Genomic DNA, 72089 nt, shown 5'->3' with positions numbered 1-72089 from the left:
TCAGCACCTGGAGTACTGATTTCTTCCAGGCCAGTGGCCAAGTAAAATAGAGAAACGTGAAAATAGTAAGTTTACCTACATTGAACTCTTTTGTAGAGACTCTTTTGCTGATAGTCCTAAAATCAATTATGGTGAAGATTTCTGGAGAAGCTTAATTAAGATTTTCTGTGGAGAAGGGGGTGCCACTACACCCTCTCACTTGTGTATATTTTCTCTCTGGGTTTCTGCATCAATGCCTTGGGTCCCTCTGTTTGCCAAATGAAGCACAGAACCCCAAAGTGGCTGCTCTTCTTCTCAGCTCATAGTTCCAGAGACCATCATCACATGGCTGGGTCTTTGTCTTAGATAAAACCCACAGAGGCAAGCTGATTGCCTCAACTTGAATCAAGTCTCACTATTTGGCTCAGTGAACCAGACCTAAAAATAGGAGGTTAGCTGGTCAAAATACAGCAGTCGCGCCACACCACTTCAGCCAAAAGTGGGGATGAGAGGTAACTGCAAATGAAATGGCCAAGCAGGACCCCAAATATAACTCCAAAAGAGTACTATGATTTTTATAATATAAGTAGTTTCAAATACATAGTAACATGTAAGGTACCAAGAAATATTTTTAAAAATCAGAGTTTCCCTCTTTTTGCAAAAAGATTCCTTCTTTTTTTTTTTTCATGTAGCTTTTCGTGATTGTGATTTCTGAAAAATCTTCCTTTGAGGCATCATGTCCTTCACAGCATGGAATGAGTCTGACTGGCATAGATCATATTTAAGAGTAAAATTTACTTTGTGAGTAAACATCAAGAAAGCTAGTGCAAAATGAAATTAATGAAAACATGAGAAATTCTGAGGAATTCCTTCCTTCTTCTGTGAATGTCCAGTGAATACTTACCACATGTAATTAGACGTGGAAGTTAGATTAGAGGCAATAGTCATGAGATAAAACTGAAACAATAGCCTCTGCACGCATTTTCTTTTAACATTATTTCAGTTGCATAAATTACACATAATACATGTTTATGTATTTGAAAATTCAAATAAAGCAATAAGCAAATATCGAAACAGAAAAGGCTCCTTTTATCCTGCCTCCCTCATCCCTGACTATTCCCAATTCTATTAGACACAGAGTCTCTGGTTTAATCCCTAGATCCTTGATCCATTTTGAGTAAACTTTTGTGCACGGTGAGAGATAGGGATTCAATTTCATTTTGTTGCATATGGATTTCCAGTTTTCCCAGCACCATTTGTTAAAGATGCTATCCTTTCTCGAGTACATGCTTTTGGCACCTTTGTCTAATATAAGATAGTTGTATATTTGTGGGTTAGTCTCTGTGTCCTCTATTCTGTACCATTGGTCTACTTAGCCTATTTTGGTGCCAATACTATGCTGTAAAACCACTATTTTAGATTTTAGAAGCTGTTCAGTCTGTGATATCCATTAATAAAGGAACTGTTGTGATAATAATTGATTTGAAAATGAGATCTGAACTACAGATTCAGTGGTGAGTGATGGAAATAAGTGAGTTTACAAAATTTATTAGATACCAACCACAGTGTCAAATGTGCCTTTTAAAAAATAATACATCACATTCTTACAATACCTTGTTGTGGTTTATGTTGTTACCCTGGTTAAAGATGGCTCAAGCAAAATGAACACTGTGGAATTGTATAAATTTCTCAATAAGTAATATGCAATAAAGATAAAAGTCTCTGCAGGTTTTTTTCAAAGGAGAAAAATCCCTTGAAATATGACTTTTGTGGACTTTGCGTCATGTGTATAGAAAGAGAATTACACCACTTTGAATAGGCATTGGAGGTTTTCTGATCTTCAGTTTCTTCTTTAAATTGGAAATAATAATGTCTACTTAGCAGGTATTATTGTTATGGTCTAAATATTTGTGTTCCCCTAAAATTAATATGATGAATCCTAATCCCCAATGTGTACTGAGAAATGGGTATATCAAGACGTGATTATGTCATGAGGGTAGAGCACTCATAAAGGAAAATAGTGATCTTTAAGGGACCACAGGGACCAGGGTATTTCCCTGCTACCATGTAAGACACTACTTAGATGGTACTATTCTATGAGTCAAGAAATGGGCCCTCAGTGGACACTAAATCTATTGGTCTCTTAATCTTGGATTTCCCAGCTCCCTAACATGCAAGAAATAAGTTTCTGTTGTTTATCAGCCACCCAGTTTATGTCATTTTTTACAATAACCCAAAGACGAAGACAGTTGTATAGTGAACACACAACAGCAGTTTTGCCATGAGCCTAGCCTTTCGATGACTCCAATTCCAACTGATGGCAGAAAATTTCCATGCATACTGGCAAAACATCACCCAAATGTCTGCTTTGTTGTTCAGTTTTTCTGCCTCAGAACTCATTCTGAAGGTATGATTCCTCAGCGTTACACCGGACAATCCAGAAACATGGAAGCGTGAGCACCCTCAGTCAATGGGGAAGAGGAGTCAATGAATAAATGTCCCAGTTTTCTGTTCCTTGGAAGGACAATTCTGAAGCCCATTATATATAATTTCCTAAGGGGTCCCCATTAAAATCAAGCACCAATTACCCATAGAAATAACTGGCTCAATAATGCATCCATAATTGGCTTCCTGGAACATCTTTCAAATAACCTACCTTCACTCAAAGGTTTTTCGAGATTTGGCTATGAGAAAAAAACTAAATGAAGATGTTATATAAAGTGCTTTCAACAGTGCCCAGTACAAAATTTCACAGTTGGTTCATGATAGTTCCCTTCTCTGAATCTCTTCAGTAATGCTTACTAGTGAATCAGCTTTCTAGTTCTTGGCAATAACTCATTCTGGACAAAACAGTGCTCTAGAAAGGGTAGTCACATAAGGCTACTGAGGACTTAAAACGTGCAAGTCCAAATTGAGAGGTGATAATAATGTAAGCTGCAAAACATTTCAAAAAGTAAGGGGAAAAGAGAATATATTTTGTGAATAATTTTTATACTGATTTGCTGATATGGTGATACTTCTATATTTGGTTGAATCCAATATATGATTAACATTGATACACCTGTGTCTTCTTTTAATAATATGGTCTACCAACAAATTTTAAACTATTTTAGTGATTTATTATACTTCCATTGTACAGCACTGCCCTAGACTTTGTGTAAAAGTTATTTTTATAAGAACAGAGAGAGACAAATATATATATATATATATATATATATATATATATATATATATATATATATATATAAAGGAGAGAAAGAGAATGTGTGTATGACTCAGAATATTCAGCAAGATATTTAATTATAAGTCACAGAAAACTTAGGCTAATGTAAGCACAAAATATTTTATTAACAATTAAAGGAGGCTAAAGTCAAGTACACCATTTTTAGACAGTTTCAATATGGCTGCCATTATTCCCCTTCCTATAACCAATCCCATGGGAACATGCCTTTAAAGCCCCTCTGTCAAAAAGTGGAGTGCATTTTTTTTTACTCTTTGATTTGGGGTGGACTTGTAACTTCCTTTGATCAAGAGAAAGTAGCAGAAGAAACAGCTGCATCATTTCTCCAGTCTTCATGAAGACTTTCCTTCTTGGAACCCTGTTCAGGTGCCCTTTGAAAGAACTCAGGCTGGCATGGTGGTTGACAGGGATATGAAATTTAGTTGTTCCCAAAACTCAGCTGACAGTCACCCAAACCACAAAAACAGAACTGCCTTGCTGACCAGCAGCTGATTTCAAACACATGAGCCCAGAGCTACTCAGATAAAACCAGTTCAAATTGATGTTTCCACAGAATCATGAGCTAAACAGGCTACAAAGCTCTGAGGTGTCATGTGTCAAAGATACATTTAAAGGGTAGACCTTATTCAGATAATAACCATGGCAAGGGGAAAGAAGGTCCAGCACCAAAATGAACTCAACTTCAATTTGTGAAGAGGTAACTAAGCTTTTTAAAAGGATAATGAGGAAATAGGGAAAGGATGGAAATGGGCAGAAACTTAGTTTGTTAATTGTTGTTTAAATGAAGGAGAAGCAAACTTCTTTTGTCTTCGGGACAGGACATAGTGGTATAAGTTGGAGCAAGTCACCTAAAGGGCTGGAAAGCTGAGCAGGAGTTATTTTCTTAATATTTATATTTCAAAGAGATTAGCTTTTCTCACATACTTGAGAAGACAGTTATGGGTGGTTCTGCCCTACACTCCGTGCTGGCGATGGAATTTGAGTTTCCTCTGCATGTAACCTACCTACAAAATAAAGCTAAGAAAGAGAAAATGGCGAAGAAACCACAGGACACAGGAAGTACTTTTGGAAAGAGGGAGGGATCACAAGATGGCGGAATAGAGGAAGTCCTGTTTCTGGCTGCTCTGTGGATGAAACCAAAAAAGCAGATAGGCAGCTTCTCCACAAGGTCTCACCTAGAGGGAATTTTGGAAAGAGGGGATGGGGCAGCTCTTCAATCTTAAGGGTCAAGCTTCTGCACTGGAAAGAGAGAGCAAGAGCCTGTGTTTGTTTTATTTATATGCAGGAAACATCAAAGTTTTTTTCCATGGAATGCTCTTTTGCCAAATTAGGTAGGAGGTGGGCTGTACAGTTTCCAACTGGTTAGCCTATCTCTGGAGCTATGAGATTGGTCTCCCTAGCAGAACAAAGACAGAGGTCACTGCATTGTACAATCCATCCAGTGGGGGGAGCCACAAAATAGATTGCAATGGATTGCAACCTAAACCTCTTTGGCTCAAGGCCCAGAGAAGACACTCAAATAGCTCAGAGGTGGCTTCCCACACATGGTAGAAGATCTACATCTCCAAAGGGAGAGAGAAAGAATTGACCATCTTGCAAGTTTTTTAGGGAACATGTTGCAATAGCTGGAATTCAGTTCCCATCTCTCTATTACCAGATTCGGGTTAAAAAAACAAACAGTAATTCTCATGGCAACCTTCTGCTTTCCCAGGCAGACATCTAAAGGGGGCCGGGGCATTTTACTCTGTGGATGTGGCCTTGAACTGGAAAGCATGTTGTTGTTTATTCAAGTCATTCAGTGTGTGTATGTGCATGTACCTTCATGGAATGGGATGGCAGGGGCAAAAATCACAAGCACTAAGAATCTGTAATTTTTATAAGCCTCAGTTGAGGCCTTGTCAAAAAGTAGCCTGTCTAAAATTTTGTCTAAAAGATACCTTTTGTAAATTGCCATTTCATTTTGGGATGACTTATTATACAGTAAAATCTAAAAAATATGTCTCAAATCAAGCCACAGAACCTGCCCAGTGGAAACTCCATCACCCTCCCTCTGAACCTCAAAACTTGAGTTTGCACTGCTGACTCACTGGATGGTACTACCCTTTGCCACCGCCAGGAGCACCAGAATGAATTTTGTGTGGTCCATGACATTTGGAATCACTAACCTCAATTTAAAGTCTGATGGATGGAACCTAAGTCAAGCCCTAGCTTCACATTGGCATCTTAACTTTCTGCAGTGCAGATGGGTTCTGTTCAATGAAACAGAGAATTCTCCAATACAAAATGTTCATGCTAGCTAAGTCAACAAAACAAAAACCAAATACTATTCCATGTATCATAATATGGTTTGTCTCCATAGCTTACAACCATGCCTGAAATACAGTCCTCCTCCTCCTCCTCCTCCTCCTCCTCCTCTCCCTTAATACCTCCTTCTTCAGCTCCCTTGAGAACTATTTCCAGAATTCCCTTTTTACCAGTCCTGACCAAATTATAAAATGCATACAGATGCATGAAACCTAGCAAAGTCATTAGAACTCCCACTGTTTCTTTAGGTCCTTGGATCACTGTTCTCATCACAAAAAATCCTTGAGTCATAGTGACTGAAATCTTTCATTCATTCCCTAGTATCTGGCATGATGCCTGGAACATAGTAAGCCCTCAGGTCTTGCTTCTACACAAATAAAGTAGGGATCTTATGGAAGAAATGGGAGATTAATTTTATAAAATAGGTTGGTGTCTGATTATGGAGCATGTCAGTGTAACTTATCTCAGAGACAATATGGTTCCATTGAAGGCTTTTGTACTACTTATTAGTAGGACTCATATGGAGTCAGTGTGTGGGATGCAAAACAGAGAGTGAGACACAGCCTAGCTGGCAGGCTTTTGTGAAGTGCTGGGTATGCACATAGAAGAAGGTATCCATGGCAATGGAAAAGAAGAGCTGGATGCAAGTGATAAAACTAAGATCTGGAATCTAATTAATTCTAGGGGAAAAAAGAATGGAAGAACTGTGTCATATGTCAAGTAACAAAAAGATGAAGTTTATTTGTTTTAAATTGTTGTTGTAATGGTAATTTTCTTGTGGCCCTAAGACCATTCCCTCATCCCTATTCTTTCTGAGGCATTCTCTAACTCAGGAAACATTGCTGCAGAACAGAATAAAAGGATGACATGTTATTTGCTATTAGCTTCAAAAGCAATGCTGTAGGTCAGCAAAGACATTGGAAGAGTGCTCGCAGAAATAAGTCACATCCTTCTCCCCATGCAAGCTCCACTACCCAGCAGGTAAGAGCCTTTTGAGTAGGATGCAAAGAATTCATGGAGTAGCAGCAAAGGGCTTATGTGCATATGCAATGATAACTAGAAACTAACCCTATCCCTAGGTGTGTAGCCTGGGAAGAAAAGTTGGAGGAGAGTTTGGTGTTTTAGATATAGTGCATTAACTTGGTACTCCAGCATCAGGGCAGAAACTGTAGTATGGATCTCTAAATAATAATGATATTGGGCCAGTATTTAGATGTGATTCTGTGTGACATCAAGGGACAAAAAGGCTCTGATGACAGCTCTGACCCTACCTCAGAAGTGGACAAATAAACTTTCCTTGCTTCCACAAACAGGGCTTAGAATTTACTTGGAAGACATGGCTGAGGGTGAAAGGGACTTGAATTCTTAACCCAAATGCAAGAATGAGACTTTTATAATCTCAGAGATTTAAGGAAGTAGATTTTGAAAGAATGACAACTGCCATGACCAACTTCCTACCTGACCACCCTCAATCCCATATCTCCATCCTTTCAAAAATTACACTGGAAACAGGACTAACACCCTGAAGAAGAGAGAAAAGTAAACTTCAGAAGTGAGATGGTTTTAATCTTGAAGTGATCAAGAAAGCATGATAAAAGCTAAGTTCACCTGGAAATAACTAGATTTAGTTTTCTACCATCAAGGAAATAGGGCATATGATAGAAATTAAGTTCAATTAAGGGAAAATAGAACGCCTGTTTTGCATGTATCACTTTAGGACCCATAAAAATGATATTTTAACAATTATAAAGAAGTTTACTGGATTTTTAAAGGATTAAGATCTCTCTTTGGGGAACTATGGCGTGTGTTATTTTAAAATGAAAAGAACATAATAAATCATTGATTGAAATGATTCAACACTAAATTGACATTAACAACGTGAATTACTATTTTTCTCCTCCCTGGACTGCCCCTGTGAAGCATGTTCTAATTTTAATTTAATCTGTGTTTGTGTCATCAGGTGATTCTAGTCAATATTCTTCAGCAATTCAAAGATTTCCAATCCATTCTTGTGTCAGCTGAAGTCTAGAGAACTCAGAGAAGATCATTAACTATTGAAATGGATGTGTTGTTAGGATAAATTCTACATCAGTCCTTCTTAATTGGGGATGTGGAGCGTAGTCTGTTACTCAGGGGACAGTCAGCAGTAGCTGGAAGTAGTTTGGGTTGTCACAATTTGAGGACATGCACTAGCATTTAGTAGGTAGAAACCAGAGATACTGCTAAACATCCCCAATGCACAGACAGCCCCCACAAGAAAGCATACTGGGAATAGCATCACTATCCAAAAACAAGTTTCAAACAAATAAACTATAATACATTTATATGCTGGTGGATGAACTACTGATACATACAATAGCATAAATGAACCACAGAAATGTTAACACTGAGCAAAAAAAAAAAAAAAATGGACTCAAATGCATACTGTTATTTTTTTCTACTGTAGCAAAAATACCTGAGATGATCAACTTCAAAAGACAAAAGGATTATATATATAGGAAAAGAAGAACTTAAATTAGCACTATTTGCTGAAGATATGATTCTATTCTATGTAGAATACCCAAAAACTATACCAGAAAACTTCTAGAACTAGTAAATGAATTCAGCAAAGTAGCAGGATATAAAATCAACACTCATAAATCACAGGCATTTCTGTATATCAGTGACAAAGCCTCTGAGAAGGAGGAAAACTACCCCATTCACAATAACCTAAAAAAAAAAAAAAATAAGATACTTAGGAATCAACTTAACGAAAGAGGTGAAAGATCTATATAATGAAAACTACAGAACCCTAAAGAAAGAAATCAAAGAAGACCTTAGAATATGGAAAGATCTACCTTGCTCTTGGATAGGCAGAATTAATATTATCAAAATGACCATACTACCAAAAGCACTATACAGATTTAATGCAATTCCCATCAAAGTCCCAATGGCATTCCTCATAGAAATAGAAAAAGCAGTCATGAAATTCATTTGGAAAAATAAGAGACCCAAAATAGGTAAAGCAATCATTAGCAGGAAGAGTGAAGCAGGTGGCATAGCTATACTAGACCTTAAACTATACTACAGAGCAATAGTAACAAAAACAGCATAGTATTGGCACCAAAAGAGATGGGTAGACCAATGGTACAGAATAAAGGACACAGAGACTAACCCACAAAATTACAATTATATTAGATCACAAAGGTCCCAAAAATATGCACTGGACAAAATATAGCATCTTCAACAAATGGTGCTAGGAAAACTGGAAATCCATATGCAACAAAATGAAATTAAACCCTTCTCTCTCACCATGCACAAAACGTAACTCAAGGACCTAGGAATTAAACCAGAGACTCTGTGTAGATCAAAGACCTAGGAATTAAACCAAAGACTCTGTGCATAATAGAAGAAAAAGTAGGCCCTAATCTTCATCATGTGGAATTAGGCCCCAACTTTCCTAATAAGACTCCTATAGCACAAGAATTAAAACCAAGAATCAATAAATGGGATGGAATCAAACTAAAAAGTTTTTCCTCAGCAAAGAAACAATCTGTGAGGTGAACAGAGAGCCTACATCCTGGGAGCAAATTTTTACTCCTCACACATCAGATAGAGCACTAATCTCTAGGGTATATAAAGAACTCAAAAAGCTAAGCACTGAAAAAACAAATAACCCAATCAACAAACGGGCCAAGGAACTGAACAGACATTTCTCAGAAGAGGATATACAATCAATCAAAAAATATATGAAAAAATGCTCATCATATCTAGCAATCAGAGAAATGCAAATCAAAACTACTCTAAGATATCATCTCACTCCCGTCAGAATGGCAGCTATTATGAAGATAAACAACTATAAGTGTTGGTGAAGATGTAGGGAAAAAGGTACACTCATACATTGCTGGTGGGACTGCAAATTGGTATAGCCAATATGGAAATCAATATGGAGATTCCTTGGAAAACTGGGAATGGAACCACCATTTGACCCAGCTATCCCTCTCCTCGGACTATACCCAAAGGACTTAAAAACAGCATATTACAGCCACATTAATGTTTATAGCAGCACAATTCACAGTAGCTAATCTGTGGAGTCAACCTAGATGCCCTTCAATGGATGAATGGATAAAAAAAAAATTGTGGCATACATATACAATGGAATTTTACTCAGCATTAAAAGAGAATAAAATCATGGCATTTGCAGGTAAATGCATAGCATTGGAGAAGATGATGCTAAGTGAAGTTAGCCAATCCTCAAAAAACAAATGCCCAATGTTTTCTCTGATATAAGGAGACTGACTCATAGTGGGGTAGAGAGAGGGAGCAGATAGGGAAGAGGGGTGTGAGGAAAAGGGAGGGGGCAGGGGATTAGCAAGGACGGTGGAATGTGATGGACATTATTATCCAAAGTACATGTATGAAGACTCAAATTGGGTGTCAACACACTTTATATATAAACAGAGATATGAAAAATTGTGGTATATATGTGTAATAAGAATTGTAATGCAAAAAAAATAAAGTACATGTATTAAGGCATAAATTGGCATAAACATACTCTATATACAAATATATGAAAAATTGTACTCTATATGTGTAATAAGAATTGTAGTGCATTCCACTGTCATATATTTAAAAAAATAATATCAATAAAACTAAAAAAAAAAAGATAAGAGGATAATTTTGGCTCATAGTTTTAGAAGTTTCTATCCCAGGTCAACTGGTTCCATTGCTTTTTAAGACTGTAGTAATGAAACTGGAGTTTGAGACAAAACTCCAATCTCTGCTTCTGCTGGTAGGTGAGATCTTTGTAAGCTGGACGCCTCTTCAACAGAGAAAGACATTTGTTGTGTGGGCAGCTGGTCACAGCAGGCCCACCGGCAACCATTCCCAGGGTCACAGGTGGTAAGGCCAGGTTCTTCTCCGCTGCTATCCAGCAGCATGTTACAGATCTAGATGGCGGGCTGTGCCCTCCCATGTTGCAACAGACCCCAGCTACTCACTGCCAACTTCTTTCCAAGTTCTTTTCTCCCCAAATCTGAAGAATAAGATTCGTGGGACAACAGAAGGCAAGAGTGACAAAACACACACACACACACACACAAAAAAAAAAAAAAAACAGCCCAAGCAATAAAAGGCTAAGGAACTTAACCTCTCTAGCAATTAGAGAAATGTGAATCAAAACTACATGGAGATTCCATCTCACCCAAGTCAGAATGGCAATGATGGAGAACATAAGCAGCAATAAATGTTGGTGAGGATTTAGGGAAAAAGATTCACTTATACATTGCTGGTAGGACTGCAAATTGGTACAACCACTCTGGAAAGCAGTATGGAGATTCCTCAGAAAACTTAAAATAGAATCACCATTTGACCCTGTTATCCCACTCCTCAGTTTATACACAGAGGACTTAAAATCAGCATACTACAGTGACACAGCCACTTCAACGTTAATAGCAGCTCAATTTACAATAGCCAAACAAAGGAATCAAACTAGATGCCCGTCAATAGATGAATGGATAGAGAAAATGTGATATGTATACACAATGTAATATTACTTAGCCATGAAGAAGAATGAAATTATGGCATTTGCCAGTAAATAGGAACTGGAGAATATCATGCTAAATGAAATAAGCCAATCCCCCCAAACCAAAGGCAGAATGTTCTCTCTGATATATGGATGCTAACCCACAACAAGGGAGGGGAAGATAAGAAGTTCATTGGATTAGACAAGAGGGAATGAAGGGAAGAGAGGAGGAAAGGTAATAAGAAAGACAGTAGAATGACTCAGATATATCTTTCCTATCCTCATAAATACATGACCTAATTCCACATCATGTACAACCACAATAATGGGATCCCAATTGGAACAAGTTATACTTATTCTATTTATGTATAATATTTCAAAATATACTCTACTGTCATGTAAAAAAACTGAAAAAAGGCAATAGTGAAAGGCATAGAATTTATTAAATCATGAAGAATGGAAACAGGACTCTTTCAATGTCAAAGGGGAGCCCATAAGGGTTGCCACCTGAGTATGCTATTCTAGGGGTTTACATAGCACTTGGGTCCAAATTTTTACTAATCAGAGTTTGGAAAAATGCTAACATTATTGCTCAAAATTTATGCCAACTAGGGTTGTGAAAATTACTATTGCTATTGATTAACTCTTGAGTCTGAACTTCCATCCTGGTCTGCTTCATTTCCGTTTTTTCACCTCTCATGGGAAAGCAGGAGGTTGAGGTCATGGGATCATGGATGCTCAGGGGTTCAGGACTGTGGTGCTGTGCAGAGCAGGTGTCTGCACCTGGCCAGGTCAGGCTGCCTCAGTGCAACAGGAAGACGTGTCCCGGCTTGCTTCAGCCCTGGCTCACTGTGCTTCAGGCCCATACCAACATGGTGGGCTCCTCATTGATATGGCCTGTGCTTGCCACCTGCACTCCAGCTTGCCTGGATCCACCACTCTGGGACAAGGGCTTGACTTCCACAAGATAGAAGAACACCCTGGTGGGAATACTAGCAGAGGGAGCTCCTCACCTCACGGTGGCTGGAAAGTGAAAGAGCAGAAAGAGCCAGTGTTCCAATATCTCCTTCCAAAGCCTGCCCCTAGTTGCTTAACTTTCTTCCATTAGGTCTACCTCTTTAAGGTTCTACCACCTCTTTTTAAAGACCAGATGAACTGGGTTTAAAAGAGCTGCCTGCAACATTAAGCTCAGAAAGTGGCGAAAAATCATGGAATACAGACGTAAGTTTTTCAGATCGAGGGAGGGACAGACAGCTCTTCAACCTTAAGGGTCAGCTTCCAAACTGGAAAGAACACAGGAAAGAAGAGAGTGCTTGCACCCAGAATCCCTTTATTTATAGCAGGGGCATCAGAGAGGGATAAAGCTTCAAAGGTGGAGTCTTGCTCTGTGATGTCCCATGGTCAGCAGATTGAGTGACATCTTGGTGAGTCATACCCATCTCAGGTGCTGTGTGGAAACTTAGGCAGAACTAGAGGGGGAGGCGAACCTGCATCTTGCGTTCAATCCCTGACTGGGAGTTGACAGAGCCAGGCCTGTCCCCTCAAGAGGCTACTATGCGCAACACAATTCACACACAGCGCATGGATGGCTCGTGACACAGCATTACAGCTTAGTGATAAAGCCTTTAACACGGGGCATTTGGGAGACCCTTATCCAAACCATAGCAAATACATACTTAATGACTCCATCTACATAAATTCAAAACAGGTAAAACTAATTTATATTGATATAAATCAGAAAAATTATCTCGGGTGGGATCCAAGCAGGAAACAAGGATTTTACTAAAGTGATAGAAATGCTTTATATCTTGACAATAGTGTGGTCCACATTGGTATTGGCAATGATATGACTTCCATTGATTGTAATGATAATAGTGTATTCATTTGTTATTGAATAGTATATAGCAATTGGTATGTTTCATCACATGCAAATTTTACCTCAAAAATGCACACCATTTTGAGTTTTTAAAATGTACAGAAGTTGAGAGAGATGTACATTTTATAAATTTAAAAATCATAACGCATTCTGCTGGAAAAACACTGAGAGAAATTCTGTTGGAGTGTGACATATTTCCTGTCTACCAAGAAAGATCTGTCCTTTTATCTTTTTAGGTATAAGTGCAGAGTCAAGATTATACATGGGATTGTTGCACTCAGGACCACAATGCTTTAATGCAATGGAAATTTCTAATAGTGAGGTTCTTTTCTCTACTACCAAGAATTAATTATTTCTCTACCTACAGTTGTCAACACAAAATACAATATTACCAAATTTTATTTTAAGACAACAATATTGGAAATATTTTTGTTAGTTGTAGAATTAAATGTCTCCCACTTCATTTTTCTTAAGGTCCAAAGAAAATGTGTCATTTGATGAGTAAGTTCATCTGCCAAATCTCAGAACTCATCACAAGAGTATAGAAGAGACCAAATAACTGTGGGTAAAAGATCAACAAAATCTTTTGTCCTTTATGAACAAACTTGACCTTGAGTTAACTTTATATCACTGTTTCCCTGGAAACCTGAAAATGGTAAGTTGGAAGTGGTGCTACTCGGCACCAATATTTCTTATGATAAAAAATGACAAATTGTATCTGGCAGGAGAGAAGCTATATATGAACTATAAATACCTGGTGGGAAATCATAGCTTTGGGCTCTCTGAATGCAATGACCTTCATAGCAAGGCTGCTTGCAAGGACTCTGGAATTGACACTTCAAATGTTGTTATAAGACATAAACTTTCCTGTTTGAGAAAGATGGACTACATATATGTGTCTCATCTTCTTGCACCTGAACTGTCCACTTGGCAGCCAGAGATTAGCCGCCTGGCATGAGGACTCCTGCATGAAGTCTTGCTGAGGGGGAATGCCTGATGCTGCCCTATAACCTTCTAATAAAATCTGATGTCAAATATGCCCTATGGAAGTCCTGTGAGTCAGAATTTTTAGAGACACCCTGTTGAGCATTGCAATAAGTCTGTACACAACACAAATGCCTAATACAGAGTGGTAGTGCATGAATTTGCCTTTCATGATTGATGGGACATTCACTGCTGTTAGAGTCATGTTTATCTCTGTCACTATGGATGAGTTACTCTAAGTCACTTTTCAATGCCACAGTATAGAGTGGAGATGTCATCTGCTCTAATACAATAGCAAGAATTAACATAAGGAATATTTAAAGTATCTTTGATCTCCTTAGAGGAAAGCACTACAAAAATAAAAAATATGCTTTAGTACAGGCAGGGCTGCTAGTATTATTTCCTCTGCGTTTTTCACAATCTTTGGGGGGTTTTCCCTACAAATATATACATAAATGGTTACCCTTTCTAAACTAATAGTTTACATGTATCAAAGGTGAAAATCATAATTTCTCCTCTCTATCTGATTAATTCCCTGTAGCCATCATATGTCATAATTTCACAAATCTAAAGCTAACAAAGGAAATGTTCAAATGCCATAAGAGAACTTGGTAATCACAGCATAGAGAGAAACAAAGAATGGAAATGCCAAAATCATTTTTCAACAGAGAGACAAAGTTTGAGACAGTTAGAGTTAAAAGTATTTGACACAAACTTTAAATACATAAAGCAAATAAAAAATTGCTCCTGAACAGTTTCAATGGACATATAAATTCATGTACTTGGTAAGTTTGTCAGAAATCACAGTACTACCCTATGTAACTACTTTTTCTTACGTTTTTTAGATAAAACTTTTCTCTAGATAAACCTAATATTTAAAAAGAGGCCAGTGAATCTAATATTAAATGACATACTTTTAAGAGATTAAGATTCATCCTGAGCATTTTTCACTTGACCTTAAATTATCAATCAATCAATCAATCAATCAATCAATAAGAGCTGGGTACATTCAACTTCCCTTCTAGTACTAGGTATAAAAGATGCAGTTCCTTTGCCCTACTCTACAAAATGAACAAAGTGGGAATTCTGTTTACAAGGGAGAGAAATCAAAGGCTATAACCTGCAGTATTTGCATGGTTAACTTACACCATATGTAGCGGATTGTGAAGTCGGCACTTTCTGAAATCATTCATTCAAGAAATATTTGTTGAGACTCTACCATACTCTACACAACAGTCACAGTTCTCTTTCTTTGGGAGATTTCAGAAAATAAAATAAAACTTCTAAACCTCAGTGAATTTACATTCCAGAGGAGGAAGATAGATAATACACATTAAGGATAATAAATAATTAGGGGTGTGTGTGTGAGTGTGTGTGTGTGTGTGTTATTCAAGAAAATCAGGATAAGGTAAGAATCCAAATGGAAGTTTTATATGGAGTGATAAGGAAAGATGTCCTAAGAAAACAATGATAATGAAGAGGAAAATGCCAAAGATTAAGCATTCCTCCCTCTAAAAAGCTAACTGAGCCTGGATTCTGAATAAGGAAAGGTTGGGCTAGTGCTAATTAGCCAAGATGAATTATTCAGATAGCCACCATTAAAATGAAAGAGCATGATGGGAAAAGAACATGAAGTCACAAACTGAAATGCTGTGTAGAAGATATCCAGAAAGAATTTGGGTTATACTTAAAAGTCCAATGGAAATAAATAAGTAGGAGCATACTATAACTGAGGAAACTGTTGTTAAAGACTCTAAGAGCCTAAGAATCATATAGCAATGACCCTACACCTGCAAAGAGAGCTGCAAAATATGTAGCCCCTAAGGGCAACAAATCCCAAACCCCTTTTCAGATGTGGTTAAGACAAAAAATGTCCTTTCAGAGAACAGAAACAGGATCCATTCAAGAAATGTCCTCACTTCCAGGATGGAGGTCTTTGAGACTAACGTCTAGAGCTGGTTTCTATCAGTGATATGGACAAGTGAGTGCTACATTTCTTATTCTTGCCTTTTCTGAATAAGAGTATTAGTTATAATTATACTGTGCCTAATCCACCATTTATTCTAGTGGAGGGAGAGGAGTGACATGGAGGGGAAGGCATCTTACCTTCAGTTAATAGGTTACCAGACAACTAGGAGCTCCATCGGGAACCTCAGTGAGAGGAATGAACATCACCCAGGGATTGTGGACTTTGAGCTGGATACACCAAGGAGACAGAACTTTGATGAGTTGTCACTTTTGGGGGAAAGGGTGAAAGTGCCATTTATGTCTTGCTTGGAGAAAAAAAAAAGTGTAAGAAGAAAGACACACACAGAAACTTGATGGCCAGAATTGTAGACAATGGAAGAGATAGCTGAACATCCACCAAAATTCATCTGCTTTTCATTCCTGGCACATAATTAGGGAGCATTTCCTGGTCTCCCTTGTAGACTTATGTAATCATGTAATTAAATGCTCAGCAATGAAACCTGAATGTGATATGTGCCCCACCTCTTCAAGACTAAAAACTTTAAGAGAATTTTGCCTCCTCCAACTTTTCTCCTTTACACTGGCTGAAATATGAATATAATGGCCAAGACTTGGACTTGCGACCAGAGTCCTAGGAGACAAAAGAGCCACAAGCTGGTTGAAGGATGAACCCTTATATCACCATGTAGAGCTGCTAATAACCTGGAGCACCCATCCTTAACCAAGAAATCATCTCCTTGTTCATTAAGTCACTGATTTTCTAAGACTTTGTTTATAAAAACATATTTACTCTAACATAAAATTTGGCTACTGTATAAATTGTCTTCTGTATGTTTAAAGATGGCAAAAAAAAGAATACAATACACTTTAGAAATACTCTTTAGAAAGCTTTTTTTTCCCAAAAAATAGCTTAAGAGATTTTAGTTCTTAAACCTTACACTTTTCTAGGCTTTTTAAAAATATTATGATAGAACCCCTCTCTTTAAATTAAATGTATTTTAACTCATACATAAAAACATGAAAATTGTACATATTCATGGAGTACCATGTGATGCTTTGATACACGCATACACTGTGTAATGGTAAGTCAGGTTAAACATACCTATCTCCTCAATCATTTACCATTTCTTTATTTATGATGGAAACTTTAAAAATCCTTTCTTCTAGCTTTTTTAAATATAATATATTGTTGTCTTTAGTCATGCTGCTCTGCAATAACACATCATAACTTCTTACTTCTATTTAGCTATGCTATTCATTGATCACCTCTTCCCATATTATAGATAATAAATTATTTCTATACTTAACATGTAAGATTTAACAAAACACTAAAAAAAACAGGAAACAACAATGTTACTTGCCAATGTGGTACTAGACATCTTTACAGTGGTACAACAATTGAAATGCAAATGTATTTCAGTGTCATTAAAAACTCCATTCCAAATGCCATTACTTAATACCTGTCACAAAAAGGTAAATTTCTCTATAAAAGGTAAATTTCTCTATAAAATAAATTCTGCTTTTCTTTTTACTTTATAGATAACACCTGGCACAATATCTCACATTTTATATACATTTAATATATGATTTCTTGAGTGAAATTATTTAGATTTTAATTTATTTAATTTTTGAAAAGGTATGATATGTTCTAGAAATTCAAAAAACAAAAACATTGTATTCTTTTTCACTTACCCTTTAATGTTATCTTCTCTCACCAACAACTCTTTCTGAACTACAATGAAACCTTAAATTTTATGCCTAGCTCAATGGGCACACACCAATAGTTAACTCTGAAATATGTCTGGATTTCAATTTCTAGTTTAAATATTCACACCCAGACTTTGATATTTATACAAAGAAATAGAAAATAAACCTCTGGCAAAATATTATGAAACAGACCCCCTTCTAACTTCAGCTATGTCAACCCTAAACTTCCCTTTTATCACCTTGAATTGAACAGTGGAAATCGTGCACATTATTAAAGACTGGATTTGGTCCCCAGTGGGAAAAGAAAGAAATCAATAGCAAGGCAGTTAACTCCCAATCTTTACCTGGAAATGCCAACACAGAATTTATCCAGAGACTGGAAATAGGTTTGGTTTGTTCTGCTTACACAACAGAATAATGGATCAGCAGACAGCCTACTCATAATGTCAGCATTATGAAAACTATAGATGGTAAGTCCCTTTAATGCAAATATTTGTATCCCTAACTTTCCAAGTGATGCTTATCTAAGCTTAACAAAAGTCATAATTTTAACAGTGATATTTTCTTTAGCATTAAGGATTTCAAAAGAGCAGCACTTGCCTCCCTGTATAGAATCCTGAAAGGATTAGATTTTTAGAAAATGGATCAACAAAACTGAAATAAGCCTGCCACACTGTTCAAGTCAACTGGAAATAAAAAAGAAATTCTAAAACAAATAGTTACTGCTTTCTTGCTTATTAAAAATGAGAGTGTTTAAATAGGTATTTTAACCTCAAATTTATTAAGGTGATTTTGAATCTATGATTGAAAATTAAGTCTTCATTTTTTATTAACCAATTTTAATTTTAATATTGATTCAATCACTCACACCTTCATTTGAAAACTATTTATCGAGCACCGCAACAGAGATTGCTTGTAGTCTCTTTCAATATCCATGATTTTTAGCTGGACATATGGATGTGTGGAATAAAGGCATGATCTTCAAGTCTCCTTTTCAACTACCCAGAGAAATTACGTGAAAGCTTATGAGAAATATCCTTAAAGGCAACTGGTATATAGTCTCAGTTTCCCAGTCCCCCGCCCCACTGCTGTTAAGAAAACAGTTCTAATGAAAGGAACTACTTGCATTAAAAAATGAGACTCACAAAACTAGGGATGGCCATGAGAAAACTAGAAGCAACAAATATACCTGAGAACTTTGTGGACCAGAGCAAACCTGCCCAGACTGCCCACACCTAGACTTAAAGCAAGAGAAAAAAATAACGACTTGGATGGGTACAGTTTTTCATGCCTGTAATCCCAGCTTCTCAGGAGACTGAAGCAACAGGATCACAAATCTGAGGTCAGCCTCAGCAAATTAGCAACACCTGTTTCAAAGTAAGAAATAAAAAGGGCTGGAGATGTACCTCTGAGGTAGAACACACCTGGATTAGATCCCTGAACAACAAATAAATAAATCCTATCTCTTTAAGTCACTGTTATTTGGGGGGGTTTATATTAATTGCAGCAAAACCTAATCCTAATGTTTTAGTCAGATTTTTGTCACTGTTATAAATACCTGAGGGGGGGGGGGCTCAGAGAGAAAAAAAATTGTTGTTGTTGTTTTTTATTCCCACCTCTATTTTGTACTTTATTTAGAGACAGGATCTTGCCGAGTTGCTTATCTATTGCCTTGCTTTTGCTGAGGCTGGCTTTGAACTCACCATCCTCCTGCCTTAGCCTCCCTAGCCACTTCGATTACAGGTGTCACCACACTCAACTGGAAAGAGTTATTTTACCTCATGTTTTCAGAGGCTTCCATCCATGATGGACTGATCACAAAGCAGAACACTATGACTAAACAGTGTCATGAAGGAAAGCTGCTCAGCTCATGACAGCCAGGAAGCACAGAGACAGGAAGGGGCAGGGCCCAAGAAATACCCTTCCAGGACATATCCCCAGTGACTTACTTCCTCCAACTGGGACTCTTCTCCAAAGCATCCGCTGTCTCCTAGTAGTCCATTTAGCTATCAATGAATTCATCCACTGATGAGGTCACAACCCTCATGATCCAATCACTCCATCTTTGAATATTGCCTCACTGAGGACAAAGCCTTCAATATATGAGCCTTTGGGGCAATTCCAGATGCAAACCATAAAACCTAATGATGCAACCAAAAATTATGAGATACTAAGTAAGTATTAAAATTAATGCAAATGAATAACACAATTGGTGCACATCCAACTTAAAATTGAATAATGAAAATTAATATGGCTACACCACTGGTGTAGATTATGACACATAGATTTTTTTCTTTCCCACTTACTACATTTCAAACCAACATACTTCCTTTGGTAACAATGTCCACTCTTCTTCCACATGAAAATATTGAATTTTAATCTCTATACATCCATTCCTGATCCAACTTCAGATATTTGGGGACGGAGGCAGAGATGGAAAAATAATCAAACCTGGCCAATTAAAGTCGGAATCACTAAAATTGATTCAGGGATAAGCATATGAATTAAATAAATTAATTTCGCCACTCAGAACCTCACTGTATCATTCAGTTGTTGGTGCAGAAAATAACCCACAATTCAGTGCTTCAACAGCAAACATCTATTGTGGCTCTAAAAGTCAGCTAGGTCTACATAGCCTTAAGCTACAGATTGGGCCCTGCTCCTTCTCACATATATCCCATCTGCCTTGGACCAGCAAATACCTTGGTAAAGTTCTTGATAGGCAACAGGGGCAAAAGAATCCAAACTAAAGTATACAATACATTTGAGGTCTCTGTTCGTTACTATGTCACTTACTATCCCTCCAGAATAAGGTAATATGTTCTTTTCACTTTAATGAGCTATAAGATCACATGATAGAGAATAAGGAAGTGGAAATAATAATGCAACTGGTTTTCCAAACACCTTGAGTTTCCCATAGTTTTAAGTTCATAGTAACTGAAGTCTGTAAGCCTGGTTCTGTATATGCCAATCTTCCTAGCTAAATGGAAGCAGTACATCTCCCAACACAAAAAAATGAGATAACACATGAAGCAAAGAAATGAGTAAATGGAGATATTGAATATACTAAATTCTTTTATTTAAAATGGAACCCTGCCATAAAAAAAAAAAAGACAAAATAGTAGCAGCATTGGCAAGTTATGGAAATCCAGAAAAGTAGGAAAGTTGGAGAAATTTTTGTAGCATTCATTCATTTGATTTGGACTTTTGATGATGAAAATGATATTCACCATCACATAAGTAAACATGAAAATTGTATGACCTCTCCAGCATACACGGTAGGCTTATTTGCAAAATCTCTTGCTTTCTGTCATGGTGGCTGAAAAAGATACTCATTTTCCCAAAGCCCATTGTCACCAAAGGTCATACAACAGTTTCAGTGATCATATATAAGCAAAAATCTACTAGTGTCTCTTAGGAAAGCCTTTCCTTCCTGGCAAAGGGGAAGACACAGCTTCCCCTCCCTGCTTTTCTCAGATCTTCTATTCCTGTTTTCTGCACTGGAAGAAAATACACTGCCTAATTGTGGGACAGTGACCTGGAAGGAAAGCCGAGATAGGTTGCAGAGAGGGTAGTCTTGACAACAATGACGACTGACAGCATTTGGTTCCCTTGATCTTGTTCTGTGAAACAGATAAACCCTCATTTTGATTCAGATACTGCTGATTTTTCTGTTGACTTCCATCTATCTGAAAGGATTCCTAGCTGAATTAAACCTAAAGGTAAGGTAAAGTTTTTTTTTAAGTCAAGAACTAATTTTTGTAATCTTTGTATGAGAGAGAGAGGGAGAGAGAGAGAGAGAGAGAGAGAGAATATTTTTTTAATATTTATTTTCTAGTTTTTCAGCGGACACAACATCTTTGTTTGTATGTGGTGCTGAGGATCGAACCCAGGCTGCACACATGCCAGGGGAGCGCGCTACCACTTGAGCCACATCCCCAGCCCCTGTATACTGCCTCACTTTTTGAGAACACACTTTTTTTTTTTTTTTTTTGCACACTGCACTGAATAATTAGATTAGAATGGACTGTGGTTAAAGATACAATTTTTGACTATACAAGTAAATAAATGAGGCTTCACCAAAACAACAGTAAACTTGAAAGCTATCTGTAACTGCCTAGATGCTAAATAGATTCATGTTATTATTGTTATGAGAAGGGCACAAAGCCATCATGATTTTTTTTAGAAGAGTATGTCATCTACATTTGTTTCAGATGCAGACTCTGAGGGATGGACTTAAAAACAGATAAAAAATCAATTTACATAAAATCAGAGGATTCCAGCCAGAATGGAGTAAGGAGTACCAGAAAAGAAAACTGGTCAAAATATATGAAACACCTATTTTTGACACCACAGCATAGGCCATAGGAACATGTGATTCTTAATAGAAAGGAACAAATGAGATATATCTTACAATTGCCTTTTTGTTATGCCTGGAGGTATTTTCAGACTATGGTCCATATAAGGACATATGAGCTAAGGACAAAAAGGTTCAGCTTGGAGAATATGAAGTAACTGGAATTTGCAATACACAGCACTAGAAAGGAAGAACTATACATAGAAACTTTCAGAATTTTAAGCCCTTCACTGAAAGACTGAACTATGCATGTGTGGGGTAAGAGACTCCAAGAAGGTAGGCAAAAATTAACCACAAGGGAAAGGACAATTACTGGGGAACTGAACACCTACTAAAACCCACAGGAGCATGAGTCACTTGAGTTTTATTCAGCAGGAGCGTAGAATCTGCATAGAATCTTTATTGAACATCTGTGACACACAATAGAGAGCCCAGGGAGCCACTCCTTAAGGATAGGACTAAAATACCCCTACAACAACAGTCTAGATCTTTACAAACTAAATTTATAAACAGCCTGAAGGAGTGGGGATGTGGCTCAGTGGTAGACTGAACCACTTAGCATAAATAAACAAGTAAAATAAAAATAAAAACAAGCCTTGAATAAATAAATAAGTAAAATAAAAATAAAAACAAGCCTTGAAGGGTTCAAGCTGATCACTAGTAGAATAATAGCCTCGAAAAAAAAGCCCAGCCCTCTTTCAATGCTGCCATAACAAACACAAATTTAATGACTTAAAACAACCTGCTTATTATTTCACAGTTCTGTAGCTAAGAAGTGTAGTATAGAGTGGTTAAGTTTAATTTTATGTTCAGAATTTCACAAGGCATAGTGGCTCACACCTGTAATCCCAGCAGCTTGGGAGGCTGGGGCAGGATTGAATTCAAAGCCAGCCTCAGCAAAAAGCAAGGCTCTAAGCAATCAGTGAGACCCTGTCTCTAAATAAAATACAAAATAGGGCTGAGGATGTGATTCAGTGGTTGTGTGCCCCTGAGTTCAATCCCCAGTACCAAAAAATAAATAAAATAAACAGAATTCACAAGGCCAAAATCAAGGTGTTGGAAGAGTGTTGGAATTAGTTTCCTACCCCTTTCATATTGTGGATTGAATTCATTTCCTTGCAGTTTTAGAACTGAGGTCGAACTTTTCTGACTGTTGGGTAGAGTCAGTCTTTGCCTAAGGTGTAGATGCAAGTCTTTCTCCAAGATAGAGGCTAATCTTTGTCACAGAGTAATAAAGGGTCAATTCCCTCTAATGTTTCCAGTTGCTTTGACTTAGTCTTCTACTGCTGCTCTCTGAGCTTGGTTACAGAAAAAAAAATCTCTGCCTTTAAGAATTCATATGATTAGACTGGGCTTTCACCTACCTTTTAATATGTTATAAAAATATTCACAGGAAGCAGAGATGGGGTATGATCTTTTTGGACACCAATGTCACATTTACAACGTGAGTATCCATCAAAGCATACCAGATAAACAGCAGGAAAATATACCAGTAACCAGTAGGTAAAACAAATCTATCCACAGAAATAGGCAACAGCATTGAAGATGATGGAATTCGCAGATAAGGATTCCAAAATAGCTATTTTAAATGTATGTCATGGTTTAAAGAAAAACATGAAGGTGCTGAAGACAGAAATTAAAACTAACAAATAGAACTAAATGGAATATCTATTTTTGAAAAGTATAATAATTGAAATGATATTTTCACTGGATGGGTTTAGTAACAGGTTAGACACTATAGAATTAAAGATCAGTCACTGAAGTATAGAGAGGAAATACTGAGAAATAAAACAAATCTTGAGTAATCTCTGAGTTGGTCACAAACATATGTGTAACTGAAATCCCAAACTAAAATAAAGTAAAATAAAAATATTCTTAGGCTTGATTTAAAAAAAAATAGGCTATATCTAAGATGTTCAATAAACCCCAAATAAGATAAATACTAGAAAACAAACCAAAATGCTTCATAATGAAATTAGCAATAATAATGATAAAAAGGAAAATCTTCAAGTAGACAAAAAAAAAAAAGGGGACAAATACAAAGGGAAAAGTTAAGAACTACTGTTGATTTCTCATCAGAAACAGTGCAAATCCCAAAAAGATGGAATGACATCATTAAAAAGTTAAAGGGGTGGGGACTATATTCCTAGAATTCTATAATTAGATGACGTAGCCTTTGAAAACAAAGGTGAAATCAAGGTCTTTCAGATAACAGAAGCTAAAAGAAATTATTATTTCTACTAGTAATAATTTATTTCAGTTTCTGCTTATCTGAGAAAACCTTGATGATACAAGACATGATAAAGAAAGCCCTTTGGGTGAAAGAAAATGATAACAGATCAATCTGAATATGCATAAAGGAATGAAGAACACTGGAACTGGTAATATATGGGTAAATATAAAAGATATTTCATTCTCTTTCAAAATTTACTTAAAAGACAGTCAATTAAGAAAATATAATGTATTTGGAGTCTATAATATGTAAAGTGAAACATGACAATAAATGAGGAGAGTGGAGAAAATAAGAATGTTATTATGTTTTACATGAAGTGTTGTATTATTTCAGGTAAGCTGTGATAAATTTTTTTAAAATGGATTAAACCCTATAATAAACCAAAAATAAATGGATAAATTTATACATGTATATTATATATAGTATCATATATACATATATATAAAATATGTATATATAAGACTTTAAAAAGGAGAGAAAATATTAAGAAGAAAAAATATCAGCTAATCTAAAGAAGGCAAAGAGAGGAAAGAAGCCAGGCACAGTGGCACACTCTTGTAATCTCAGCAACTGGGGAGGCTAAGGAAGAAAGATCATAAATTTGAGGCCAGCCTTAATAACATAGACCCTTTCCAAAATATTTTTTTCAAAAAACAACTGGGGATATGGCTCTGTAGTAAAGTGACCCTTGATAAAATTCCCAGTACTGCCTAAAAAACAAACAAACAAAACCAAAATAAAACAAAATGCCTATAGTCTCCAGTTACCTGGGAGCCTGAGGCAGAAGTATCACTTGAGTCTTTAGTTCAAGGCCATCCTTGGCAGCTGAAATAAGACCCCCTTTTTTTTTCAGTTGCAGATGGACACAATATCTTTATTTATTTAATATTTTCATGTGGTGCCAAAGATCAAACCTAGGGCCTCACACCTGCAAGACAAGCTTTCTATCACTGAGCTACAGTCCCAGCCCGGTATGACCCATTCTTTAAAAAAAAAAAAAAAAAAAAAAATCAGATCTGGATGTGTAGCTCAGTGGAACAGTACTTAGAGCACTTGCCTAGTACGTGTGAGGCCCTAGGGTTGGATTCCCAGCACTGAGAAAACAAACAAATAAACAAACAAAAAACAAGATGAAACTATGTTGTCTACAAAAATATATACATTACTGAAAGGACACCTGGGGGTAAAGCTAAAAAGAATAGGAAAATACATAAGTAAACACCAATCATAAGAAAGCAGAAGTATCTATATTAATAGCAGAGAAAGTAGATTTCAGGAGAAGGAATGTTACCAGAGATAATTTGTTTTTCTTTTTTAGGAACAACAGATCAATTAATTGGGAAGACATTAACAGTCAATGTATAAAAATGATATAACCACTTTAGAAAAGAGTTTGGCAGTTTGAAAGTGAACATATAGGGTTGGGCAAAGCCATTGTCTAGCAAATGCGAAACCCTGAGTTTAACACCCAGCATTGTAAAAAAAGAAGGTAAAATTAAACATAAACTTACCACATGACCTATCAATAGCTCTCCTAGTTATTTACCAAGAGAAAAAGAAATTAAGTACATAAAAAGATTTGTACATGAAAGTTCATAGCAGTTCTAGTCCAAAAACTTACTTTCTCAATCCTTACTCCCTCTCCCTGCCCCCACCCACAGTTTAACTTTTATATATATGAAATTTTAGAACAGGTTAAAAAATTTTAGTGATACAAATTAGATTCTCTGTTGGGGGAGTTTGATAGGAAGGGGGAGAAAGGAATTTCTGGATTGTTTAAATGTTCTATATTTTGATTGTGGTTGTGATTACAGTAGTGTATTCTTTTGTCAAAACTCATCAAACTGCGTTTTCAAAATGTGAAAATTTTATTTCTGTAAATTTATTAGATGCTTTTTTTAAAAAAAGAGTTTTAAAGACAGCAAGTAAACGGTACAAACATAACTAAGAATCAAAAACAACTTCAATAGAAGTAAATTACTAATAATTTTGGAAAATTTTTACTGAATCACTTTTTTTAAAACCATGAAAGATTTATAGTCACACTAACCTACAATGAGAAATTCAAATAAAAATAACATAGATGTTTCTCTTTCAGTTAGTGTATCTCAGACTTCAATAAGCATAAGAATAACCTGGGAATCTTGTTAAACTGAAGGTTCTGATTGAAGAAATTTGGGGTAGGACCTAAGATTCTGCATTTGTAACAGGATATCTGGTGATGTCCATGTTGTTTTATTGACTACACTCTAGTAGCAGATCATTTCCTGAGGTATTGGAGCCCTGCCACCAAGCGCTGTTTAGTCCATAAGTTTCTAAGATGTATGGAATCCACTCTCTACCAGTTCAAGAATATTTACATGTAAATTGTCAACCCAGCTCCCTTTCCTTTGGTGAAGGTAAACGAAACAGGTGCTTATGATGCTGTGGAAAAAAGCAGTGGTCTTGAGTTTGAGTTCAAATCCTAGCTCAGCTTGTAACCGTGACGACTTGGGTTAGTCACTGTAGGCTGCAAAATGAGAAAACAGTTCCCGTTTTTTTCCTTCCTAGGCTGTTGTGAACACACAATAGAAAATGTACGCCAAAGTATTACAAGAACGGTAACCTTAAAAAAAAAAAAAAAAAAAAAAAGGAAGAAAGAATTTAAAAGTCCAGCAGAGTTTGAGAAAGAGGCAGGACCTAAACATGAGAGAGTTGGGGGCTTAGGGATTACTCCCGGGGTTTGAAAGGAATGTACCATATTACGGGAAAGGGGCGCTCCATCAAAAATAATATTCAACAAAGAAGCTTCTGTACTTAAACTACGCTTAAATCGAGATACATAAAATATGAAGTTTTCCCTCGTTATGTAAGTTAACGGGCATCTAATTGGAAGTTCAGTGGTAGTATTTCGCTTTCGTCTTCTGATTTCAAATCAAGTGCCACAACCCACGCATCTCGGTCCCTTTCTCCCACTCACCCGTCACTTTCCAGGCCCCCACCGCGGCAGCCCGCGCCCCGGGGCAGTAGTTTCCACTACGCTAAAGGGGGAGGTAGTAACGGGCTCATCTATCTATGCACTTCGAGGAGGGGTGTGTGAGGAGCCACTTTCCTTTGAACGGTAAGGAACCCGGGCGAGCAGATCTACGACCACTAAAAAAATCGAGTCAAAGGTTTGTCGTCGGTGTAGCATGGGAGCAGCTGGCCAGCGGCCCTCGTGCGAACGCTCGGCTTTACCCCGCGTCACGCCGTTCTTCCCCGCAGCATGCCCCGCATGGCGCCGGCGGGAGGGGGCGGAGCCCGGCGCGCGGCGGCAGCCTGTGCTGCGGCCGCCTCCGCTACGGCCGGAAACAATAGTGGAGGAGCCCGAGCCGCGCGGAACGCCTGCGGCGGCCCACGGAGCCGGACGGTAAAGACCCCGCAGTCCAGTCCCTGTCCCGCCCGCGCCCCCTCCCAGGTCGTCCTGCCTCCTTCGAGCCCCACGTCCCATAGCCCCTATCGCTGCTGCGCGCCGAGTGCCCCTAAGGACCGAAAGACGGACGTGGGTCCAGGCTGTTTGAGGGACGGGCGTGCGCCCACAGTGCTGGAGGCCGGATGGTGACCCGGTTCCCGAGACGCTGAGACTGACGGACGGGCTGCTGTGGCCCTCGGAAGCCTTCCGAGTGGGAGGAAACCCGGGGCGAGTGGACGGGCGCTCCCGGCAGCCGGGCTCCGGTACCCTTCTCCCGCCCTGACCCCAGCTGGGGTCCCTTCTGCCGTGCCTCACCGGTCGCCGTCAGACTTTGGGTGCGAGCATCCGGGACGGGGCCCGTGTTCCCCGGGTATTCACCTTCCCACGTGCCTTTCCCTGCCGCAGACCTTCGATGGGAAGCCTCGCTACGCCGAGTTAGCAAAACGCCTCTAAGGTTCCCACAATGAAGTTAGCAAAGCAGTGCCTGGAGCAGGGTCCTTTTTCTGCTTTTAACAGGGTTAAGTTGGTTGACAGAACCCGGGCTGAAAGGCCGCGCTAAGCTCCTTGTGTATGATTATTCAAGGTCTGGGGACGAAGAGGGAGGACTAGAATACCCGCAGAGCTTTTGCCTTTAGATCCCCATAGCCCAGTGAAATATGGGAAGGGGGTGGGTGGATGGATGGATGTAGTGTCACCTGTGGCCAGGCTTTTACTTGGCTTTGTGGTTTTCCACATTAAAAGTATGATATTGAACTACAAGTATGGCGATGCTTGTGTGATGGGGCTGTTGGGAAGAGCACCTTTCTTGTTTCCTAGAAGTTGTCAGATATTGCATGCCATAATGTCAAGTTCTCGAAATTGTGTAACTTTCCTGTTTCTTAATAGGGGCAGTATGAACGAAGAGGAGCAGTTTGTAAACATTGATTTGGATGATGACAATATTTGCAGCGTTTGTAAACTGGGAACAGACAAAGAAACACTCTCCTTTTGCCACATTTGTTTTGAGCTTAATATTGAAGGTAAGAACGTAGTATAGATTTAACTTTGTGACATGAATTTTACACAACTACTTTATGCTGAACTGGTTATAAGGTAAAATTAACATTTATTGAATGATTGGAAATTGTGCTAAGTATAAAGTGTGGAGATTAAAAGGGAAATGAAGCTGAAATGATGAATATAAGAGAGAGCTTTGTTTTTAAACACCTACATACCAGTCCCCTTTTTGTCAATATAAAAGCAAGGTATGGATGTTGCCTCCTAAACATGTTTTCTGGTTGAGATCTTATTAAATATGTGTGTGCATCCCTTGTGTGTATTAAGAACTAGCATACCATTTAATTGATGAGCAAATCTAATTAGGTCCTACCATGCTAGTACCTGAATGAAGTGAGCTCCAACTCTTTTCCCTTAGTGTTTCCATCATCTGGAAAAATGTTTCTTTCTTTTTTTTTTTTTTTTTTTTTAGTTTGTTGCCATTTGTATTCATGCACCCTGTTTCTGAAATTTTTGATAAACTCTTTTCAGTGATCACACACACGGTAATTTTTAAAAATTAAAAAGGTTTATAAAATTTCTTAATAATATTACTTAGATACCTGAGAAAAAAGTTCTCTAGAGATTTAAAAAATCTCTTATTGAAGGTATTTGTGTTGGTGCACAATTAATGTATCTATGGATATCAATCATTTGCTTCCAGGAAACGTGAGATATGTTTCCTTAATCTTGACATTGTTATATTAAAACTTTCAATCCTTTTAGATATTTTTGAGTTGCACTAAAAAAAATTAATATTCCTGCAAAAATAAAAATTTCCCTAAAATTTAAATTTTGACTTTTAACCGATAGGTTATCAGTAAGAGGATTTGTATTAGACCTTTAGATTGTGTGTGAACTATTTCTAAATATTAGCAGTTCCTTTTTCCTGGACTGTTGAAATTTTTCCTAATCTTTATTGTGTTTATTAAGAGATGTGAAATTTTTTTTCAATATTTTATTAGGGGCTGGGGATGTGGCTCAAGCAGTAGTGCGCTCACCTGGCATGTGTGCAGCCTGGATTCGGTCCTCAGCATCATATACAAATAAACATGTTGTGTCCGCCAAAAAACTAAAAAAAAAATAAATATTAAAATTCCCTATCTATCTCTCTCTCTCTTTTTTAAAAAAGATATTTTATCAGTTGTTGCTGAACTTTTTATTTTTATGTGGTGCTGAGAATCGAACCCAGTGCCTCACACATGCTAGACAAGTGTTCCACAATCCCAACCCTGAAATGTTCTTATAGTGAACACAAACCACACACATACACACTATGATTATGTACCTTGAAATTCCTGTTAGGACTTGTTATTCAGAAATGGTGTAGTCACCAAATAGTGTGTGATGAGCATCATGGATTTCCTGTGAGTTATATAGAATACCTATAACTTTGGCTTTAATGAATGTAGTAATTATAACTAATTTCAAAAGGATGATGTAAAAGTAGTGTTCTATAGCATTTAAATTACTATTTTCTTAATCATACTAGAGTAAAAGATATAAAATTAATATTCTTTGGAAATAAAGTTGGCCCTGGATATACCAATGTGTTGTAGAATTTCACATTTAGATAAGCCGAGACATTAGAAATTATCCAGCCCAAACTCCGTGTTTTACATCTGAGGAAACTGAGGGCAAGACAGTTGGAACTGCTAAAGATTATTGTAGTGGTGATGGTAGGCTATTGTTTTATGCCAGGCATTTACTTTGAAAACTTCTGTACCAGGCATTATACTAAGCACCTTACATGGATTATCTTGCTCAGAATAGCTCTGGAATGACTACTGTGATTATTCTTTTTAAATGTGATGGAACTGAACCTTAGAGACCTAAGAAATGGACTTTGAAGTCATACAGCTAATAATTGACAGTCCTGGGCTTTGATTCATGGCCATCTGGTTCTAGTGTATATAATCCATTTATTTACTATCAATAGTTATTTTAATTTTAAGACTGATGTTAGAAACCTGTCCTCCTGAATTACAGTTCCTTATACTTGCTGTTTGTTCTGCCAGCTTTTCTTAACCAGTGCTTCCTGCTAAGTCATCATTAGAGGGGTTCACATTATATTAAAACTTTTTTGCAAAACCTAAATTTTCATAATTTTCTAGCCTTTTTAAATATGCCTTTTAACTGGTTCTCAATCATTATATAGAAAATATACAAACTATCCTCAGGTGTCATCTTTGTAAACATTTCAGCTTTTGATATGTAAGCATAAGTCCTATGTTTTTGAAGTAATACTGTGTTACAGTTTGAAAGACAAAAACCATTCTCATTTTGAACCTAAACTATTTCATTTGATATTCTATGTGTATTTTAGATATTGTGTATTAAAATGCCAGTTTAACTTTAGTGGGGAAAAAATAGTTTAAATTTCTTCTCAAGGTATCTAGTGTTTGTCTCCAGCTCTATATTTTGTGGACTTTCACTTTTTATATCAGTTTACAGGTTTTTAAAAATTAGAAAAAGAGTGGTAAAGCAATCACATACCAGATTATTATTGCTTATATTCTTCATTAGGAAAACTTTTGGGGGGCTTGGAATGTGGCTCAGTGGTAGAGCATTTGCCTAGCTTGCTCAAGGCTCCAGCACCACAAAACAAAACAAAAACAAAAAAACGCTCCTAGAAAACCTTTTCAAAGAGTTTTTTCAACTGCTAAATTCTCAACGTAATGCCAGTCAAAAGTCACTCTCACTCTTAAAACATGACATTTAACTAGTAATTTGGTATAATTTTCTTTGTAGTATGGTAATACCATAGTCACCTGGTCTTGTGGTTTAATAACTGCTAAGTTTGAGCTAAATAATTCTGCATTTCATTTTTTCCACAATGAGGCTTAGTAAAAATAAATTCTTTTGAGGAATGTTAACAGTTAAGATAGTTTTGAGTCCACACATTTGTAATAAATAAAAATAATACTTTATACTTTTTGGATTTACATCAAATTACACCAGTCTCCTACTAATCAACTGGCTTCTTGTTTAAAAGCTATGTGTTTGCATAGGTTTATGAAGCCAAAACAAAGGAAGAAAAGAGTAACAACAAAAGACAGTCTGATCTTGTTGCAGAGATTCTGTATTCTGGGCATGGCTCTAAGTTGTCTTTTTTTTCTGTGACTTCACAGTAGTTAAAAGGAATGGGGTATCTAACTTTTATGTACTTCCAGCCATAGATGATATGCTTCAAGGATCTAAAAAATGGATTTTGACAAATGTTTTTAAATGTTCTCAAAGTTGATTTTTTTAAGCCTATAATTCATTATTAGTGTAATTTGTCAACTTTTAAGATGAGGAGACAGATGCATGAACTTTCTAATCCCTGTGGCCTAACCTTGGTACTAAGACACTATAAACTTCCTATTACCTATGGGCTAACCTTGACTTGAGACATCACATTTTTTTCATACATGTTAATGACCATATACACATCTAGATCACCGTGGTAAAATCTCTGAAGCTATTCACTACTATTCCCTTAGCTGAGGCAGAGAGCAAGGCAGCCTAGAATAGTCAGCAGCCAATAATAAAACTCAAATATAATGTAACAGTCAGAAATGAGACCAGAGGGGGAAAATCCAGGGTTCAATACTGTAACTTCATATTTTCTACTTTCATTTTGTGTAAGAAAATTATGCAAATAGTTCTAAGATCATTTTTACTTTTTCTGATAATTAACTTGCTTTCTTTTCTATGGAGAAAATCCCTTTTAGTAGATTGGACTGATTCCTATTATACCAAGCAAACAAAGTTTTCAGTGTAAGTTGACCTTGCTAGTTGATGAGCAAGCATATTTCTGGCCACTCTCTGTGTAGTCCATCTTGGACTTCTTTTTATTCTAAGTGTTCTTTCCAGGAAGCAGAAGCAAATTCAGCTCCTTAGTAATCTTTTCAGCAATACAAATTTGTAGGTGTTTTCTCTTGTTTAAGGCACAGGTAAACACACTTTTTATTATTACTTTTTTTTTTATTTTATTTTTTTGGCAGTGCTGTGGATTGAACCCAGGGGCACTTTACCACTAAGGTGTGTCCTCATTCTTTTATTTTTTTTTATTTTGAGATATAAGTTAAGGCTGATCTGCAACTTGTGATCTTTCTGCCTCAACCTCCTGAGTCTCTGGGAATACTGGTATGCACCACCGCACCTAGTGGCTTCTATTCTTCCTTACTTCTCTGATTTTGACTGTATACTGGTCATGGTTAATAGTCAGGAATCAGTTTGAATCTTAGTGTTAAATTTGACTTAGTTTGGAAGTCAGAACTGGTTATTTACTGATTAAGATCTGTGAGTCTTTCTCTGTGTCCTACTTCTGACATATCATCTTTGCATGTAAGTAAAAGGGCCCACCCTAAACTGTAAATAGCAAATTCAGTCTTTCTCTTGTTTCTCATCATATAATGACAACATCATATTTTAACTTAAAGTAGCATTTTAAATATGAAGCCTAACATAAATTCTGACCTTTATCTTGGTTTTCTTTTATATGCTTGGAATTAAATACTGAAAGGTTTATTTTTCTCCTTAAATGCCTCTGATTGTCATTTTAAATACATTTGAGTACTTTTTAAATGGTTCTAATAGTAAAACTTGATTATTTGGACAGAAGGGATAAAAGTGGGCTGAATTGGTGATAAGTTTAAATTATTATTAAATTAAAATATTTTAAAATAAAAGTAATTGAAAATAAGCTAACAAAATCTGGTAAAAACAAGTTTAAATCATACACAAATTTTGGTTTTGAAGATATACCTGTTAGGAATTTAGTCTGTATGTAATAGGAAATCCAAATATAATGAAAAAATAAATGAATATTTGTATTTCTTATGTAAGAAATACGTATTTTTTTTCTATTCTACCTTCCTTTAATACCCAATTTTGATCTTTCAGGTTACTGGCTACTGGAACTCTAGTCATTGCTTCCTTATTCCAAAAAAAAAAAAGGAGATGTTAGCATTCACTCCTGTATCTAAAAGAAGCTTTTCCTTAAAGTCCCTTGTAATTCCCCATTTCACTGCTCTTAATACAAGAGAAGCTGCTCCAAATTAAATCAGTATTTTACTAAGAAAGGAACAATATACTGAGTAGGGCACTCACGAAATTGGCGACAAAGAGGCCTTTTTAGTAATTAAAGGAGATCTTACATTGGAGGCAAACCATTTGAGCTACAATTAAGACCAACAATAAATGCTCTGATGAATCTTTATTTTTACTGTTTGAACAGAAATCGATCTTAGCAAAATAAGGGATTATATTCTGAGAAAGATCATGCAAACAGACCTTGAGTGGACTTGTTGCCAGAAAGTTGGGTCAAATTTTGAATTTTTAACCCATCTCAGTACATAAATGTAATGATTAATGCTACTGCCCATAAGGAGAACCCCCTTTCTTTATTGTCAGAAACTTGTGTAATTAAGCATAATTAAGTTCTCATATTTTATAAAATTAGAAAATCTCTTCATAGCTAATATATAGAGCTCTCCTATTTGGTTCCCCATTTACTGTGTGATGTTGAGCAAGTTACTTACATGTATTATTCAGTCAGGTTTGCCCATCTAAGTTTTCAACAGGAAATGATAACATAGCAAAAATGCCTGTAGAGATAAACAGGAAGGTTGAAAACCTTACCTTATAAAATGATTTTTAAGTATAATTGATCATTTATCATAGCTAATATATAGAGCTCTCCCATCAGGGATAAGAAGTAAGAAAGAATATTGTCATCCTCATTTATATATGGTAAAATGAAGGCACTCAGATAAGTAAAGTTGTAGACCACTCCCTCTATGATGGTGCCATCCACCTTGGTTTTCCCAATGCCTCTGATTACTCCTGGTTTCCAAAAATAAAAAATAAAAAAGAAAGAAAGTAAAGGTAATATTGACATGGCATGTTCTGTCCTGGGTCTTCCAGATTCACTCTCCCTGGTCTTTTGTGACCCTGTCTATATAGTACCTAGTAGATCACCTTCTACTTCATCTCCTTCTCAAGCTATCAAGATGTAGACATCTTGTGTAGTCCATGAGTACTTCAAACTGCATATCTAAATAGACATTATTATTCTACTCATTCCATATTGAGGTTAAAAATGATATATGGAGAAGAGAAGGTAAAGGGCTGTCTAACACATAGTAATTTTCTTACATGTTCATTTAATACACTGTCCCCTCTGGTGTTTGCAGTTCCATAGGACTATGGATTAGAGTTTATTTTATTTACTAGTATATGACCAGCCATGGTGCTAGGACTGTCAGAGAGTAATGAAAGACTATTTGATAAATGAATTAATCTAAAGGAGACTTTAGAGAACTGCCATTTTTGAGTTTCTTCCTTTAAACTTGTCCACTGTGAAATTCTTTCATTCATTCACCAAATCCCATGAGATCTTTCTAGAGTCTATTAAGTTTTGTGAACTTTACTAGTGGAAGAGTTTTATCTCATAATCAGAAGAGAAATATAATAATAGCCAGTAATGATACCAGTAGTGATATCTGGTTACCTTATTTAATCAGGAGAATAAAAAACAGCATTTTGCCCCAAACATAGAGCAAATAATTTTGGCAGGGCTATCTTTAGAATGAGTTTTCTAGATTCATTTGATACACTGTAACTATTTCTGGACACCACAGTAGAGTAGTATAAAGTTAAAACAAGTATGCAGAACATATAACCCAAGATAGGTGTTAATAAGAATATCATAATTTTAAATAAAGGATTTATTTGAATGTATAAAAATGACATTCTGGTTCAAAGTCACAGTTTATTCATCCCAGTAAATGACAGAAAATGAAAAAAAACTGTTTTGTGAGATATGAAAACAGATTATATCAAGATTGAAAGGCTTTAATACTTGAGACGGAATTATTCCCAGCAAAGGATACGTTTTTCATGATTGAAATGATTTATAATACTGTTCCAGGAGAATTGACAAAGAGAAATAAGCTGCTCAGGAGTAAAAAGTAATTTCTCAAGCACATGTAAATGACAATGGCCCCTGAAGAAAGAAGACAAAGAGGTTTATCTCTTATAGAAGTGAGGTCCCACCCTCTAGTTGGGAGAAGGTATTTCTAATCTGTTCTTAATACATACTGAAGGAATTTGTACTTTAGATAAATGCCTTATCCAAATCATAGTGAGGTATTGTTGGCCATGTATTATATACTTTATATGCATTATTTTATTTCATTTTTAATACAATTATATGAGACAGGTGCTATGTTATCCCAATTTCATGAATAAGGAAAATGTAGAACTAGTCCAAAATTATAGTTTAGATGTTCAAACTCAGAGTCTCTTGATTGCAGAAAGCCAAAGGACTTAAATCATTTCTGTTCCCAAAGAAAATTTCATGGACTCTCAAGAATTTCAGAAATAAAGTCCAGGCAAAATTGAAAATGAATTACAATGAAGTAAGGAACAAAATTTGGATCATTAGAGATACATAATTTTAAAATAATTCTACCTGTGCAGTTATTTAATTAATATACATTCTATGGAATATCCAAAAAATTTGTTTTGAATGACCTCAAGAGAGTGGTGTGATGTGGTTTCCATATAGATTATAATCTAAGTAAACAGTTATCTGCGAGAATCTTCTATATAACCTAGCATATTGCTCAAAAGGATGATTAGAGTAGCAAAAATGCTCACGTATCCCATATTTAAAAGAAAAGAAAAAAATCTTCCTTTTCCTCCCTCAAACCATACAACTTGAAAGAGCATTGTTCAGTATCTTCTTTCTCTCCTTCCAACTTAGTCATCAACCTCCTATAATTTGCCAGCCTCTTGCTTTGGTAATCTCCTAGCTATCAACACCATAAATACTTTTCATGTTCTTGCAGTTTTCAAAGTCTGACATTTAACATTTTGCTCTTTCTTGAAATACTGGACTCCATGGGTTCCATGATAAAATAACTCTGAACTCTATTTCTCCCCACTTTTCTGTTGTTTTCCTACATTCATTTCCTACTTTAGGTCCTTCTTTGAATTCTGTCCTTATCCTGTAGTAATATATTTCTTTTATTGCCATGTCTTCAACTATACATTTGCAAGCTAGGTGAAGTTAGCTGAAATGCCACAAACTTGTTTTGCCAGGCAAATAGTTCATCTAGACATCAGAGTTTTATATGCAACTTACTGCTAGACCTCTCCAAGTAGATATTTTGTAGTTATCTTAAATTTAAGTTTCTTAAACTAAATGTATCTCCTTACTTCTATACCTGCTCTCATTTTTTATTTCCATTATTATCAGTTCACATGGAGCCCCATCTCCCAGAGATTTTGATTCATTTGAAATCTAGAGTTAACTTTAGGAATTTACATTTTAACAGGAATCCCAGCAGACACTTAAATGCAGGTGATATATGGACCAGGTTCTTAAAGACTTAACATGTTGAGTTGTGTAGGTGTAGTGATGAGTTGAGTAGCACTGAAATCTAGTCTAAGCTGTGCTTTTCAAGCTGTGTACATTGACAGAGGATAGTTTTCCAGTTTGCAAAATGATATGGACTAGCGGCAGCCCTGTCACCCTCACTCTTTCCTTCCCCCTTACCCTCTCCATGTAATCTGTCTCTGACTCTTGATTCTCTCCAGTCTGTTCCTTGTTTGTTATTCCTTCTGCTATACCTCAGTACAGGGTTATTCCTTCTTACCAGTGTTTCCTACAAAACCGCTTATTGCTTTCACTGACTTTATCCTCTATCCCTTATCCCTACCTCACGTATTTAGGTCCTCTCACTGTAATCAGAAAGGTCTTTTTTTTTTTTTTAATTTTTTTTTTAATATTTATTTTTTTTAGTTCTCGGCAGACACAATATCCTTGTTGGTATGTGGTGCTGAGGATCGAACCCGGGCCGCACGCATGCCAGGCGAGCGCGCTACCGCTTGAGCCACATCCCCAGCCCAATCAGAAAGGTCTTAAAATAAAAATCTGATCATGACATTTATTTTTCTTACCATTTTCTTCAGTTTAAGCTATTAACTCCCTAAAGAAACCATCTTCATTATTTATCATCCCCTAGAAAGACGCTCTACAAGCCATTCATGCTCTGCTCTTTCCTTTCCCTTCGTTCTGACTTCTCTACTTTGATTATCTAGTTCCCTCTCTTTTCCTTCCTCCTCATATGCAACTGCTTGCTTTTGGAGTATGTTATTGAAAAAGAAAGAATCATAAATAAGACCATTGCCTATGTCACAGGGCTGCTGTAGAGATAAGAAAAAATGATGACTATAGGAACTATATAAATATACATATATATATAGGATGTAAGGCAAATGTTAGTATTCAAATCGAAGTACAGAGGCTTTTCATCTTGTCTGAAAAGGTGAAATATTACTGAAGGTATTGCTATTATTTGGATGATATATTGAACAACTTCTCCACTAACAAGTATTAGACACTGAGGAGGTTTAAATTGATGTTGAGTTAGCCCTTCTGTGGTTTTTCAGTAGGTTTTTCTGCTCTGGCTTCCTTCATTTTCCTCCTGTACCAGGTACCTACCAAGTGCTTTCACCATTTTTTTAATCGTACAATGCATTGTGTTCATTTAACATCTTTCCCCTACACAGGCATACCCACAAATGAGAGAAACCCTTGAGATTCAGTTCCTTGCGTACTCTGGACTTTACTGAGGAATTTATTTAAAAGATTACCATTACCAGTTTGTGTGTTCAATCAGCCGCTACTGATGTACTTTATTAAATGGGGGAAATTCCCTCAGTTTTCCTGTTTCTTCTTTACTACAGCAAAAAGCGTTCTCTAATACTCCTGCAGTATTTGTGTATCCAACAAGAATTGGCAAATAAAGCCCTACTGTGTTTATGAGTTTACTTTGAAGGAGGAGGTCAGCTTTCATTTGAGGGTTAAATACTTTTCTTTGCTAGACACATTGTTAGTCTAAACAAATTTTCACAATCAAAAAAAAAATCAGATTTTTAAGATATTTTAAGTTTTTTTAGGGTGAATCTTCTCTGATTCAGTTTCTTAATTTTTTGTTCACTTAATTCACTGGAACACACAGTATAGTACCTAAAGTCTAGTTTCTCTTGGACTAAGGAACAATTTGTTTTTTTCCAAACCAAAATGTATTTCTTCATGGGCACCTTAGTAATGTTTTAAATTTTCACTTTCACTACTTAAAATGATAAAAATTTTGTTTTCCCAAAATAAAGTTTCTTCATTTCATTGAAAACACAAAGTATACCTATTACATGACAATCAAAATATAGGATGCAAAATGAATATAGAGACTCCTAATCATACATACTTACTAATGATCTCAATATTTTTGGTGTGTTCTGCTTCTAAATTTTTGGCAATAGGGCATGTAAAGAGGAGGTAAATTGTATTTAAAAAATAAAATTAAGCATTTATGCCACTAATTAACCAGCTTTTTCATTTAATGTCTAAGGAACATCTTTTTCGTGTCAGTAGGTAAAATTTTACATCAGTTTTTTTTTTTAAGGTTGAATCTCATTCATAATTCGTTTAACAGTGTATCATTGGTGATGACTGTTTAGTTTATACTTCCAATTTACCAGTACTAAAACTTTCTTACATGGTATTTTTTTTTTTTTGCTTGTCTGGTTAAATTCCTATTGTGTTGTGGCTTAAATATCCACAACTAAGCTTATAGGTCAGTCATGTCCCATTTTACAAGCATCATTTGTTTTAATGTCTTCTGTTACTACTAAATTGATAGCATGTAATCTGTTGTTTACAAAAGGATTCATTGCAAATCTACTAATTAATTCTCTTTGTCCACGTATGAATATAGCACAATGAATCTTTCACGCATACATATATATACACACATAAAATTAAGCACTAATTGAAATAATAATAATAATAATAATAATAGAAGGGAAAACATTAGAGTGGATAGGGGAGGGAGAAGGAGAGGGATAAAATTATGTGCATTTACAAGTACGGCATAATGAATTCACTTTTATGTAAAATTGTAATATAACAGTAAAAAATTAGAAAAAAAAAGCTATTCTGTTATCAGAAATACTTCATCTTAATTTTTTGTAATCCCCGTATTTAGATCAAAGTTCTTTTTACTCTAGAATTGCTATGATATTTATGACAAAAGAGTCATAGTATTTAAGGATATTAATGCCAATTAAAAGTAGAATTCAGATTCCTGGTTATGGATCAGTATATTTTTGCCCCAATAATAGTTTCAAATCCTTGTCTTTGTGTATAGTTAGTGTAATTAAAAGAAATGCTTATAAAAATATGATTGAAATAAAGATTAGCTAAAGTGTATGTTGTTATATCATTACATTTATGTAGTTCACTTTGGCCTGCACTGCAATTTCTTATTTCTATTTTATCTTTTTGCAATGATTCCTCGTATTTCTTTTTCTCATTTTAGCTTTAGTTTTCTTAGTAGTGATTGGTAAGTTGTAATGATTTTTTTCAAATTAGCTTTAATTTTTACTATTTATTACCTAGAATAGTAATTGAATTAGAAGTACCTCAACTTCACTAGCTAAAATTCACTAGTCTCTTTATTAAATGCTGTTATAAAATACTTATCCTGAAGAACATTTACCTAGAATTTCAGGATAAGTGATTCAAATATATGTGAAGAAGTTGAATTAATAGTTTTGGATCAGCTTTTCCTTTTGTTTCTCTTATCTAAAGAAAATCAGTTTCTCAGTTTCTCAGAATTTTAACTGAGCAGATAGCAGTTGAGGAGATGAAAGGCAAAGAATTCATCCAATTATCACATTTCTTGATTTGGAACCCATAAATTTACATTGTCATAATGGTTCACCTCCATTCATCATATTATTATGAGGTATTTTTAGGGCTATGTTTTGTTTAAATAACATTTGTCTTTGACTACAGTGTGGTTAGTGTCTCTGTATGTCACATTTAAGTGGATATTTATAACTAATAAATCAATCCTATCATAGTTAATTTGAGTAGCTTTTTTAGGAGTCTTTTACGACAACTTCATGTTAAAATTATTTTAGAATAAGTGTCAGTGCACTGAATTAAAGCTGCGTAATGGAAAAGTGAATTATGGAGAAGGTTACTTAGGTCAATTGAATTATTGGCTTAAAATTTTTGTAGTATAATTTAAATTATTGTGCTATTTAAAAAATTATAGTCTAAATTTGATGTATTTTAATACTGCAAAAAATATTTAGCCTTTTATATTCTGTGTTGCTAAGAGCTTAGTATCTTATATTAATCTTATATTAAAGACATGGTAATGGTTTACATCCATGTTCGCTTTCCAATAGCCTTTTGTTTATCAGTTAACTATATACGAGCTGCCCTGTCCAATTTAGTAGCCTAGCCAGGATGTGGTTATTTAAATTAAATTAAAACTTGAGTTCCTAAGTCATATGCACTGTATTTCAAATGCTAATAGTCACTTGTGACTGCCAGCTACTTTATTGGTTAGCTCAGATATAGAATATGTCATGTCCATCATCACATAAAGCTCTTTTGGATATTGCTGGTTTAAAAACAGGTAGCTAAATTTAGGGAGTAGACTTGAGTATGAATTGTTATTTTTTTGTACCGTTTTAATAATAAACAGTTGTTATGTAGGTTTGTTTCCTCAACTTTCCAACTGTTAGAATGAAAAAGTAGAATTCACGGAGATAGATGTTTTTTGTTATTGTTTTAACAAGTCATTTGAAGTTTATATATCCTGTCAATAAAACAACCCAGATCTACGGCTTTCTTGGTTATTTGAGATTAAGGTTTTTCTTTTTTAATATTATCTGTCTGAATTCTTAGTTCACTGACAATAACCCTTGCAGTTCATTTATTGGATTAAGGTCATTTGATTAACTACTTGATCCTTCTCATAACATACAGAAACTTGAACATCCCTACAGACATCCCTAAGCTGAAATCTTCTGTCTAGTGACCACTTGTTGACATATCTTTCTTTAAGGCAATACTTCTCACATGTAGAAAAGCAAGTTGCTGGACCCATCTATTTATTGGCTTGGTGTGCTTGCCAATAATTCCATCTGCTAGTAGGGCAGAAATAAACAATTACCTTTTACTTTCAAACAGTATGTTGGGTACTTGAACATGGCAGACTCTATTTAGTCATTTAAGTGGCTCTTGAGTTAGTAAAGGTCTGGAGGGAAAAGAATGTGGCACTCCTTTACTGTAGTACTCTCTAAATTTCATAGAACAGCTGATAAAATTTTCCAAGAAGCATAAATCTATCCTATTTTGGATTCAGAAGTAGGCATTCTAATCTTGCCTTCCCACTTTTGGTCTACCATATTTAGTTCTATGATAGGATAGACAATTTGAACATCATCCCACTAACAGTTAGTTATTGGCAATAGATAAGATGGTGATAGCTTTTCCTGAATCATGGCATGGCTATTGCTTGTTCATCAGATGCATAGTAGTTTAGTCAAACTGGGTATCAAAGCATCACTCATACAAGCAGTATTTAACTGCAGCAATCCATAGAGATATCAGTATATAGTCCTAGTACAGGACAGGTGGCCTGGCGTGGCTCAAGAGCCCATGAAATTAGTTATATGACATTTATTAAGAGAGTGATAAGAACTGTTTTGAATTGAAGAACACTTCTCTATTTTCTTTTGGTAGGGCTCTTTAGTACAACCTATTGGCTGCCAGATCTCTGATTTTGATCATAAAGATAAAACAAAAAACTGAGAATTGTATATGAACCTAATGTTTATTTTCTTTAAGACACGTGGAGGCCAAACAAAACTTGTCTGCAGTATGGATCCAATCCATAGGCTGTGAGTGTGCCACCTGTACCTAATAGGGCTTTTCCTATATTCCTTTTATAAGATATGGTTATTTGCTCAAGAGAATAAAGTAATCTTTTAGTGCTTTTAGTCTTTCCTACTGTAACTGTTTGCCCCTCCTCCCATTTTTATAAACAATGCTTGTTTAAAGAAGCACAATAATACTTCTTAATATGGGCAACTCCTGTAAATGCAGATGCTTGTATTCGCTTTCTTAGGAACTAAGATTATCACAAAAAGAAAAACACCTCACATCTTGGGAAATTATTTCAGCTGGGTAAAATGTGAATTTCCATATAAAAGATTTTGAAGCAGTTTATTTCTACATAAATTGTACAAATGTTTATGATATTTGATGGCAGTATTCTTAAAACTTTTTCACAGCATGTTAACAACCTGGAACTTAAATCATAACTTAATTTTCTTGCCATGTTTAAACATCAAGGAAGAACATACAAACTCACCATTTGGAAAACCCATGCTGCCAATTCTCTAATTCTGCTCAGAGTTTGAGGTTAAAGTTGACGTGCTGTGATACATGTATCTTACAACTTTACAACCAGCTACTGTTCATATTCAGTCTACCTATGGAGCACCAAAGTATATAAGACCATTCCTTTGATTGGAAGATAGAATAATTAAATTCAAAATAAAGTTTGGTTGATAACAACTAAACATGCATAAGGCAGTCAGATGGTGTGATTCAGGAATGTGAAGTATAAAACTCTGCAGCATCAGTGTAGAGACAGTGCTGAGAGTGCCATTGACAGGACTAGCTGGTGAACCATCAGGAAAGATTACTTTTGCTTACTTTATTACCTCCATATTTTAAATAAGATCTTTGGGAGATTAGGGATAAAAGGCAGAGGATAATAGGATATCTGATAAAAGTTTTTAAGTGTTTTGGTATTTATGACTTTTTTGTGCTATTTGGAGTATCATCTTTATTAGGGGAAAAAAGTTGCATTACTGCAATAGGCATATTAAATATAGGTATGGAAATACTCTTAATTTTAAGAGTAACAGTGGTAATTAAAGATAAATATTTACATTTTAGTAGCCTTTGAGTTTCTCTGGGTTTAACTAAGTTTACATAAAAGAATTACCTTAAAGAGTTAAAGAATACCAATGTGGGGATAGCATGCCAGATGGGTTAGTGGGAGGGTTTTCAAAGTATATAAGTGGTTTATATAAAAAAATCTGAGAAAAAAATAACTGTTCAATATGAACAGCTTAACTTTGTAAAATGCCACTGTTCATACAGATATTTCTAAAATCTTTTATCCAGAAGAACCTAATACTTTAAAAAAAAAAATACCTCAATATGGTTGCCAAGTAAGGTATTGGTTCTCTAATAATAATGACCTTTTCACCAAAAAAGTGACATGGGTATCTTTCAGGCATGTTTTAAGGAAATTTTCATAGTAATTACTATGTGACATTGGCCTTAAGAATTTTTATTGTAAAGAAATCTTTGAAATGGTTTGGAAATTCCTTATAATTCAGTTCCTCAAAAGTATCCATTCATTTAATTACATTTAAATTCATTCCTTTTCAAAAGCTGCTTAAGAAACAAATTAGTGCTGAGAGCTATTTACACTTGTAAATGCAATTAAAATAGAAAAGTGAGTTGAGAAACTCACTGAGATCTCTAATAATAGCAATGGTTGTTTCTCCCATATTAATTTGAAATGATGAAGTGGAAAAAATATAGCTTCAAGAATTCAATTTAAAAAGTGACATTTATATTACTGATGTAAATTGAACTACTTACATTATTTTTTTAGACTAAAAAGTAATTTGTTATATGAAGTAGTGTATTTTTAAATTTTTTTCTTTTGTTTTCTCTACTGCATGGGATATTTTAAAGTATATTTAGAAAACAAACATGTCCAAATTGAACTTTAAAATTAAGTTGTTTGAAAATGTTAGTATAATTGATATAGCTAAAGAAGTTAGAGGTGCAAATCTCAAAGAATGAATTACAGTGTACATAGTAAAACAGCCCTCTTTATATTTGCACTGTCTGTAAATTTATATTTAAAAATATGTCAGATTAAACATAGGTGTACCTTTACTTAAAGATGCTCTTAATTATTCTCTGAGCAGCCTGGTAGAACTGCACATTCTTCCTAGTACTGGCAAAACTTCATTGTAGTAGACTGTAAATGATAATTGGTAATAAGGTTTGTTTGGGATTTTTTAAAACATAGTTTTAATTTTTTTCTAATACAGTTGCTTTTTCTTGAGTACCTGCTATGTGCCAGACACAATAACACTGAGAATGCATATGTGGAAAATACATATGGTCCCCTCTTAAACAGAACTTTCCTAGTATCAAGAGATAACCTCTAATAAAGAGGCAATTGTTAAATAAACTATCCAAGATGTATTGGTTAGAGAAGGTGAGAACTAGACAGATGGTGATGATGACTCCAATTTGCAGTGAATGGAGGGAAATGAATGATTTAAGATGTTGTAATTGCTAGGTTTATGGGAGAAAAATCTATTAAGGTAGATAGAAAAACATCTTTTAAAATGTTTATATTGGATCTACAATTTCGCTAGTGTGAATTGTGCTGCTATAAACATTGATGTACTGCATCCCTGTAGTATGCTCCTTTGGGTATAGACCAAGGAGTGGGATAGCTGGGTCAAATGATGGTTCCATTCCCAGTTTTCCAAGGAATCTCCATACTTCTTTCCATATTGGCTGCACCAGTTTGCAGTCCCACCAGCAATGTATGAGTGTGCCTTTTCCCCCACATCCTCGCCAACACTTATTGTTGTTTGTATTCTTAATAGCTGCCATTCTGACTGGAGTGAAATAAAATCTTAGTGTAGTTTTGATTTGCGTTTCTCTAATTGCTAAAGATGTTAAACATTTTTTCATATATTTGTTGATTGTATATCATCTTTTGAGAAGTGTCTGTTCAGTTCTTTGGCCCATTTATTGATTGGTTTTTTTTGGGGGGGGGTGTTTTTTGAGTTCTTTATATATCCTAGAGATTAGTGTTCTATCTGATGTGCATGTGGTAAAAATTTGCTCCCATTCTGTAGGCTTTCTGTTCACGTCACTGATTGTTTCTTTTTCTGAGAAGCTTTTTAGTTTGAATCCATCCCACTTATTGATTCTTGATTTTAATTCTTGCACTATAGGAGTCTTATTAAGGATGTCAGGGCCCAATCCGACATGATGGAGATTTGGACCTACTTTTTCTTCTATTAGATGCAGGATCTCTGGTTTAATTCCTAGGTCCTTGGTCGAGTTTGAGTTGAGTTTTGTGTATGGTGAGAGACAGGGGCTTAATATCATTTTGTTGCATATGGATTTCCAGTTTTCCAGCACCATTTGTTAAAGAGGCTATCTTTTCTCCAATGAGCATTTTTAGTGCCTTTGTCTAATATAAGATAACTATAATTATGTGGGTTAGTCTCTGTGTTTTCTATTCTGTACCATTGTCCTTCAGTAGATTAATGGGTAAAGAAAATGTGGTATTTATACACAATGGAATATTATTCAGCATTAAAAGAGAATAAAATCATGGCATTTGCAGGTAAATGGGTGGAACTGGAGAATATAATGCCAAGTAAAGTAAGCCAATCTCAAAAAACCAAATGCTGAGTGTTTTCTCTGATATGAGGATACTGATCCATAATGGGATTGGGGGGTTGGATCAGAGGAATGGAGGAACTTTAAATAGTGCAAAGGGAAAAGAGGAGAAGGGAGGGGGCATGGGTGTAGGAAAGTTGGTGGAATGAGATGGACGTCATTACCCCAAGGACATGTATGAAGATACAAGTGGTGTGACTCTACTTTGTATACAACCAGAGACATGAAAAATTGTCCTCTGTATGTGTGTGTACTATGAATTGAATTGCATTCATATATAAAAAATTAGAATAAATAAAATTTTAAAAAAATAGAAAAAAAGTTTATTGATGCATTATAGTCATATAGTGGGGATCATTTGGACATAATCATGTATTTGTGGAATATAATTGTTCCATTTCTGTCCTCAACACTTGCCTCACTTCCCACACCCTATTCTTCTTCCTCTAGAGACATAATGTGGAATTCACTGTGGTACGTTCATATAGATACAGAGTACAAGTTGGTCAGTTTCATTTCACAAGTGCTCATTTTTTCCTATACCTCATGCCTCCCTTGGGTCCCCTTCCTCTGCCTCACTGATCTCCCTTCTGATTTCTTTGGGCTCTGTCCTTCCTGCCCCCACTGTTTTCCCTTATTTTGTTCTAGCTTCCCCATAATAGAGAAAACATTCAACCCTTAACTTTCTGGATCTGGTTTTATTTCACTTGACATGATGTTCTCCTTTTCCATCCATTTACTAGCAAATGCTATAATTTCATTCTTCTTTATGGCTAATAAAAATCCATTGCCACATTTTCATAATCCATTCATCTGTTGATAGATACCTGGGATGGTTCCATGACTTGGCTATTATGAATTGCACTGCTTTAAACATTGATGTGCCTGTATCACTGTAGTATGCTCATTTTAGTTCTTTTGGATAAGTACCCACTAGTGGGATAGCTGGATCATATTGTGGTTCTATTCCTAATCTTTTGAGGAATCCTCATACAGCTTTATGGAGTGTGGTTGTATTAATTTGTAGTCCTACCAGCAATGTATGAGTGTATCTTTTTCCCCACATCATCACCAGCAAAGTAGTAAATAAAACTTGTACTTACCATGTAAGTAGGAAAGTCTTATGAAATTATTTAACAATTTTTATGCACATTGGAAAAAACAAAGTTCGGATGTTTGAATGTACCTCATGAGAACAGCTGTTCATATGTGGCTATAATATTAATGTTCAGGAGGTATGCTCATATAGCTTAAGATAACTTTTGAAGAAACTGATAGATAATTTAGCATATGACTATGTATTTGTTATATGTTTGAAAATGTATTCTAAATTTTAAAAAATCAAGTTAGAATAGTTTATTAGGAAATCAGGAAATATAAAGTGGAATATAAATAATTTCATTATTTATGGTGTGGAATATAAATAATTTCATTATTTATGGTATATAATGAATTTTTGTGAATTGAATTGTACTGGTTACTGAATCTTGGCTGATTGAGCTTACAGCTATATAAATAATAATTGTGTATAGCTATATAAATAATAATTGTGTATAATGCATTTCTTCTTGAAGATAAAATTATCTTGAAAGTTTTACTATAAAATGAAAATGAAAATATTAGATGCTTTCATTTTTCTTTTTTTTTAACTTGACAAACAGTGTATTAACTTTTTAAGACTTTTATTGTATATTTTCTGGTTCTGGTTATCTCTCCAATAAAAACAGAACTAGTAATTTAAGAACATGATTTACCTTTTGTTTGGGGGAGGAGGGGCTTGAGCATTTCTGATATTGAGCCTTATAAAAGAAACTTTTGCAGGTGTACACTTCAGGAAGATTTGTAAGGAAAGCATTGATGAAAAGGCCAGGAGTCAATGAGAATAAAGTTCTGGCCATTCTCAGTGGCACATACCTGTAATCCCAGCAGCTCAGGAGGCTGAGGCAGGAGGATCACTAGTTCAAAACCAGCCTCAGCAACTTAAAGAGGCCCTAAGCAACTCAGCAAGACCCTATCTCTAAATAAAATACAGAAAAGTGCTAGGGATGTGGCTCAGTGGTTAAGTACCCCTGAGTCTCTAGTACCCTACACCCAAAAGAAGAATAAACTTCTGGGTTCAGTAATGTTTTTTGTAATGACTCTTGATGGACTAGGATTAAAATTGAATCATTAAGTTCTTAGGAAGGCATTGTTTTTTTATAAGAATATTACTGAATATATAGTTAAATTGAAACACAAGTTATTAGGCCACATTTTATATTATTAATGCCAATATTCTGTAGCATTTTTCCTCTAATTTATAAGCTATAAGGGACTGTTTTACTAAGATTTGTATTTAAAGTAGCTTATAAACATAAACGTTTCTTTCTTTTTTTCCTATAGGAGTACCAAAATCTAATCTTTTGCACACCAAGTCATTAAGGGGCCATAAAGACTGCTTTGAAAAATACCATTTAATTGCAAACCAGGATTGTTCTCGATCTAAACTTACCAAAAGTACTTATGAAGGAGTTAAAACTATTTTGAGTAAGAAGATAAACTGGATTGTACAGTATGCACAGAATAAAGACCTGGAATCAGATTCCGAATGTTCTAAAAATCCCCAACATCATCTGTTTAATTTTAGGCATAAAACAGATAAAAAATTACTCCCACAGTTTGACTCTCAAGTACCAAAATATTCTGCAAAATGGATAGATGGAAGTACAGGTGCCATCTCAAACTGTACACAAACAATTTTGGAGCAGAGGGAAAATACAGACTTTGGCCTTGCTGTGTTACAAGATTCAGGTGCCACCTTATGCCATGACAGCGTGTTATGGCCTCACAGTCACAGCCAGGCACAAAAAAAAGAAGAGACTCTCTCAAGTCCAGACGCTAATGGCCAGACCCAGAGTCTACATTACAGCAGAGAGGAATGTAAGTGAAATGGGAAGAGAGGTAAACAGAAGTTTGGGGTGGATGTATTGTTTGGTTGTTTTGGAGGAGTTTTGTTTGGGTTTTTGCAGTTTTATAAATGAGGGTTGTGTCAAGAATTTTGATTTAGAACCACAGATTGGTTAAGCATGGTATTTAATAAAAGATTCACCTTAGCAAAAATGATTTGTATTTAGAGCAGCTTATAAAACACTATGTTTTAGAATAGTCATGTGTATGTCTCACGTGTTGATGTTTGGGAGTTCTCTATCATTTGTTTTGCTATTTTAATGATTAAATTGAATGGAATCAGCAAACTCAATTGGCAAGTTCAGGGTTCATATAGTTCAGAAGTATAGCCTCAACTATTGGCTAATACACATTGTCACATTGCTAATCAATACCAGACTGACTGGGGGTGGCATTTAAAAGCAAAAATCTGACATTTTTACTAATACTAAAGGCTAGAAAATAATGTATGCATTTATTTAAAACTTAGAAAAAGTAACTGTCTATTTATATGAATAAAAATCACAGAAACTAAGGTAATATTAATTGACTTTGAATCAGATACTTAGAGTCAGAAGGGACTTGATGGGTAAAGACTAGCACTTTTTAAAACCTAAAATAGAATTGGAGATACCACAATTCAACAGACCTACTATTAAATATTTTTTGTGAAACTTTTGCTTCTGCTGGAGGGGTTGTTACTGCTAGAGATGTCAAATGTGGTTTTTGCTGGTAGGTGTATTTGAAAAGTTCTCCATATTGTAAGAGCTAATGAATGAATTCTGGGGTACTCTTTAATGTTACGTTGGCAGATAACTGCAATTTTTTAAAATAGGATACCGTATTAGGCAACTTATTAGGCAACTAATATTATTATATTAGGCAAATTATATTGTAGTGGTAACAATGAATGTATTTTCATGTTTCAGTGAATTTGATGACTCTTGGTGAGGTAGAGCAACTGAATGCAAAGCTTCGGCAACAAATCCAGGGTAAAGAATCATTCTTAAATGTTTTTTCACATGAAAATTTTGAATAAAAAATCCTCTGTGACAAGACACCATTGGCTTTAGCAGCATTTATATTTGGAAAATAGAAATTTGAATTTTTTAGTTTACAGAGCAAAGAGAATAAGAAAACAACTTCTTTATGAACTGCAGGGGAAATAGGTCCTTTTCTTTTCTAATTAAAAATGGATACTAGAGTTAACCTGTTACTAACATTTTACTGATTATGAACTACTGTGCCAGGGATTGTGGATGTGCTCCCTGATAGTTCTTTAAGGCAGATAATATTAGCCCTGATTTTTGTTTTGTTTTGGATACCAGGGATTGAACCCAGGGTGCTTAACCACTCAGCCACATCCCCTTCCCTTTTTTGGAGATAGGATCTCACCAAGTTGCTTAGGGCCCTCCTATGTTGTTTAAGCTGGCTTTGAACTAGCAATTCTCCTGTCTCAGCCTCCCAAGCCCCTGAGATTACAGAAATGTGCCACAGTGCCTGGCTTGTTTTATTTTAATTATGAACAATTTTTAAAACATATAAATGTAGTGACACCAACATAGTGAAATTTTACCCATCTTCACCAGCTTCAGTATTATCAATGCATAGCTAATTTTTCTTCATTTCTACTTGTATCCCCTCTTGCCCCACTTCCTCTCCAGCATGGATTATTTTAAAAACAAGTCCCAGAAAACATATTGTTTTGTCCATAAACACTCCAGGATTTTCCCTAAAAGATGACTTTTATTAAAGAAGAAAAACCCTACAATCTTATTATCTCATACCTTTTAAAACGCTAATAATTCCTTACCATCATCAAATATGATGTTAACACCAAGAGTTAATAAAGCTCTAATTACCCAATTATCTCCCTCTTTTTTTCTTTATAATTTGTTCCCATTTAGGTGAGGATATTGCACTTTGGAGACTTTCAGCCATTTTTTACAAAGTTATGCCATTCAATCAGTAACAGATCAAGGATTCTAAACCATTTTTAACTCCAAAGCTAATAGTCTTAACTATAGGCTGAGAGTGATTATGATGATGATGATAGTTATAGCAATTTGTATTCATCAAGTACTTATTCTGTGTATTTTACAAATATGATCTCATTTCATCCTGGCAGTAACCCTGTTTAGTGTTTACTTTCTTTTTTTTTTTTTTTTTCTTTTTTTGTATGAGGAATTGAACCAAGGGCACTTAACCATCCCCAGCCCATTTTATTTTTTATTTTGATACAGGGTCTCACTAAGTAGGTGAGGCTGGCTTTGAACTTGCAGTGTTCCTGTCTCAGTCTCCTGAGCTGCTAGGATTACAGGCATAAGCCACAGTGCCCCAGCACTATTATTTTCAATCTTAAACATAAAAGAAATTTGAAATAGAAAGCTGTAAATTACTTGCTTGAGGTACATAATAGTAGGACTAAGAATTTGAAAATTTAGATAATCTGATTCCAAAACCTCTTAGAGAAGTTTCCAGACCTGGTTATTAATGGGCACTTTCTATGCACACATAAATTTTATTGCGTATTGGTGAAACCTATTTAGAGATCCTAATTGAGAAGTGGCTCAGCTATAATGGTAACCACCATTTCTGCTGTATGGGTCTGTAGTTATTGCTTGTGACTCTTTTAAGTTTCAAACTACAGAGACTTCCAAGGATGATCAGAACTAAATAATCTTTGAGAACCCCGCTCTTTCCTTGAAGTCAGTTCAATTTCATTGCTTAAATTTTCCCAATGCATTCCTTTCAGAGTACTTATATATTTTGAAAATATAAGTCATATGATTAGCTTTAGTTTTCTGTGTACTAAAAAGGCAATTTTTTAAAATCTCTACAGAAGTATTTGAAGAGTTAACACATCAAGTACAAGAAAAAGATTCTTTATCTTCAGAGCTCCATGTCCGTCATGTCGCCATTGAACAGCTTCTCAAGAACTATTCCAAGTTACCATGCCTACAAGTAGGACGAACAGGAATGAAGACACACCTACCCATAAACAACTGAACTAATTATTTTTTATCAGTCTGCCAAGAATGCAACTTGAAGAAGTTTTAAAGAAGGTTACGGTCCATTTTTTTATGGTCATTAAATTTGCAAAGCTTAAGGCACAGTATTTAACATCTTTGTCTAATAAAGCAGATCATTATACCCTAGTCTTCTAGGATAATCATTTGGCTTCATTTTGGGAATCTTTCTCATAATCACTAAATGCCTCTCCCTAACTTTTATCACGTGTATGTTTAAATATACTGTTACAGTGTGATTTTATTGTCAAAACGATAGGTTAACAAACTCCATATATTAGCCTGAATTACTAAAGATAATTTTAAAAGGGAAATGGAATTCATAATAAGCACCTCTTATTTACTATGAGCAATATTTTAATATAAAAAATTTTATATATAAAAATGCTATTTTAGGTACCTTTTCATTCTCTTTGTAAATGTGTATTTGAATGGCTTTGTGTATTTACACTTATATGTGTGAATATGCTCACCTATATTTCAGATCACTTCATTTTATTCTCTTAAATATGATGTTTTTACAGTTGTTATCTTTCCTTCCAAAGATAAATGTATTTTGGAGTAGAAATCTAATTGAGTTGTTTTAACTTCTAATAACTTATGAAAATAAGAATAACTTTTTAAAGTAAATATCCAAGTATATAAAATACATTATTATTTTCTAACAAAAGTAGTTCTGAGATGGCTTAGGAAGAAAATACTAATCTAATTTTGCCTCCATAGAAGTGAAAACCTTTTCTACTTTATTATTACTTTCATTCTAATGACTTCGTTGTGTTAAAATTTAGATAGAGTAAGTCAAGCCTCACTTCCAAGTCAAAAGTAATATCTTCAATTTGAAAGTGTCCTATTTTGAAAAAAAACTTATTTTCCACTTCACATAATTTCAAGAATTCTTAAATTGTCCAAATTCTGTTATCAGTGTCATTGAAATTAGTGTTCCAAGAAAGCTTTGTAAGGTGTTTTTCTAAATTTTAGAATCTAAGATAACATTGCTTGACATTAGAAAAATAAAGCTTCTAATTCAATAATCCCATGTTTAGAAGGTTATGCTTATAAGCTGCCTATGATGTTTCCAAAGAGTTGTTAACTAATAGATGTTAAGTTAAAACTATCAAGCAGCTAGATAGTTTTTTACAGCAAATACTATAATCAATGCAAAATACCAGTGGATTCTAAATTCTGTTTTCTGCTGGTGCTTAGAATGTATTTATGAGGTAGATCCTTTGATTGAAAGAATCTACAGAGAAGTCTGTCTATTCACTCAGCAGCCTCATACATAAAGATATGAATGACTTCTGCTTAAATTTGGCAGCTTATCCTAGGTTGGGTCAGATTTTAGTCTTAAACACAAACAGTATTTAAGTACACAAAGATATTCTTCAGTCTCATTGAAGGGAACTTTCTATAATGCTAAGATGTATGAAACTGGACTGAGGATAATAATTGCTAATCTCATTGATTTTATTTTTCTTTAAAATATGACATAACTGTCAAACTTTTTATAGGGAGCTCTTGAAATATTCTTTCAGTTTCTCTCAATTTTTTGAGTCATCCAGAATGAATTTAAAATCCAGGGAGTAGGAATGTGGATGCATTGCCTTAGTTTTAATAAGCTTTAAATTGAATACGTGCAATATGAAAATATCCAAATGTATACGTTGACTAAAGACTTGTGCTGATTATGCCAGTTAGTATTTTAGTGCTTAGTTGTTATGGTTACATTTTCAAATTTGACTTTACTCTTTTTTAGCATAATTCATTAAGAATGTTACCAGCCTGAGTAGTTGCACATATTTGGGCTTCTGTTTAGATAACTTTGGGACAGTCATAAAAGTTTGGGATGTGTTGCATTTCATATCAGTAGTAGCATATTTCCAGAATATGAGCCATATGGTACAGTCCTAAATACAGTAGTGTTATCCAAAGGAAATGTTTGCTTATCCCTTAGAGTTTTTTGGCAAATACATAGCTTTTACTAATGAGTTCAGAATGATTGGGTAGGATTGTGCATGTACTAAGGTTTAATTGAGGACTTCTATTTATTCCATTTAGATAGTTTTGCTTAAGCTTGTTTTCAAGGGAAAGGTGCTCCTAAACTGTCTATGGTGCTGGTATTCACACTAGTACTTACTCAGATGAACTTCTAGGAAAAAAATTTTGAAATATTTTGCATAGCAGTCTATCCAAATATTTGATAAACTTATATATTCTCATCCTTTGTTGATTGAATATGCAAGTATTGTATGCTAAAATAAGGTTCAGGAACAGAGTTGAATTATAACTTGAGAGAACATGAAATCACAAATTCCATATTTGGTTGTTTTGTACAGTTGTTAGTACATTTTGAGAAAGTTTAGAAAAATATCTCACGTATGGCTTCAGTTTCAAAAATGGCAAAAAAAAAAACACTGCTAGTGAGACACTACTGACATTTTCAGAGCTTTTTTTTTTTTTTTTTTTGTATTAGTTTCGTAATTAGACAAATTGAGTTTTAGAAAACTGGAAGTCAAATGTGGTAAGGCCTTGGATTTGATACCCAGCATCACAAAAAGATAAGTAACTAAATAAAGTGTTTAAATTGTTGTAATATTTACTTTTGAGATTCATCATCTTATCCATTGATCCTGGTATTAATATCTAAGTCCTTAAAAAGGCATGCACTTGAGATACCAATAACATGATTCAGGCAGCCAAATGATGTTCTATTCCATTATGTAGTTTCTTTCCCATATGCTGATATCAGAGCAAAGAGATGTTCTTAGTTTTTCAAAGTACATGTTCATTTTACCATAAAGTGCCCATTTTTAAATGCATTTAAGAGTTATTTTTAAATAGAAAGTTCATGTTGGAAAATTATTACAAAAATATAATCGAAATATATTTTATTGTCATCTTGATAGATTTCTTGGTTTTGTTTTACAGTATTTCTGCCATTGAAAATGGTTTAAAGTGTTTTGGGTTTTTTTAAATAATTGTTTACCTTGGTGTTTACACTGTTGAGACTTATCCGTTTTTGCTAGTTTTTTAAAATAAGTTTTTTAGATCTATTTTTGTGTTAAAGTTTACCTATTTTGATTTTATTGTTTTATTTTAGAGGAAGTCTGGTTTCATTGTTAACATTGTAAAATGGCATAAAAAATGTTTGAGCTCTAAAGTTAAGTAGAAATTTTAAACTATTTGTATAGTCTATTAGGTTCAGATTAATAACTGTAAAGTTAGATGTACATGAAAACTTTTAAATGGAATATTGTGTAAAATCCTTGTAGTGTTATATTTTATGACTTTTGCCAGTTCATTTATAGACATGTTATTATTACTTATGCTAAAATAAGATATTTGAGTATTTTAAGTACATATTAAGTTTAATATTCTATAAGATTTTCAGATACCATCTGTTCAGATGTGACTGTAAAGCAAACATAACTGATTTGATTTCAGTATATGATTGCATTTTTCACTTCAGATTTGTGGAAATGATTATTTGAAGAAATCTGTGGTAAAAATTAGTAAGAGATAAAGCTCTCAACAAGTTATGCTTGCGAAGTTAAGTGGTAATGGGATAAAGGAGCATTTATTTACCAGAGTAATAAGATAATGGGATTTGGCACAAAGGAGGAGGGCTACAATTCTGTGTTTGGGATATTGAGGTTCCATCTTGCAATCTCCATATTTGCCTTTCACGTTTGTCATTGTTATGGTGTAGGCTAACCTATTAAGTAACTTCAGGCTATGGTTATATGATTACTTTGCTGTGAATCATATTATTGCAAGTTGGTACCATTAATTTTTTTAACACCTAGTTTATAACATATCTTTCTCTGCTGTTTTTAGTTTAGTTCATATTAGAAGTGCATCTCAGTGATTTTGAATTTTAAACTTACCAAAGTGCAACAACAAAAAATCATGGAGATGAATACTACCCTTTCCCCCCAAAAAAGTGTTAATTGAATTTCCCCCAAGTGCACTAAAGAGTGTTTTAGATTCGTTTAAACTTGTCTAATTTTTTTCCCTATCCTACTACTTTCAAAAGAGGCAATTTAGAAAGTATTTGGTAGTAATTGCTGTTGAATGCCATTTCTACTTTTATAATGTGTCTGTATGTGTAAATCTTGCTTTATATCTGAGTAACATATACTATGATCATTGAGCTAATCTTGCTTGATGTTACAAATATATTTTACAAAATTGTGCTAAGACATTTGAAAAAAGAAAATGAAACTGCTATGGTCAAAACTAGGTTTGTTTCAAAAAAGTTTATTTAGACATTATTTGCTGTTATATTTTCTTTGAAAATTGCAATAATTTATATATTTGTATTCTGCTTTGGAACTGTATATATGCTTGTCTACTGTTTTTAATTTTACAATAAAATAAATATTTTGTTATCTGCTACCTTCAGCGCATGTATTTAAGAGTGCCTGTTTTTTTTAAACTTGTAATGAGAGTTATGTTTAATGTTTAGGGAGTCTAACTTAGAATTGTCTTGCTGGAGACATAGTTCACCATTAGAGTGCTTGTCTGGCATGTGCAAGGCCATGGGCTCCATCCCCAACACTGTGCCCAAAAAATAAGGCTTATGAGACTCTTATATTATTTTTTTCTTTCTACATTGTCTTTGATACTTGATAGTCCTTGTGTCCCAAGATTCCAGAAGCAAGAAATAAAGATTCAAAGGATTCCTGTGACTTACTGGATATATGTGTAATTTTTTAAATTGGAGTGCAGGGCTAGGGGAGAAGTTCAGTGGAGAGTATTTGCCTAATAATGTGTTAGGCAAGTACAAACTGCAAAATAAATAAATTAGTGTGTAATGTTTTAAGGACATTGTTTTGAGTTTTAACAAATATATATAGGTATTCAGTTATTACTACCTTTGCTCCCCTTTCTAATTGTTTCACTCCATCTCCTCCTATAGTTCTGATCTCTATTACCATAATTTTCCTGTGCCTGCCTTAGAATTTTAAGTGTACTCATACAGTATGTACTGTTTTGCCTCTGACTTTTTTCGCTTATCTGTATGTTTTTGAAATTTATTCATGTTAGCTCAGTGTAGTGCATGTTAGATCAATAGTGCATTCCCATTTTTTGCTGACTGGTGTTCCTTTGTATGAATGTATTGAAATCACTCTGTTTATCCTCTCTCCACTCTGAAGTTCATGGATGTGTTTGGGTTGTTTCCACTTTGAACTACTAAGAATAAAACTGTTAGGAATTTTCTTAACTGGATTTTTAAGGAATATTAAAAATAGGAAAATAAAATATTTGAGATCTTGATCTATTTTTAATATTCTTTGTGTGGTATTAGCATTATGAATCTGGATATAGCAAATTGCCCTTTTAATAATACTTAAAGTTATTTTTATATGATGTGTTTGTGGTAACAGTTTAAAATGAGGTAAATCTTCAAAAGGTCAGAGGCAGATTATGAATAAATATTTGAGAATTGAAACATTTAATAGAAAAAATAATTTGTAATTAACACACAGATTAATTATACAAATTAATAGGTTTAACTGTGGCATTTCCATACAAGCATATATCATGTTTTTTTCGTGTCTACCCTCCCTTCTACCCTCTCCTATACCCCTTTCCTAACCTAAGAGTCCCTTTGCTGCTTTCAGGTCTTTTTGATTAATTGATTGTTGTTTTGGGAAAGAAAACATGCAAAACTCGCCCTGGTTTATTTCACTTAACATGTCTTCCAATTCTATCCATTTGCCTGCAAATGGCAGGATTTCATTCTTTATGATGAGTTGTACATCATTGTTTATATATACCTTATTTTCTTTATTTGTTCATCTAATGGCAAGAAGGCTGATTGCTGATCTTGGCCACTGTGAATAGTAACACAATAAACATGGGTATATGGGTATTGCTTTTATTTTTATTTTTTTTTAAGAGAGAATTTTTTAATATTTATTTTTTAGTTTTCGGGGGACACAACATCTTTGTATGTGGTGCTGAGGATCGAACCCGGGCCGCACGCATGCCAGGCGAGCGCGCTACTGCTTGAGCCACATCCCCGGCCCCTGTGGGTATTGCTTTTATATGCTGACTTCATTTCCTTTGGATATGTAACCAGGGAGTAGAATAACTGGATCATGTGGTAGTTATACTTTTAGTTTTTGAGGAACCCCAATACTGTTCCCCATAGTGCATGTAGTAATTATTATACTCCCATTCTCACCAACAGTATATAAGCATTTTTCTCCACACCCTTATCAGCATTTGTGATTTGGGGGTGGGGGGCAGTTCTAGTTCTGGTAATAGCCATTCTAACTGTAGTAGGTTGGAATCTCAGTACAGTTTTTGACTGACAGCTAAAAATATGGAGCATTTTTTTATATATTTTTATTGACCATTTATACTTTTGAGAAGTATCTATTCAGATCATGTTTTAGTAAGCTTTTTCATTACTGTGAACAAAAGACCTGACAGGAACAATTAGAGGAGAAAAGTTTATTAAGGGCTCAGTTTCAGAGATCTCAGTCCCTAGAGGGCCAACTCCACTGCTCTGGGACAGATCAAGGCAGAAGGGCATGGGGGATGAAAGCAGCTCAGGACATGGCCACCAAGAAACAGCTCTGCTCACCATAGACAAAACATAAACCCCAAAGGGATGCCCCCAGTGATCCACCTCCAGACACACTGTGCATGCCCAGAAGTTCCTATCCAGTTAATCATTACCTGTGCCAATCAAGTGTTTCCCCTATGTTTTCTTGCTAGAAGAATCTTCACCCTGGAAAAACTCTTCAAACTTTTAAGTCGTAGTACTTTGTTTTTCAGGAAATGGAGACTAAGAGTCTGGTTTTAAAAAAAAAAAAAAAAATTGTTGATAGCAGACCACAGAGTTCTCCTGTTTAGCTCTAACTACTCTGTGACATTAAAGTAAATTCAGCTTGACTTTTCTAATCTTGGATTCACTAAATTTTGTTCCTGCTCAGTTGCTCAGCCTTCTAGAAATTTTTAAAACTATTAAAATAGTTTTTTTTTTTATTTGTTTAATGTCACAATAGAACTCAGAATTTTTTTGTAGGTATCTTAGAGGTTGACAAGCAAGTGTAAGTTTGAATAAAATAGGAGGGGCAGCTATAGACAGAAAAAAAATGCCCTTTTATATAATTTACTGATTGGTTTTTAAAAAGCATTTTAAGGGGGTTTACTTTTGGAGTCTGATCTAAATGATGTGTTAAGTTCCTTCTAACTTGAAAATTGCTTATGACCTGCAGGTTTACATCAGTGGATTTTCTTTCTTAATTAAAAATAATAATAATAATCATTCCTCCACATATGAATCCCATCCCAGAGTTTGGATGGCACAATCCACCAAACCACCTCTAGAAGCAAAAATTTCATATCCCAACCTCCTTTGCATATGGGACATCCTTCTCTATCTAGTGAAGAGGGAAAGAAAAAAAAAAAACTGGGTAAGCGGGAGTCCATGTTGAAAGCATCAGTTCTAATTATCAATAGGGCACAATAGCCACTACCCACATTCAGTGAGGCCATAGGTAAGCTGGCATCTGGTGTTGAATAGTAGCCATTGCTATGTGTATATTTGACATGAACCTAACTGATTAGTTGCCATTGTTCCTGTGGTTTTCCAGCTTTCTGATTGATTTTTGTCCATTGATTACATTTCTTTTCAGCCTAAATCAACTAGTTGGCTTTCTCTAGCTTACAATCAAGAGTTCTATTCTATATCTAGTACACTCCTACCTCGGAGATCTTAGGAAACTGGTTTGTAGAACTGTACTACTGAGAGCCACTGGATATCTAAACTCCCTCAGGGCCTCATGACTGCCTATTGGATCAGCTGAAACTTTTTGTGAAGAAAAATTAAACCTCTTGGTAATGGCAGATGTTAAGTTTGATTGTTGAGTATTCTGTGTTCACAGAGATGTGTCTTAGAGAAACCCCACTGTCTGCCACTAATAACTAAAATTGCTCAGTTTCTATCTACAAGGAACTTGGAAGGAGTGGTCTAATAGAACAGTGATGATCATGCAGGGGTCGGCCTGTGTCTTTGGTAATACCAAGCCTTCCAGTAACCATCTATTGAATGAATGAGTGAATGACAGGTTTCATAGACAGTACCAGGGCTGTCTGTCCTCTAAATCAGTAGCTCCCCAACCCCAATCCCCCAAAATGTCTGAGCCCCCTATTCAGTAAGTGGTTAACTACTACATATTCTCTGCACATACCTCACTCTATTTCACCTTCCAGACTTTATAGCTTTTGATAGCTGTTTTCATTTCTCCTCTAAACCAGTGATTCCCTAAATTTTGTGTTTCATCAAATACGCACATTAGTGGGCCTCACCTCCAGATTTTCTGAATCAGTAGGTCAGGAGTGAAGCCCAAGAATTTTTCCTTTAATTGGTTCCACACAGCACTTAGCAAACCAGTGCTTCAAATCATCCATTGCCCTATAGTTCACTTTCCAAAAGAATGTGATACTGCTTTTCTATTCAAAGATCTTTCAAGCAAGATATTATAGCCTATGCCATCTGATCCGTTTTTTGTTTTTTTTCCATTTCGATTCATCAAAACATTATGTGCCAGGCACTCCACCAAACCCTACAAACTTTGGATCCAGGGGACATAGAAGCCAATAAGACTGTTGGTCAACTAAAGGATCCCGCCAAAAAATTACAAATAAAAAAAATCAAAATTGAAAAATGTACATTGGATTTATCAACCAAGAATTTACTAAGAACAGTTTAAAAGATCTCTGGGAACAAAATTGGATCACAATGGATAGAAGTGTGGGTGCTGGGGCTGGGATTCAAAAGCAGAACGCTTGCCTAGCAAGTGTGAGGCACTGGGTTCAATCCTCAGCACCAAAACTAAGGAAATAAAATAAAGGCATGCTGTTCATCTACAACTACTTTTTTTTTTTTTTAATTGTGGGTACAGGTGATCTCTCTGGATTTGGGGTAGGATCTCTTTTAAGAAGTTTAGCCAAAGTAAAGTTCAGGCAGTCAGGATGTGGGTCCAAGTTTTTTGTTTGTTTGTTTGTTTGTTTGTTTAAGTTGGAAAGTACTTAAGCATGAGGAAATACTAAGATGACAGATATAGTAGAAAGGCTAAAGACGAAGAGGTCGCAATAGTTAAAAAGAATCAAGACCTGAAGAGCCGGAGTAGGACATCCCCCCTAGAATGACTTGTCTTTGAATGAGGTTTAAGATCACCTCAGGCTTTGACATTGAGAAAAAGGTAAAACTGCAGATGAGTGTATTTGAAGGAAATTCATTGGAGAGAAGGTTGAGAAAATCCTTACTTGATTGCCTTTATTTTCTGTGGCAGAAAAGAAAGAGCTAATGGAGTCAGAGGCTCAGGGAAATGGTGAAGGGCTTCACAGTTTCTTCCGGAGTAGTGAGAGGAGCCCAGAATACCACAGGAAGTTTGCTGGACTGTTCAGAAAAGGTGGGAACTGAGGTCTATGAATCACCAATGGATGAAGTTCTCTAAATTTGCATTCATATTTTGTTGTATATTTTTAATTGGAGTAAACTAAACTGAGAGTGCTACTGAAAACAAACTGAAACTCAGATAAATGTGTGGCTCAAGAATATCCACAGAAACCCTACTCAATAGATGAAATTGCAAGTGCTGGAAAAATAAGAAATTTGAAGAGCTAGTATAAATGGTGTGTGGAGAAAAATCAGAATTCTGTAGCTTTAACTTAATTCTTTTCAAGTAATAGTTTTATTTGCCCGCTATAGAGACAAAAGTGAACTAAGACTGTTTCAAAGGCCAAGCCCTTATAGGTCAGTTAAGTATCAAGATTTACCAAAATAAATTCTGGAAAAACTTGACCTAAATTGGACAAGATTATAGGTCAGCATACAGAATGTGGATGAAAGCCAAGACACAGCCAACCTCAGAGTTTCAGATCTATAACTTCAAAGCAAAGAAAAGGCAATGTGAAAGGAGGCAAGCCATTTTAGGGGAAAAGAGCAATTGAATTGAAAAGTAAGGAAGGCAGAAGAGGAAGTTCTAATGAGCAAGGGGATTGCCAGCCTCACACTCAGGAAGTTCAGTTCTAATCCTTCTCTGCCACACTGGGCACCTTTCTACCTCTTTTCACTTCTGTGCTCTCATCTACTGAAAATGGAAGTGAACTTGATCCTTAGGGGAACTTCCGGCAATCACATTCTACAGATAATATGAATGTTAAGAAATTTGCAGTGGAAAATCACCCCAGCACCTGCAGAAACAGCAGTACTGAGCCACTAAGGCACAAAGGAAGTGTGGCTTCCTTGAAGAAGCTTGTTACAGCAAGATCTTTCTATTATCACCTATAGCAAAAAAGACAGCTGGGTCAACCTAGTACATAAGCTACACAATTCACCACATACTATTTTTGAGCATGTAGGTTGCCGAAAGGGAAGGAAAAGCACTAAAAAAGTTTTGACAACTTGTTATTCTTCCACATTCTTATATCAGGGGAAACTATTTGGAGTGATGCTCTCTCAGGAGTAACAGTGGCATGGATGGTTCTGACACACCATCAGAAGATGGGTCCCCAAGAACACAATTCCTAATGACAGTGACATTTCCACCTGTGCACGGAAAATGAGAAGTGTGAAGGTGGTGTGGTAAGCTGTTTACTAGAACATACTTTATTTAATCAGAGTTTTCCTTTATTCTGAGATTACATCTTTCCTATTATAGGGAAGAGGACAATGGATGATAGGTCTTCATATTTTTTTATTTGGTTTATTATTTGGTGTTTTAGATTTTTTTAAAATTTTAAGTCCTTGGTCAAATTAAAAGCACGATCCTATATGTCAGGAATTTTCAAAGAAACAGACTGTGTGTGTGTGTGTACATACTCACACACCATCTACATATATACACATATATATTAAAGAAGAGAGGTTCATATGGCAAGTCTCAAATCTGCAGGCAAGATGGAGATTCTAGCAAGCATTAATGTTGCAATACTGAGTCCAAAACAGAGTTTGGAGGCAGAATTCCTTCCTGCTTAGGGACCTCAGTTTTTTTCTCTCGAGGTCTCCAACCAACTAGATGAGGCTCACATATATTGTGGAGGGAAATCTGCTTTACTAAGTCTACTGACTTAAATGTTAATCATGTCTTTTAAAAATACTTCCATGCACATCTAGACTGGTGTTTGACCAAACAGGCAGCACCACAGCATAGTCCACATGACACATAAAATTGACCATGACAGTGAGTCTCTCCTTTCAACTTTAATACTCCATGAATTTGACAAGTCTATAAACCACAGATCTGGCATTATTTATTTTAGACAGCTGTCTCTAAGCAGCACTCCCCACACCCTCCAGCAGACTTTATAATCTTTAAAGAAGGAAATGTATTCAACAGACTCATAGTACCCTGGATTTTTTTTTATATATTCTAACAGGGCTTCTTGTTATTTTTTAACAGTTCTTCATTAACAAAGACAAATAAGACATTTATCTGATTTTTTCTCATGTTCAATACTACATTAATTTGAATTCTAGTTTTATATAAAAAGTAATGAATATACTGCTCTAAGTAGATTCAATACCAAAAAATTTTAGGTAAATTATCAAAGGTTGTTCACACTGATTGTTTGCCATGTTCATCTCTTACTCCTCCTTATCTCCACCGCACAAAGGACATACATAAGAGAGTTAGTCTGTGTCAGAAAGATACCATTCATCACCACCACCAGCTCAAAGCTCACATTCCCTTGAAACAAATGTAGGTAGTCTGTGATGTTAGAAGAGCTCCAAAACTCTCCAAGTCTCACTGGGTAAACAACTAAACTGCTGGCAGTCTCATTGTGGGTGCGTTTGTTCCTTGCAGTCCTGATTAGATAGCTCTGAAGTTAGAAGAAGCAGCATCTGGACCTCCTGCTAAGTTTCCCTCTACTCTTACTTCCAAACTGTTCTGCACAAAAGCAACAGAAAAATGTGGGGCCCCCTTGTGCTGCTGTTGCTGCTGCTGCTACTCTACTGAGAGATCAAAGAAGTTTGCTACACTTAAAAGAAAATGCAGGAGAGTAGAACTAGTGACATGCAAAACCACATTTCTTTAGCTGCTTCTGTCTCTTCTCATCTTCATAACTGGTATGAACCACATATGGGACAATATTCCCACATCCTACAGGGAACCACTGCTTTTCATCAAAATGGAAAGAATTCATGTTCCAGATTGACGCTTTGGTCTCATCTCATAGGACAAAATAAACCAGCATGTGAGATATATAAATATCACAGGAAACCACTAACTAGAGCTAGCGGGGTCTTTCAGAGTCTGTGGTTCTGAACTGGTTCAATTTGATTTTCTTTTAACAGAGGCCTTTCTTAAAAGAACATCCTTCAGGACCAACTAATACATAATACATATGAAAACAAAGCTGCTGCTTTATTTAAAAGACAAGGGAGATTCCTAGGGCAAGGACCCCTTCATATCCCTCTCAGTGACTATCCTCCCAGTTTACTGAAGCCATTGAGGCAGATCTGAGAGACCTACAGCGCCCTGGGTGCCTACAAAGCACAGTTTAAAATTGCTTATCTACTTTAATACCTCAGGTGGCCTAAGTCACTTACGAAACTTTCAAACATTCTGCACTGTTAGTCCCAGAGATAAGGACAAAATCACAAAATCTCCTGATTCTATTTCCAGAGCTCCCATGACATGAGACTGTCTCCAACTAGGTTTCTAGTTTTTATTTTTGTCACACAAGATCTTCTGTCTAATGGACTTCTGTCTATTTCTCCATACTGATGGACCACAGAAATAGCCAAGAGAGGCAGTGCAAGTTTTGTACTGAATCAAGAATCATCTTAGTTGTCTTTATTCTAAAAGGCAAACAGCAAAAACTATGAGAACAAGTCAAATCATTAGAACCTGAATACAGCAGTGTCTTCCTTACATCAAAAAGCCAGTCTCAGCAAAATTCATAACAAGGAAATGTCAAAGTGTATGAATGTCCATTGCTATTACCTAAAGGGGAAAAAAAAAGAAAAGAAAATGCATACCTTGCTGCTTCTAACTAAGTCTTCAAAACAGAGGAGCTACAACCATTATTTCTTGTAGTTGTATTTTCAAAGGCTTGTGCATGGTGTGGTTAAGATTTTCTGTGTCAACAGAAGGAAATTACAATGATATGTACAAAAGACCCAAATGTCCTTTATTAATACAAGCATCTCTTGGGCAGAAATGATATATTTCTATATTGCACCCTGGAACTAATGAGAAGACGTTTAAGGTAGCTGGAGCAACAAAGAAGCTCATTAAGAAGCCAAATTCCAATCTTATACATGAATGAATCTGCAATGGAAACCCAGTTAGATACATAGAACTTTCAAACACAAACTGAAAATCTTAGGTAAGTAGCCCTTCTCTTAGTCATTACCACTAACTTAATGCTCATTAGAAGTGAAAGGAAAACCTATCTAATTACCCACTGCTTGGTTTCCTGTTGTGCTAATGAACAGGAAGAGAATTCTTGCTAAGCAAGAATTCATGTCTGCATGCATCTTGCAGTTTGGCCACATGGCTGGGTGTGCTGAGTGGTTCTGATCAGTTCTTGACCTAGGTAAAATGTCATTACAAGAGATGTCAGAAATAGTACCAGCAAAATGCCCTAAGAAAACCCCAAACACTTACGCTGCTCATCTCCTTCTGGAACAATACAGTCTTAGAGCTATTACGTACAACTCACAAAGTAGGTGTCCAAAGGATTATAGGGGATAGGGCTGTTGGTAAGGGTCACCAGAGATGAAGGAGACAAGATCTCCCATGGGGTGAGAGGGTTGGCCTGATGCCGAATGTCAGATGCAGAGTGGGATTAGGAGAACACCCCTGGGTGCAGCAGAGGGAGATGGAGAGACCTGGGTTTTTTAAGTCAGAGCCTCAGTGAGCTGAAGAGGGCATGTGCAGGGGAAAGGGGCAGAAGTGGCCATGAAAGATTGGTTATGTACAGGAAGGTGATCAGATAAGCAAATATATTAAGGATAATGGAAGCCTGGTTTCTCATTCCTCAAAGAGTTACAAATACAGAAAAGGAGAGAACTAGAATGAACCCTATGAGTCTAGCAGGAACTAAAGATAATGGGGCAAACTCATGACTGTCTATAAATAAAAATATGGAGCTTGGATGAAGCTCTGTGGTAGAGCACTTACCTGGCATAAGAGAGGACCTGGGTTCAATACAGAACATTAGAATAAAAACAAATAAATAAATTTAAAAATCACCTAATAGCTTTCAACACAAATCATTGATTCCTATACTTTCAGATGTTAACAATTTGAAAGAAGCTCTAAATTGCTGGTCACACTATTCATTATGTAGGTAATAAAATACTATTTTATTATTTGTAGATAGTATTTTATTCAGAGTTTTACTGAAAGATGAGTTTTTTTTTTTGTTTTTTGGGTTTTTTTAGGCATAGGCAGAGGCTTATTTAGGGAAATAGATACATATTCAAGGGAGAATGGGGAGTGGGGGTGATCTCAAAGAGAGAGATGCCTTTAAGGTAAACCAAGGGCTACTCAGTCAAGGGAGAATGAAGACTATATCCAGAGAGAGAGAGAGAGAGAGAGAGAGAGAGAGAGAGAGAGAGAGAGAGAGAGAGAGAGAGCGCAACCCATGGGGGGTGGGGAAGGGGTAATATTTATAGAGCACCCCTGCTAGTGTTTTATATGCCTTATCACATTTTACTTTTCACAATTTTTCCATGAGGTAGGTAAAATTATTATCCCCATTCTATGGATGAAAAAAGTGAGTTACAAAGAATTTAAGAACTTAGCCCAACACAGAGGAGGGGGTCCAAGTTGAGGGAGTTTGTGCAAGCCTAAGGACTTCTCAGACCTTGTTTAAAAATCCTAAATTGTACCAAAAATGTAAATTAGACTCAGCTATGATCCTCTATTCTAAGTGAAGCCCAATTCCACCCCAAAAGTTCATTAACTCATGGGAGGCTCAAAATAGACAGATCAAGATTTATTTCAAAAGATGTTCCATGTCCTTCCAGAGCATTACAAATCACATAGTAAGGGTAGATGACCTTGGGGCTTCCATTTTTTTTCATGGCCACCTTTGAAAAAGCACATGGGTTATGACCAGACTGGTAAGGCAGAAGTTAAAGTACAGGGTAGAGGTGTACCTCAGAGGCATTACATTTGCCTAGTATGCACTATGCCTTGGGTTCAATCACCAGCACTGCAAAAATAAAATAAAATAAAGTGTGATGGTACTTTTTTGGCTGAGGATGGGGTTCATAACTTCCCAGAGGGTATTCAAAGCTCTGTACCATCATGTTCAATTCTGACCACACTTTTCTATGAAATGTTCTCTCTAATCAATGCTGCAAATATATCTGTCATAAATCATTTTTCATTGCTATATCAAAATACCTAAGACCTGGTCATTTGTAAAAAGTATAGAGGTTTATTTAGCTCACAGTTCTGGAGACTGAGAAGTCCAAAAGCATGGTCATTGGAATCTGGTAAGGTCCTTCTTACTATATCATAACATAGCAGAGAACAGAGCAAGGGTGCTAGCTCATGTCTCTCTTCCTGTTCTTATAAAGCCAATAGCACCATCATGTCCCATTACATTGATGCCTTCATTTAACCCTTAGTACCTCCCAAAAGTCTCCCTTTACTGTTATCACATGGGTTTGAGGATTACGTTTCCAACATATGAATATTTAGGTACTTGTTCAAACCATGCGGTTAGTCCTTCTCTATTCCTATGTAAGCTCTATCTAGGTTTATAGAATACCCTTCCCTCTCTTCTCTCCCCAGAAATTCTCTTTTTCTTTATAAGACTTATTTTAAGTGAGTAATCTTCTTGGCAAGGTTTTCCCCAAATTTCCATGCTCCTATAACACTTTGCTTCAACTCTATTTTGGCAAATATTTGTTTAGGGTCCATCTCAGTCAAAGACTGAAAATGCCCTAAAGGCAAGGACAATATCTCTTGGTCTTCATATTCTCACCCCTTGCACAGGGACTGTAGTTAATGGGTGCCATTAAATTAATGCTGAGAGAATGAAGTGAATTTATGAATACGCTCTTTCCAAATTTTGATAGCCATTAAACTGGCTGGAGTAACAGATCATTTTTAAAAATAGAGGTTTATTTTAGAGATAATCTTGCTTATCTAATCTCCTAGCATTGCAGATTTGCTGCAGTTACACATTCAGGTCACTGATCAACTATCAAACAGAAAGATAGCTTGTCATTGCATCTGCAGTGAGTCACTTGCCTGGGGGGGAAATATGTGTCACACATTTACATTTTGGCCTTTAGGGGAAGGCACTTTTTTTGGTTTTCTGAACAGAGCAAGATTCTTGAAAACTAAAACAATAAATTCAATGCTGATTGTGCTCACTGATGAAATCCTGACATCCCTTAAAAAAATACATAGCTTCTGTAGGTATGTTCCTGATCTTGGGGCTAATATTTGTATTGGTGACTCCTACTAATAAGCTGTCAAATCTAAAGTCCCCTACAGATGATTGATGTCAGCAGTCTATAATAAACTTGCCTTTTGAGACGTTTCTTTGAGAAACATCTTTTAAAAAAACATCTGGCTTTATCACTGGTGACCTTAAAAATTCTACAAGTATAAGAAGCTCCAATGTTTCTTTGAAAAGAAACTCCATGTAAGAGTGGTGACTAAAGAGATACTACTTAGGAGGCACCTACAATAGTCTAGAAGAAGACAGATATTTATTTGAAGTTTCTTGTTCTACCATTATTTGAAATATAGACTATTTAGGGATCCACTCACACATACGTGTATACATAATTTTTTACTAGAATAATATATTTGAGCCTACAGATTAGGTTCTTTTCCTTATTTTATAGGTAATATTAGTATATTAAAAATAAAGTACTGGATTAAAATCCAGAGGACTTGGAATAAATGATAATAGTAAATAGTCATAACACAATTATACAGCGATCACCATGTGTCACAAGTTGTTCTCTTGCTTTACATGTATTAAATAGGTCCTGTTAATAAACCTAAGAAATGGATACTATTACATTACAGATAGGAAACTGGAGCACAAGAAGTAGTAACTACATTACACAGGGATAAGTAGTAAAGCTGGGAAATGAGACCAGGCATGCTAGATAACAAGATCTGGACTCTTGATCACTAGCTCCAATTAGTTCTACTAAATTCTACTTATATAACATACTGTTCTTGTCTCCTTTTACTTGTCCCATTTGTTTGGGTTTTTAAGCATTGGTGGATTTGCCATGCAAACAACCCTCAGGCTGAAATTATACATTCCAACAGTTATGCAATATTAATTAAATGGCCAAAGCATATTCCTACCATACATAAGACCCTAAGTTCCATTCTTAGAACTGAAAATAAAAAGAAAGAAAAGAAAAAGGAAACAAAGATGCCATTTCCTCAGTTATGCAAATGCCTATTCATATATCTATTCCTGAGTCATAAAAATCCCCATGTGTAACAGGCACCTAAACCGATGCATTCCATGTTCAATAATTCTACATCTCCTTCTCCTCACTACTAAATGAAATGTTTGCTAAAAAAAAAAAAAAAAAAAAAACCAGAAATCAAAAATATGCCAAAATTTGTGTAGATTTAACCTCATCTGATATTTAAGAGTGTTTTCTTTTCTTTAGGAAAGTTATAGAAGCACTATTCAATTCACCTTAGAACCCTTGCAATATAATATCACTTGGCAATAACAATCAACACAAATAAATGTTCTGAAATTAAACTGAGCAAGAGCAGTTGAGCGTGCTGATGAAACAGGCCCCCAGGAGGTTTGCAAGTTGAGTCTGGTGTCCTGATCTTAGCAAAAATGACTGGTAAACTCAGTATGCCTTTTAATTTCACAGTTCCATTTCCACCAAGATCCAACTTCAAAATCTTCATTTCTCAAAGTTCAGAATGTTTCTGACTTATGTAGCTGTTTCCCTGCCTGCAGGTTTTATGAGGACCGTGAACTAGAGTTTATTTTGTTATTAAACTAAAACCAAGTAGTAAATTATAGGGAGGAAACAGAAGCAAATTCTGCTGAGGAGGTAATTTTTTTCTAAGTGATTGGCTGTACCTTCTACTGAATGAGCAAGTAGTGGAGCATATCTTAGGAATTTGTCATCATATTTCATCTTTATTTGCCTGTGATTTAGCATCTGAAGCAATATTTTAAAGAAACAATTTCTACACAGGGAAAGGTAAATTGAGAGAATAATAATGTTCTAGCAGTTATAATAGTTACCCAATAAATACTGTTTCAGCAATTGGATTGTTTTGTTTTTTAAATCCATGGACAAACATGCTGGGGAGAGAATGAAACTCAAATATTTCATTCTTCTCAGCATTCCTGAAACTGCTGAGTGCCAGTTGCAGCATCTTTTTATACCATACAGTTCAGAATTTTCAGGGGAAAGTAACAGGGAAGGAGGGAATCAGATCGATGTCAAAAAATAGACAAAAATTAGTCTTTACCAAATAGTATGAAGTATGAAGTCTAAGAATAGTATAAAGACTAAGGACAGACAGCAAGCTTTTGAGTGCTTGCCCCCCATCAAACTTATCTCTATACAGTTTGCCCAGCCCACTCACATCCTCAAAAAGAAGAACAAAATTTGCATAAAGGTCCAAGAATTTTTGCACAAAGAGAGAAAAACAAAACTCAGCAGGTTCCCTTCTTTTCTCTATAATGCCACATGCAATGCCAAGAGAGCCTTATGAAATACTGACATGTGTCATTCTGTAAAAGAAAAAAAAACAAAATCACCCATCCAGTGATATTCCCAACCTCCACCTACCCACCCCCAATGTGGAGGAAATAAAACTGAAGCAACATCATCATGAGATGGGAATTGATGTTTTGACATAGAGAAACAAAGGTTCTAAGAGACCGCTGTTGTTTTTTCAAGCCCACAAAGGTTCAAGCCTTTACAGGTTCCTTACAGTGACTTTCAGAACATAGGAATGCTGCTCAGGGTTTAGACTGCTTATTGTGGAAATTCTGGATCATAGGGAACCTCTGTCTTCAACAAGTTCTCAGATTCTGGAAAATTGATAGGATGAAACTCTACAGCTTTTCTTTAAAAAACAAAAACATAAAACATCTCAAATTAAAATGTTTCCTAAAATAAAATCTTCATAAAATATTCCATATTACTTGATTTCTTTAGAAACACAGGTTTCTTTCTACCCTCTAAAGAGATGGTAGGGAAAGTGTTTGTATTAAAAATGACTATCATCTGGAGCTGGGGTTGTGGCTCAGTGGTAGAGTGCTTGCCTAGCATGTGCGAGGCCCTGGGTTCAATCTTCAGCACCACATATAAATCAATAAATAAAGGTATAAAAATGACTAGCATCAAATATGTTCAGAAGATAGGGGAATTTCACTAGAAATTCAAGAAATCAGGGTTATGGAAAGGCTCATGAATTAAAGCGAATTAATTCTATTTCAAGAGTGTTCTGTGAAACAAGACTTTTCCTAGAGTGTTTAAAAATAAACAGAAGGTGGAGAAAAAGAAGAAATCAGTACATGGTAGTGGTAAGTGCAGAAATTGTGCTCCTAAATAGAAATATTAAGGAGCAATCTGTTATCCATGAAAAACAGAACCATTTGCCAGAACAGTTATGTCTTGCAATGAGAGATAGCTGAGTATCTGAGGGGGAAAAAAGTAGGGGAAGTAGAAACATGTGCTGCTCTCAGACATTTCTTAAGACAATCCCTTAATCCCTGTATTTTCATATGCTGGTTCTGAAGGGGATGACAGACTCTTCTGACTGACTGACACACCAAGAACAAGTTTGAGGCTCCTCAGACACTCCTCTGTCTCAACTGCCCAGGCAGGGCTAGATGGGCTCTCCATTATGTTCACAGAGCTCCTCTTTCTACCACTATGTTGACACATGTCACAATTGCAATATCATTTCTTTACATGCAAATGGATACCAAATGATAAGAAAGTAAGAACCAGATACTCATGTGCTAAACTGGACTGATATGTTTACATCCTCTCCCCCAAATTCATACATTGAAATCCTAACTTCCATGTGGTCATGTAAGGATGCAGGGACACTGATGGTGGAGCTCCCATCAACGGGATTAGTGCCCTTATGAAAAAAAACTCTGAAGAGTTCTCTAAC

At 35.6% G+C, this 72089-nt stretch overlaps 1 protein-coding gene across 1 annotated transcript; it reads left to right on the top strand.

Annotated features, from left to right (window-relative positions):
• Positions 1–27488: 27488 nt before the first annotated feature.
• Positions 27489–52309, top strand: C2H21orf91 (chromosome 2 C21orf91 homolog). The gene is made up of 5 exons (XM_026411907.2): positions 27489–27540; positions 28468–28601; positions 48383–48919; positions 49855–49917; positions 51768–52309. Exons 2-5 carry the CDS (start codon positions 28475–28477, stop codon positions 51932–51934), a joined length of 894 nt encoding a protein of 297 aa, XP_026267692.1. The 5' UTR covers positions 27489–27540; positions 28468–28474; the 3' UTR covers positions 51935–52309.
• Positions 52310–72089: the final 19780 nt, after the last annotated feature.

This window comes from Urocitellus parryii, chromosome 2 (assembly GCF_045843805.1).
Source record: "Urocitellus parryii isolate mUroPar1 chromosome 2, mUroPar1.hap1, whole genome shotgun sequence".
NCBI lineage: Eukaryota > Metazoa > Chordata > Mammalia > Rodentia > Sciuridae > Urocitellus > Urocitellus parryii.
This window is presented reverse-complemented; position numbering and strand designations above follow the sequence as displayed.

What these genes read in the sequence shown, in the direction of transcription:
- C2H21orf91 (XM_026411907.2), top strand. Translation starts at nt 28,475, where the DNA reads ATGAACGAAGAGGAGCAGTTTGTAAACATTGATTTGGATGATGACAAT. An exon ending in TTTTGAGCTTAATATTGAAG is followed by an intron (nt 28,602 to 48,382) that starts GTAAGAACGTAG and finishes TTTTTCCTATAG; the next exon opens with GAGTACCAAAATCTAATCTT. An exon ending in GCTTCGGCAACAAATCCAGG is followed by an intron (nt 49,918 to 51,767) that starts GTAAAGAATCAT and finishes AAATCTCTACAG; the next exon opens with AAGTATTTGAAGAGTTAACA.